This window comes from Trichosurus vulpecula, chromosome 4, assembly GCF_011100635.1.
Source record: "Trichosurus vulpecula isolate mTriVul1 chromosome 4, mTriVul1.pri, whole genome shotgun sequence".
Classification (NCBI taxonomy): Eukaryota; Metazoa; Chordata; class Mammalia; order Diprotodontia; family Phalangeridae; genus Trichosurus; species Trichosurus vulpecula.
The window spans coordinates 240,795,510-240,867,598 of record NC_050576.1 but is presented as its reverse complement, the minus strand read 5'-3'; positions in this window follow the sequence as shown (position 1 = coordinate 240,867,598).

Below are 72,089 nucleotides of genomic sequence, written 5' to 3'. Positions count from 1 at the left end.
TTTGGTAGTAGGAGCTGGGAGGGGGAGTGGGGCAAACTTCCCTAGATGAATTTGGACATGTGATAGTTCATGGATGGCCACAAACTCTTTTGGTTGCAGGAAGTGAGGTTTTTATCTTAGAAAAGTGTAGTCCAATTTAATATTCATTGTATGAATATTTAGTATGGCCTATTAGAACCAAAAGCCCTTTGCATGGAAATTTTGGAGGGAAAAAAATCACCAAAATGGCCGATGCCCATTTTAGTCCTGTGTTGCTGTTTTTTCTTTTGTTGTTTGAAACTGGATGAGATTTCATTGGTGCAGGGAGACTCTGGTGAAGAACTCTCCACTATGGAAGATTAGTATCTGTTCTGTACCTAGGTGGCTCAATAGGTAAAGCACTGGACTTCCAAATCAGGAAGGCCCAAGTACCGATCTTATCTCAGAAACTTACTGGTTGTTCAGTCTTAGACCAACCACTTACTTTCTTTCTCAGACGCTTTTTCTTCATCTGTAAAATGGATATAATAATTGGCCATACCTCCCAGGGTTCTTGTATGGATCAAAGGAGATAATGTTCTATATAAATGCTATCTAATATGGTCTTAGAGAGCTTTTGAGGGGGTAAATAACTTAGCCTATATACTTGAGGCAGATTCTTAACCACTTTTTCCTGACCCTGAGGCCAGCTTTCTATCTACAACACTAACTTGCCTCTTGAGCATTTAATAAACCCATCAATTTAGCTGGTACGCATACCCCATAAATATATGAAAATAGAAATCTATATATGTACGTTTTACAATAATGAGATCAGGTAAAATGTGTTATTGCCCATGTTAATGACGTCAAGATTTAGAAGATTATTTCCGCAGTATAAATATTGGAATCTGTGTGGTGGGGACTAAAGAGACCCCTAATAGAATGAAAGCAGTCTTTAAAACACTATATAAATGGGAGTTATTATTGCTGAAACAATTAATAAGAAGCCTCATTTTACTAATCAAGTAGCTGCAGAACAGAGAGGGAACAATGTGTGCAGGGTTACTTGTCTCATAAGACGCAGAGGTGGAGACTGGCAATTTGGCCTCTTGGCAGAATGCTTTTTGTCATTGTACGTGTGTGCCTTTCTGTCCCTGTGTGTTGGGACCAAGAAGAAAAAGGAAGTTCTGTGTGTTGCAGTGGAAACACAAGGGCCCTCAAGGATTTAGCCTTTGATGTGTTACCAACTTCGTCAAGTTAGTTCCCATTTCTAGGTCCCAAATCTAAAATAAGGGGTTAGAGCAGATGATCTTGAAGGTCTCTTACAGCCCTGAAATTCTATGAATGGCAAAGGAAAAGAAAATGAGATTTAGGTAAGTGTTAATAAAAGAGACTGGAAAAGTTCAGTATAGATGAATGGAGTTAGGGTGAATTCAATCTTTAAATTATGAAATTAAGAGAGCACAATTATTAATTAACATAATTAAGAAAATGAATAAGAATAAAACATTTTGTAAGCAGAGGGGAGTTCTCTCTGGAAAATATAACAATAATGTTAATAATTAGCAGTCTTCAGTTTGGCAAAGTTCCTTACATACATCACATCATTTGTCCTCACAACAATCTGGTTTGGTAGGTGTTAGTATTGTCTTCATTCTACCTAAGAGGAAACAGGCTGAGAGATCTTAATCAGGGTTACATATCCAGTAATAATCTGAGGTAGGATCTGAACTCACATCTTTCCCATTCCAAGTCCAACATTAGATCCACCCAATATAGCATTATACCTCTGGGTACAGCTGTATTTAAATCCTTAAGCAAAGAAAAGATCTCTTCTATTGCAGAAGGTCTTTGATAGAACAGACAGCCTCACCTAGAAAGTAGAGGTAAGAGAATGGTCATATCTATCTAGGTCAGCAGTGGGGAACCTGCAGCCTCGAGGCCACGTGTGGCCCTGTAGGAAGTTTAGATTCAGTCAAAGGGCCACACTTGAGGACCTAGGGGGCCACCCTCAAGGTCACAGGTTACCCACCCCTGATCTAGTAGAAAGTCAGTTGGGCTTGCATCAGGAGAGACCTGGATTGAACTACTTCTCTGATAGTTATTTACCATGGAACTCTGGGTAGGTCACTCAGTTTTCTGAGTTAACCTTCTTACTATGCAAATAGGTTTAGTAATAGCTACAGAAACAACCTCACAAAGTACACGCAAACACAACACACATACAATTTATATACGCAGACACATGCACAGAACAGCGCCTGGTCCATAAAAGGTCCATAAAAGGTCCATAAAAACAAATAAATGTTTGTATGTGTGCATATATGTATATGTATGTATATATAAATATATGTATATATGTGTGTATATACGCATACATATGCATGCCTACATGTATATACATACATATACATAGACACATATATACAAGTGCCATATAGTTTGCACATATATGTATATGATACACACATATGTACATGCACACACATGCACATACATCTGTTTATATGTATGTATGTGTGCATGCATGTATTCATTTGCAAATTGAGGAAACCTACAAGACAGCCTGGCATTGTAGAGACAGTCAACCTCAGAGCAGCATGATCTAGGTTCAAATCTTACTTCTAAAGCTATTGGCTATGAGACCCTGGGCAAATTATTTAAATTTTTAGCATTTGAAGTTCTCTCTATGATGATAAATTACAATACAGGTGTGATTTTAATTTGTGGATGGAGTTTCCTCACATGGAATTCTTTAAACATATAAAAGCAAAGACCTTGTTCAAAATAAACATGTGCATAAAGACAGAGAGGCAGACAGATAACTCGATCATAGATGCAATATATACAGATACAGAAATCATTTGCCTCTATGCAGGATATATATGCATTATTTTGTTCACAGCCACATTGCTTTCATATATACTATAGTAAGCAGTAAACTAGAAGAATTCGATCAGTTTTAGCCCTTGCACAGTGCCAAGCACACAGTTGGCATTTAATGTTAATTGGCTGACTGAAACAACTGCCGGGTATCTCTTAGTCAAAGAGTCTTGGTATATTTATTTGTAGTTTGTTTGTATTAACCAGAATTGTGATTTTATAGGTATTATAGGTATAGGTAAGGAAAGAAACTCCCTCTGTCAGTGCAGATCTGCAACTGTTCTGCAGTCTGTGGTCTTAGAGAGTGTCTGGGGCACTGACATGTCGAGAGACTTACTCAGAGTCACACAGCCAGTTTGGGTGAGAGGCAGGACTTGAATTCAGGTGTCCCAGGCTGTAAAGATGCCTTAATGGAGACATAGACATACATTACAAAAAAAATCCTCTACCTGAATGTTTTTCTTTTTATTGGTACTTTCTAGAGATCCAGAAACTCTTTTTAGAATCCTCTGTACAAGTCATCATGAATGCCTCAATAGAACATTAGACCAATTAAAGAGTTGAAGAAAATTTTATTTTAGTCTTAAGTTGCTCATGGCACATTTTCAGTAATCAATCCCTTTTATCTTATGTTTAATTTTTTTTATTTGAGAAAATGCTATTACCATAATTTCTTAATAGAATATTCATAAGCAATTTCTATTCATTTAGCTAAATTTCTGGGGCTTTTAAAAATCCTTTATTTGACAAGTGAGTGAGTCCTAGTGCCTACCCCATGTCATTCCTTATAGCAAGGAATCGAGACTTGAGCTGAAGCCTGCTCTTGAGAGTTCTGAGAATGATCCACATGTTGTAAAAGAGCTAATGCTCTGACTTCACCCCAGGGATCAACTGGAGCAATAGGGTGATGGGGGAGGGTTACCCTGGTCTCCAGACTTGCCAAACTGCAGTCAGCCACAGAAATTCTGTCCTCATTAAAAGTCACAGGAAGGGTAGCAACAATATTCACTGGATTTGGGATGGGAATGCACATGAAGCTCTGCTTGCTGGATCGTTTGCTTTTCCCCAGTGGTCCCAGACCACAGGAAAAACTGGAGGAATAGATACTTATGGATGTTTCAAATGGAGCTAAAATTGTAATAGACTCCTGTAATGCCCTACCCTTGAAGGCTGAGTGACAATAGCTGGAGGAAGGCACCTATGCTTTAATATCTACTAATGGAGCACTGAGCCTGAAGTCAAGAAGACCTGAGTTCAAATCTGGACTCAGACATTTGTTAGTTTTGTGACCCTGGACAAGTCACTCAACCCTCTTTGCCTCATTTTCCTCATATGTAAAATGAGCTGGAGAAGGCAATGTCAAATCATTCCAATACCTTAGCCAAGAAAACCCCAAATGGAGTCACAAAGAGTCTGGCATGACTGAAATACTGAATAACAACAAAAATCAGTCAATCAGCATTTACTAAGTATTAGAGAATACTGGGAAAATGAAGACAAGTGAAACAATCTTGCCTGCTTCCATTCTATAGAGCAGGATTTCCTCTGGGATTGGTGAACTAGATTAAAAAAATAACAAATTTCACTGCAGTTAATTTCTTGTGTAACTCATTTTTTAAAACATTGTTGTAGGCTTCACCAAATTAGCAAAGGAATCTATGACATGCACACACACACACACACAATGTATACATGTAGGTATATACAAATAATTATGTACAGTAAAAATGTAATAATGGAGAACAGATACTGGTAGCTGAAGAGATAAAAGACACATGATTGATAGTCTAGTTAGCTAGAATGATATGTGGATATAGTTACAGATATGGATATCTACACATATGCCCACACACATGTTGAGACATGCTAATAATACATATATGCATGTGTGCATGTAATGATGGTCAGGCACTTATGCATATGTACATATGCACAAGTACATCTGTATATGAACACATATGTTCAAACTTGTGCATATTTTCCATGCACACAACCATATGAATGTGCACGTACATAAACAAAAGAAAATGACACTTTGGCTGTCTAAGTGTATTTTTCTCAATTGGTATCTAGTAAGGACTGTCCCCTTGCTGTTCCCTCTCTACTTAGAGCTGGCAAGTATGTATAATTAGTCTCTTTAAGCCATAGTTGCTCAAGGTTTCTTTCACAATCTTCTTTCTAGTTCTTTTTACTATTAAAATGTTTGTCTGTTGATGATTATGTTCACAATAAAATATATTAAAAACAGAGGATAAAGGACTTATACCCAAGGACACATGGCTTTAGTTCAGGGAGACAAATCCTAGAATACTAGGGCAAAACCAGGGTACAGAGGTACTCACGTGGGGCATAACTTCAGTAATGGAATATGTCTGCTACTTTTCCTATTTTTAATTATTCTTGCTAATTGTGAAATAATTTATACACTGCTGAAGAAATAAAGGTAGTGTCAATATCCTATAAAATGGTGCCCATAGAAAACTCCAGTTATCCCATCCAAGTTATTGATCTTCTGGTTTTCCTCCAGGAAAAAGTGGTGGTTTTGGGGAAGGAGAGGGAATTTCCTTTTTCAATTCATGCTAAAAAGAGATCTTATTTTTCATAATCTTTCTATCAGTTGTTTCCAACATTTTCCCCCCAACAGAATCTCTTCAACAACAATCACCACCACCACAAAAATGTTTTGTGCACCTCCAGAGTAATTTCACATACATAACATTCTTTTAGATTTATTCATTAGATGTTTACATTCATTATAATAATATTCATATAAGAAGGGTTCAATTAAAATCTACATGTTGTCATTGCAATTAAATATAAAATTATCTGCATATAATTATTCAAAGTATAAATAGAAAATTATAAATAGTGATGAATATTTTACATGGGACATCCTATAAGAAAAGAAGTAATCCAACAAGAACTCATGTGCTTACTATTAGTTGCAAGATTTCATATTAAGTTTATTTAAAAATTTGTTGGATAAAAATATCTAATTAAATATGTTACAATTTAGGAGATATTTAACCTAATATAACAATCATATGTGAACTTAATTTTGAAGTTAGACTTTTATTTCAACAGGGATTTGTAGTACTTGTCTGATCCCAACAGTTTTAACTCTTGTTCCTCATTGAAATTTATTTCTGCATTTTGATTTAAAGCAAGAAATGTTCAATCACACAAATATGTGATGGAAAATCATAGGAAAATTTACACATTCTCTTGCAAAGAGATTGAAAATTATTTTTTAATCACCACCTAACCAATCAATGAAAATGAATATCTAATTATGATATAAAATATTTACTTTTCTACTCACTGAAAAATGCTGTATTAAATGACAATGTAATTAAAATTACATTCTATACACTGCTTCTTTATTTTAAACAAAGTTTTATATATAAACTAACCTTTGTAACCTTTCGATATAACATACACACAAACACACACATACAAACACACATACATAAAGACACACACTAACCATTGTAACCTTCTGATGTAACTTTTTTTTCACTTGTACCCCTGGCAAACTGGTGTTACACTCAGAGACTTTACTGAATAATTGAGCAATGTTACCAAGTAGATAATTTATAAATTTTTCAGAGATAAGAATAGTAACATAAGCAGATGATAAGTTTAAATTGGTAAATGGCCTTGATACTGCAGTGAGGGAAAACATAGGGCTTATTTCTGAAGAATATTTGTTGTAGTCCATGACGATTTCAGAATGTAAAGCACTGTCCAGTGAGCATGATTTTTCAACAGCCTGACCTTAGCTCTGGCAAGGGGTTGAGGAAAGTATTCTCATTCACTGTAACTAAAACAATTGGAATTACACACATGCATGTGTCTGACCATCAGTTGAAAATTGTTTTGCAATGCAATGTTAAATATTTGTAGTAATTTGGAAACAATTTGATAACAGGTTGAGGTCAGGGTGTTTCAAGAACACATTGTTCTTAGACACATACATACGTGTAGTGAGTGTGTATGCATATATGTGTGTGTATACACACACATATATATGTATATACACATACATATGTATGTATACATACATACATACACATACATATGTATACATTCAGCTTGTTTTTTCAGCAAACAAATAAAGCTCCCTCCCTGCCACCTCAAATCATTCTATTAGAATCAACCTAATAGAAGACATAGAGAATGGTGCACATTCTTGTGTTTTAAGATTCAGGCAATTTTGGCTTATGAAGAGTCAAGGAGTATGCTTTCCTGGAAACACTCATGGTTCTTGAAAGTCATCTCCAGCTTCATGAAACAATTGTAATATTTATCCCATGACTCTAGCAAAAACAATTCTTCTCGAAAAGAGTTGTCACAAGCAGCCAAAGTTCCTTTCATGGCTTATTTTTTCTCTACTTTTGTTTTAATAACTCATTCATGAGAGGCAGCATTACAGCATAGAAAGAGATCAGGCTTCCCCAGAAGACCTGGGATTGTCTTGTGTTTGACACGTACAGGCTCTGAAACCTTCAGCAAGTAACTTCATCTCTTGGCATCCCAGCTAAATCTCTAAATACTTCAGAAGAGTTGGGGGCAGAGTCAAGATGGCAGAATAGAAGCAGGGACCTGATTGAGCTCTACCACTAACCCCCATGAAATACCTGTAGAAAAATGACCCTGAACAAATTCTAGAGTGGCAGAAGCCACAAAATGACAGAGTCAAGCAGATTTCCAGCCCAAGACAATCCGGAAGGCCCTTAAGAAGAGTCTATTGCACCGTGCTGAGGGGAGCACAGCCCAGCCTGGGGTGAACAGGCACAGAGGCGACTGAAGCAGGCCTCAGGGCACTGTATCACTGGCAGCTGTGGTGGTTTCCATACTTCTCAACCCACAAATGCCAAAGACAGATTCAAAGGTCAGTGAGAAAGCTCTCTCACCTGGGTGAGAGAGGAGTGTGGTCTGGCCACAGCCCCAGGCCCAGGCCCAGGGTGACAGTAGTCACTGCAGCAGTGGCAACTGCTTCTGGAGCTCTCAGCCTACAGACGGTGGGGGAAACGAGGAGCTGATCTGGGTCCCAATCCTGGGTGGTGGCCCTGGGGCAAGGAGGAGTGCTGGCATGGTGGAGCTGGTGGCAGCTGTGGAGAGAGAGCCCCCTTTGAAGTTACAATGCAGAAAAGAGTGCTTGTGGTTATTCATGGAGCAGAGTGCAAGCCAGGAGAGGAGTAAATGCCTCTGTCTTGATCATACCACTTTGGAGGAACCGAGAATTTATAGATCCCTAGAGATATCTCTAAAAACAGCTGCACAAACCCCTAAAACTTGGGGCAGTACATCCTCTACTTAACAAAGAGCTCAAAAGTCAAAAATTGGCTGGGAAAATGAGCAAGTGGGGAAAAAGAATAAAACCATAGAATGTTGCTTTCTTGGTGAAATGATGTTTCCTTAAGTCCTTGGTGGCAAGGAAGATCAAAGCATACAACAAGAGGAAGACAGCAAGGTCAAGGCTCCTAGATCTAAGCCCTCAAAGGAAAATATGAAATGGTCTTAAGCCATGGAAGAGCTTAAAAAGGATTTTGAAAATCGAATAAGAGAAGTAGAGGAAAAATTGGGAAAAGGAATGAGTGATGCAAGAAAATCATGAAAAATGAGTCAACAGCTTGCTAAAGGAGATGCCCCAAAATACTGAAGAAAATAACACCTTAAAAATAGACTAACCCAAATGGCAAAAGAGTTCCAAAAAGCCAAGGAGGAGAAAAATGCCTTAAAAAGCAGAATTGGCCAAATGGAAAAGGGGCTTCTAAAGTTCACTGAAGAAAATAATTCCTTGAAAATTAGAATGAAGCAAATGGTAGTTAATGACTTTATGAGTGATCAAAAGATTATAAAACAAAACCAAAACACATATATAGGTATGTTTATGTGTATGTATGTATCTGTATATATATATATATATATATGTGTGTGTGTGTGTGTGTGTGTGTGTGTATAATGTATGTATGTGTATATATACATACACACATATATGAATATTTCTCTATCTATACATATATATATATATATATATATATATATATATATATGTAGAGAGAGAGAGAAACACAGAGAGAGAGAAACAGAGAGCACAGCATGAGCTGAATATGAAAGATGACACCTAAAAATAAAATTAAGTGTTGAGAGGAATGTACTGGGAGAAAGAGAAAGGGAGAGGTAGAATGGAGTAAATCATCTCACATAAAAGAGGCAAGAAAAAGCTCTTAGAATTGAGAAGAAGATGGAAGAGGTGAGAGGGAATAAGTAAGCCTTACTCTCAATGGGTTTTGCTTAAGGAGGGAATAACACAGTCAATTGGGTATGGAAATCTATCTTACTTCACAGGAAATCGGGGGGGAAGGGGATAAGAGAGGGGAGATAATAGAAGGGACAGTAGATTGGGGGAATGGGTAATCAAAATGGGAAAAGGAGGGGTGATAGAAGGGAAGGCAGATAGGGGAAAGGGGTGGTTGGGATGCATGCTGTCCTGGAGTGGGAGAAGGGGAGAGAGGGAGAGAAAATTTGGAATTCAAAATCTTGTGGAAGTGAATGTTGAAAACCAAAAATACATAAATAATAGAAAACTGAAAAAAAAGATTGCAGAAGAGTTGTATACATTAGTCTAGGGAATTTCCTTATCATGAATGTCCACTGATAAACATTACTGATCTAGTCCAAAAATAAATGAATACATTCACATATAAAATATTTATAATGGAACATTAATATTTTTTTAAAATTCTGCTTTAAAAAAAGCCATCAGTTTTCCAGTCATAGATATTTGACAGCCTCTTAGAGGTTATTGTATGCAAAGTACAAATAGGAAAGAAATTAAATATGAGTTTCAAATGTTCCTATTTTTGGATGACATAAGGCTGATTGTATTGAGCCCTGAGTATCTGCAGAGAATCCTTAGTGGTATCTATAATCATTATCCTAGTAATCCACACCAGAAAGATCAAGTGGATGACTAATTCCCGTTACATACACTGCAGTATGCAGTTTAGATGGGCAGCTTATCGTGTCAGTCCCTCAGTATATCTCCTTTGTTGAAGCATGCCATATGGATAATAAGATTACCTGAGAATAGACTAGGAGGAGGAACAGGTTGTATCACATGTGGTCAATTATGCAATGCTTTTAATGATCCCAAGCTGCTCACCATCATTTTTAAAAGTACCAATATGTTTATAATGATGCCATATGGATGTGGCTCATTATCTCAGAAAATATCTGAATTGCCGGTGACCCAAAGGACAGTGGAAAGATGCATGGGGAGGAAGGAAAAGAGGGAGTAAAGGAGTATATTACCAGTGATGACTTGAGCATGAGAAGAGGCATGAAAAATGCCATCAAGGACAAATCAAGGGCCCTACCATCTCTAAATCAAGGATTCTATCATCCGAGAATCCTATATAGTCAGAATATTATCAGCATAGATAACCAGGAAATATAAGAATATCCACAGGAAAATATCAAAATACATTTTCTCTTTGTTAGTACCATTTTAACTTTATGAGCCATGAAGGCTAAATGATACCTAAATGACTTTAGCAACTCCTTAACAATTTTCCTATATTATTTTATTGAGAACTGTAATTAATTAGGAAGGTATAATTACAGGCAGTTTTAGATGACACAATGGACAGAGCTCTTGACTAGAAATCAGGAAGATTTGAGTTCAGCTCTGGTCTCAGATACTTATTAGCTATGTGACCCTTGGTAAGACATTTAAGCTCTGTCTGTCTCAGTTTACACATCTGGAAAATGGGGATAATAATAGCACCTAACTACTGGGGTGAGATAATAAATGAGATAATAATTATAATGAGATAATAATTCAAAAGCTCTTAGGAAACCTTAGAGCACTATATAAATGCTATATAATTGATACTTACTATAATTTTGATAATTATATTTATCATAATTATTACTATTACACTGAATCTAGAACCAGAGAAAGTTACAGCTGGAAGGTAACATAGCCCAAATCTTCTCTCTCCCCTTCATTTTATAGATGGGAAAATTGATAGATTCAATGGATTACCTAAGTTCACACAGCTACTGACAAATTCAGGACTAGGACACAACTTTCCCAATTCCTACTCCAAGAATCTATTCTCTTAGGCCATGCTTTTCTACAGCACAAACCTTAGAGAGCCAAGCCTAAGGTCTGTTGTTCAGTCATGCCTGTCTCTTCGTGATCTCAGGGACTATGGCATGCCAAGGCTGTTCATGGGGTTTTCTGGGCAAAGATACTATAGTGGTTTGCCATTTCCTCTTTCAGTAGATTAAGGTAATCAGAGGTTAAATGACCTGCCCAGGGTCACACAGCTAATAAGTGTCTGAGGCCACATTTGAACTCAGGTCTTCCAGAATGCTCTATCCACTGACCCACCTAGTTACCAGAAGTCTAAAATTGTCTGAGCTCAAATTGAAAAAAAATAACAAAGTATTCTATTTAAAAAGACTTCCCAATGTCATTGGTAGCAAACTTTTCTGTGTCTTGGAGGCACAGATAGTCCAAGTAGATCAAACATTGAAGATAATCATAGAAATTAATTCTTTTAAAATGATGATTCGATGAACTCTTAAGACTATCTATGTGGGTCACTGACTTTGTTTTTAACTTTAACTTATTGAAATGAGATCATTAATTCTCTTTGATTCTACTTTGTACCTTTGTTGGAAAATATTTGTGGTAGGCAGTGTTTGCAACTTCCCTCCCCCAGCTGCCTTCCCCAACTCATTTATAGAGGGTTCATATTCAAGATTTCTCTGATTTATAGTGCATTGCTCAATGCCAAGCTAGCTGGCTTTGATTGTTAGTCCAAAGCTTTGGTGTAAAGAAAGCATTCCTAAAGAAGTGGATATTTACCAACCATTTCACTCCTTAGCTTTTCTTCTGGATAAGTCTTTAGATACCAATTTCTGCCTTTCTGTTTCACTGACAGAGGCAACTCCATGCTCCCATAGGGAGGATCATAGATGTAGAGCTGAAAGGGATGTTAGAGGTCATCTGGTCTAATCTCCACCTTTTACAGTTGAGAGATCGGAGGCTTAAGGGACCAACCATGGTCACACAGATAGTAAGTGCCATGACCAGTACTGGGACCCAGGTCCTCAGATTCTATAGCTCATGATCTTTATACCACACCACAGAAATAAGAGAAATAGGATTTGAACCCAGATCCTTTTATTCCAGATCCATTGCCTTTCTTACTATACTATACCATACTATACTATACTATGCTACATTATAATGCTTTCTATTTCCTGAATTGGCAGCACCCCCATAGAATTAACATACTTTCCCAAAGTGGACAACTTGCTTTTTCTTTAATCAGTAATCAATCTATTAATCAACAAACATTTATTAAGAGCCTACTACATATCGGGCTATCTGCCAACTGTCCTACCTACTAAGATAAGTCTGGATAGATATGAAACTATTCAAGTGAATATTTTTTGTAACTCAAATCATTCTATATATAGTCTATGATCTTTAGGAAGAAAAGTTTCACTATTTTTAATATGACACAGATTTCACTCCTTATAAACTTTTTTTCATGTGGGGCTGTTTTGATACTCTTCAAGAAGACCTGTGTTCAAATTCTGCCACAGAACTACAAACTATTTTGGTAATGCTGGGGAATTCACTTAAATTTTTCAGCCCTAGGCTTCTGGTCTGTAAGATGGGGATAGTAGCGCCTGTCAGACAGGGTTTCCATGAAGAAGAAATAAGATGAGACATGTAAAGAGCTTTGCAAGTTTTTAAAGCACAACGTAAATGTTAGCTATTGTTAATCAAAACAAATGAGATTATGAGATTGCATGGAATACTATTCCTCTTCCAGCATTTTCCAAAACATAAATCCAGAAATCTAAGTTCAAACAAGTGACCTCTGTTCTATTTAAGTAGATGCTGTCCTGTACAGGAGTCTCTCAAATCCATAGCAACACTCACCTCATGGATGCTGTATGTGGGTTGGTTATCTAATTTCATCCACAGAGCAACTCTAGGACATGAATATAATGCAAATATTATCTACTCCATTTTACAGATAAGGGGCTAGAGGGTGTGCTCAGGGAAGAATAGTACCTGTGATGTGAGGACTGCGAAGCCCTTTTCAAGGCTGCTTTCCACCTTTGGTTTCCACCTGATCCACCTCTCACCTGTGGCTTCAAGAAGCTTCAGCAGGCATAGTGGCCACACCCTGGTAAACTGTTTAGGCAGACAGGCCAAGCTGAGGGTAGTTGAGGGCATGCATCTGAAGACTTCACTTTGTGGAATGGGTGAATGAGAATAATTTGTTCCAACGGCCACAAAGGCAGCTGAAGCAGGTACTGTGGAGCAGTTGGAAATTGGTTAGATATCAAAGATGCCAAGGTCATCCACTGCATCTTGAGCCATCACCAGTCCTCTTGACTCTGTCCTGCCACTGGACTATGATGACTCTGGAGGAGAGAGTGAGGCTGATGACTTCATGCAATTCTGCCTGACTTAAATCCAGTTTACACAGGAATCAGAAGACATCATGCATACCATTTTATCATTTTTACCCATCTCAGCATTCTGAGGCAACAGACAAGTGATGAAACAGCAGGTGCAGATACTCTAGGAGCTGTAGTCACAACCCTGTGCGCAGGCAGCCCAGGCCATAGGATCATCTTCTCACTGGAAACACCAGCGGAATTTGGCAGCACCCTGGCTATCCGAGAAACATTTTAAGGATTGTATTGCTCACCTCCTGGTGTGTGGAAGGGGCTAGAAAAGGTGCCCTAAAAATTATCTGCTTACCTAACTCTGGCCTGATTAGTGAGGCAGGTAGGAATCCCAATCTGTGGTTGAAGCAAAAAAAATAACAAAACTTTTGCAAAGATGATTCCACTCACCATCGGTATGTGGAATGTGTGCACAATTATACACAACAAAAATTCCAGTACATCTGAAAGACGAACAGCTCTTGTTGCGAGAGAATTCAGGAGGTATCGCATCCAAATAGCAGTTCTGAGTGAAACAAGGCTAGCAAATGAAGGCTAACATATTGAAGTTCAAATTGGGTACGTGTGTTTGTGTTTGTGTGTGCACATGCACACCTATGTGTGTGTGTGTGTGTGTGTGTGTTTGTGTGTGTGTGTTTCCTGGAGTGGCCACAGTGAAAGAGAATGCTGTGAAGCTGGTGCAGGTTTGGAAAACTAATCTAATTAATAAGCTTATATGCCTGCCAAAAGGCATTTAGCTTTTTCTCAGATTTTTTTTCCCCAAGACCAGTGTTCTTGCAGTAAGATAGAATATAAGAATATAAAGGGTAGGGACTGTTTCATTTTTGTTTTAGTCGTCATGGTGCTTTGTACAGTTCCTGGAGCAATTTTGATATCACTCAATCATTTTTCAGTCATGTACAATTCTTTGTGACTCCATTTGGTGTTTTCCTTGCAAGATAATAGAATGGTTTGACATTTCCTTCTCCAGCTCATTTTACAGATGAGGAAACTGAGGCAAATAGGGGTAAGTTACTTGTCCAGGGTCACACAGCTATTAACAGTCTGAGGCCAAATTTGAACTGATGAAGATGAACGAGTCTTCTTGACTTTAGGCCCAGCACGCTATCCACTGTACCACCTGGCTGCCCTCATTAGGTTCCAGGAGGAGAAATAGGAACCAATGAATTTAAAAGGAAAAGAAAAGAAAAGCCAACAGAGATAAGACCTGAAATTATTCAGTATTATAGATACTTTCCTGCTACATGGTAGGCACTTGATAAACGCATGTTGATTAGCAGTAGTTAACATTTATATAGTGCTTACTATGAGCAAAACACTGTCCCAAGCACTTTACAATTATTATCTCTTCTGAACAAACTTGTGGGGTAGATGCTATTATTACCCCCATTTTACAGATGAGGAAATGACTTGCAGGGTCACATTTCTAGTAAGGGTCTGGGGCCAAATTTGAACTGGTTCTCTACCCACTGTGCCACCTAGCAGCATGATTGACTGTTCGATACAATGACATTGTGGCCTCTGTCTAGAAGAATCATTTTTTTTAGCCTTCATCCCAAGGTCTTGGCTAATATGCATTTCTACAAGACTTTGAAACTTAGCCTAATAAGATTGCATGTAACTGCCAAAAATGTAATCTATCCAGCCATGTCAATAACCATCTGAAGGGCTCTAGAAATTTGGCATTTAGAGATGCTGGAAAAGAATTGGGAAGATAGAAAGAGAAAGTACGAGACCACTGAGGACCAACATCAAATGTTAAACCCCTGAATAGACAACAGAGGAATTTTTAAGCTCCTTTGTTCACTGCTGTTTTAACCTGATGCCAAATGAGTCTATCTGTAGTCAACCCTTGTATAATTACCCTAACCTTGAAAGAACTTCAAAAAGAACACGCTGAATGAAGTTTCTAGTATTCATCTCATCCTCTGTTGACTTAGCCACAGACTAATTTGGTACTGGGTGTGCAAGCATTGCAATGGTTTTAAGAGCAAGAAAACTAATGTGTCCATTTAGCAATGAATCTTTTTCAAAGAACTGCAAATTGTAAGATTATGCATTTGGTAGACTTAGTCAAAGATTCTTGTATAACTTGGTGTGAAAAAGCTTGCCCTTTCACCTAGAAAATCAATGTCTGCAAAATGGATGTCAATTAAATTGTTCATGTCTATTCACAATTCAAAGTAGAATAAAATTTTAATCCCCTTAAATTCAATTACAATTTTTAATCATACCTTTTTCTTCTTCCAAGCAAGCTGTAATTTATCATATTGGTCCAAATTGACTTAAAATAATGCAGTACTCACAAAATGTGCTTAACCATCAGGTGGATGAACTTTAACTTTGAAAGGTGCGATAGTGGAGTCCCGAAGACATGACTCTGACTAGAACATCTCTTAGAAAAGAGAGGCTGGATGGGAAACTGAAGAAAAGTCTGTGGATTATGAATGTAATGAAATATGATTATACCACAATTATGCCACTTGGAAAGATTTCTGTTAACTGATCCAGAATAAAGTCAGCAAAACCAGGATATCTTTATCTCTAGCTCTAGCTCTAGTTTTCATTTATATCCACCTCTCCTCTCTCTCTATCTCTCTCTGTCTTTCTGTCTCTCTCTGTCTCCTTCTGTCTGTCCATCTCTCTCACACACACATACACACATCCTATGTTTATATATATATATATATATATATATATATATATATATATATATATATATATATATATATATATATATACAATGATTATAATACTGTAACTAAAAGGAATAATACAACAAAACCACACACTACTGAACTGTCATGACCTATCCTCACTCTTCGGGGGTAGAGACTGTTTTTGCCTTTCTTTTTCTACATTTCTTAGCCTGGCACATAGTAGGCACTTAGTTACTACTCACTGTCTTGATTTGACTGGAGAAGAGATGAGGAAATACTTTTTCCTTTTTGGAGAGACGGGGAAGGCTATGGGTGTGGAATGTTGCATGTATTATAAGATGTGGGCACTAGGTAGATTGATTTTGCTTTACTGATTTTACTTTGTTACAAGGGAAAGCTTACAGGGTAGAGGTTGGACTGTATGTAGAGACAGAAGGCATTTCCAGAAATACTTCTAATGTAAAAACAAAAGATATTGATAATGTTTCTTTTTAAAGACAAAAAAGGGAGGCCTCAGGGAAGACCATAGCTGAAAAACTGTAGGGATTAAATCAGATAAAATCACATCTATATTGGGAGATAAGAAAAAAATGTGGGTCTCCTATCTCCAAGGACTGTGTGTGGTGCAACTCAATGTTGATCCATTGTTAGAATAAACAATATGCAGACCTTAATCTTATGCTATTTTTTGGCTTTTACATACCCATTTGCTAATGATCAGTATAGAATGTACTTGTTCTAAAGAGATAGATTTACTCTCTTCCATAGGAGACAATTCCACAATGACCTACATCCTGGGAGATGCTGCTTTCATCAACCTCTAATGAAATATATGCTAAATCTTCACCACTTCTTCCATGACCACATTGAAACTCAAAGTTAGTTGAGGCATAATTTTGATATTTTTGTACAATAAAACCCAGATGGAATGCCTGATTTATGATATAAATTGAATTCACAGCAATTCAAGAAGCATTAAGTCCCTGCTGTGTATCAAGCCCTGAATAAGCACATAAGGCTTCAGTAGCAAGCATGAAAATGAAATAGTTTCTGCCCCCAAGAAGCTTATGTTCTACTGGGAAGATAGGGAATAATTAAATATATACACAATTCTTTTTTCAGTACTACTTTTTTCGATTACATGTCAAGACAATTTTTAGCATTCATTTTTATAGGATTTTGAGTTCCAAATTTTTCTCCCTCCCTCCCTCCCTCCCTCTCTTCCCCTCCCCTCTTCTTGTAATGGTAGGCCATTTAATATAGGTTACACATGTGCTGTCCTGTAAAACATACTTCCATATTAGTCACGGCTGTGAAAGAAGAAACAGATCAAAAGGGAAAAAACACAACAAAGACTAAAATTAAAAAAGTATGTTTCTATGTGCATTCAGAATTCATCAGTTCTTTATCTTGATGTGGATAGCATTTTCCTTCTTGAGTCCCTTGTACTTGTCTTCAATTGTTGTGTTACTGAGAAGAGATAAATCATTCGTAGTTAATCACCATATAATATTCCCAATACAGGGTACAATGCTATCCTGGTTCTGCTCATTTCACACTGCATCAGTCCATACAATTCTTTTCAGGATTTTCTGAAATCTGCCTGTTCATCATTTCTTATCGAACAACAGTATTCCATTACATTCATATACCAGAGCTTATTCAGCTATTCCTCAACTGATGGGCATTCTTTAGTTTCCAATATTTTTCCACCTTGAAAATTGGTTGCTATAAATATTTTTATACTTGTAGATCCTTTCCCTTTTCTATGATCTCTTTGGGATACAGATCTAGTAGTGGTATTGCTGGATCAAAGGACATGTACAGTTTGGTTGCCCTTTGGGCAGCTTTGGGCACATTGTTTTCCAGAATGGTTGAATCAGTTCACAACTCAACCAAAAGTGCATTAGTGTCCTGATTTTACCACATCCTCTTCAACCTTTATCATATTCATTTTTGTCATATTAGCCAATCTGATAGGTGTGAGACAATACCTCAGAGTTGTTTAATTTGCATTTCTCTAATCAAAAGTGATTTAGGGCACTTCTTCATGTGCCTGCACTTAGCTTTGATTTCATCATCTGAAAACTGCCTGTTCCTATCCTTTGACCATTTATCAATTGGGCAATGGCTTGCATTCTTATAAATTTAGTTGTCTATATATTTGAGAAATGAGGTTTTTATCAGAGACATATGTGTGCACATTGTTTCCCAGCTTTCTCCTTTTCTTTTGAGTTTGGTTGCATTGGTTTTGCAAAGGCTTTTTGATTTAATATAATCAAAATAATCTATTTTTTATTTCATGATGCTCTTTGTCGCTTGTTTGGCCATGACCCTATAACTCACTTAGCTTCTCCTTTAAGAATTTGGATGCTATACCACTTGGTGCATGTATGTTTAGTATTGATATTACTTAATCGTCTATAGAAACTTTTAGCAAGATATAGTTTCCTTCCTTGTCTCTTGTGATTAGGTTTTTTTTTAAAAAAATATTTTGCTTTTGCTTTGTTTGAGATCAGGATTGCTACTCCTGCTTTTTTTCTCTTTACTTCAGCTAAAGCATAATAAATTCTGCTCCAGTCCCTTAACTTTACCTTTACACATCTCTGTGTGTGTGTGTGTGTCTCTGCTTCAAGTGTTTCTTGCAAACAACATATTGTAGGATTCTGGTTTTTGATTCAGTCTGCTATCTGCTTTTGTTTTTGGGAGAGTTCATCCCATTCACATTCACAATTATGATTACTAGCTGTATATTTCACTTCATCTTATTTTTCTTCCTGTTTATCCTCTCTCTCCTTTCAGTCTATCCTTCATGATCAGTGTTTTGCTTCTGTCTACCGCCTCCTTCAGTCTGCCCTCTCTTCCATGAGTTCCCTTCCCTCCCCACCCCCACAGCCTTTACCTAATCTCTTCCCCTCCTACTCTTCTGTCATTAAGCTAGATTTCTATTTTCAACTGTTTGTGTATGTTAATCCCTCTTCGAGCCAATACTGCCGAGAGTAAAGTTCAAGCAATACTCACCACCCATCCTCTCATCTTTCCCTCCAATGTAATAGCTTTTCACCTCTTCACGCAAAATAATTTACTCCATTCTACCTCTCCCTTCATTCTGTACCCAGTGTACTCCTCTTTTTCATCTTTTAATTACTTTTGTGATTCCCTCAAATTCACTCTTCACTCTTTGTATATTCCTTCTAGCTGTACTATTAGTGCTGTACTTTTTAAGAATTACAAGTATCATCTTCCCATGTAGGTGTGGAAACAGTTCACCTCCATTGATTTCCTTGTGCTTTCTTTTTACTTTTTAGCCTTCTCTTGGGTCTTGATATTGGAGATCAAACTTTTTGTTCAATTTTGGTCTCCTGATAAAAGCTTGAAATCCTTCTATTTCATTGAATTATCATTTTCCCTTGAAGTATTATGCTTAATTTTTTGGGTAAGTAATTATTGGTTGTAGTCCTAGCTCCTTTGCCTTCCAAAATATTATGTTCCATGACATCCAGTTCTTTAAAGTTGCAGCTGCTAAGTCCTATGTAATCTTGATTGTGGCTCCCTAATATTTGAATTGTTTCTTTCTGGCTACTTGCAATATTTTTTCTTTGACCTGATTGCTCTGTAATTTGGATATAGTGTTCCTTGGAGTTTTTATTTTGGAATCTCTTTCCTGATATGACTAGTGGATTTTTTCCATGTCTATTTTGCTCTTTGATTACAGTATATCAGGGCTGTTTTCCTTGATAATTTCTTGAAAGATGCTATCCTGGTCCTCCTTTGGATTATGGCTTTTAGGTAGTATAGTGATTCCAACATTATCTCTTCAGGATCTGTTTTTCAGGTCAGTTGTTTTTCCAATGAGATATTTTACATTTTTTTCATTCTTTTGAATTTATTTGATTGACTCTTTGTGTCTCATCAAGTCATTAGCTTCCACTTGCCCAATTCGAACTTTTAAGGAGTTGTTTTCCTCAGCTGGCTTTTGTACTTTTTTCCATTTGGCCAATTCTAATTTTTAAGCAATTGTTTTTTCTCCCAAGCTGTTGACTCTTTTTTCATAATTCTCTTGCATCACTCTCATTTCTTTTCCCATTTTTCTTCTACTTCTCTTATGTGATTTTGAGGTATGTTTTGAGCTCTTCTGTGACTTCTTTGTAGGCTTGAGATAATTTTTTTTTCCTTTGGGACCTCTTGATCTTTCCTGTCACAGTAATAACTTATATAGTCAGATTCTTTTCTTTTGTTGTTGTTTTTGCTCACCTTTTTTGACCTTTTCCTTTTCTTTTAAGTGTGAGCTCTGCTCACAGGGTAGAAGGGACACTGTCTCAAGCTTCTCCTGTCAGGGGCTGCAGGCCTTGGCTGTTTATCTGGTGCTACACTGATGTTACCCTGAGACCCACAGGGTCCCTCACATCTGGCGCTGTGCTGAGGTGATGGAGTGGAGGGTGGCTGGCGCTGTTGGAGGCCATAGGGGTCTAGCAGGTTATCTGGTGCTGAGCTGGGGTCCTAATGCTGGTGTCTGGCATGTGCTAAGGCCAGTGAGGTGTTTCTGTATTTGCCCAGGGTTACACTGAACCACGTGGAGATTTGGCTTCTGGTGTCTGCCTCTTTTTGGAGGACTATACTGAGGCACATGGGAGGTCCTGGTATTGGCATTTGCCAGTTCCACTAGATTTGGCCTCAGGATCTCCCACTGGTTTGCTGAAGTGGGGCTTGCTGCTGGCTTGGCAGAATGCTTCCTGTTCTAAACTGGTGCTCCACTTTTACCTGAGACAGACCTTTCTTGATGATCTTCCAAGTTTCTTAGGCTAAAAGATTGTTTCACCCCATTTTTGGCTGGTTCTGCTATTCCAGGATTTGTTTTAGGGTGCTATTGTATGGTTGTTTGGAGGTGAATATGGGAGAGTTATAGTGATTTACTGCTTACTCTTCCATCTTGGGCCCTGGACGTCAGGTCCCTATACAATTTGTACAAAGTAATTTTAAGGGAGAGAGAGAACATGTACAACTGAAAGGATTAGAAAAGACCTTTTTGTAGGAGGAATTGGCACTTTAGCTGAGCCTTGGAGGTTCTTGAGGTTATAAGAGGTAGAGGTGAAAAGGGAGACCATTCCCAGCATGGGGGGTAGCAGCTGGTGCAGAGACAACCTCAGTTTCCTTATCTGTAAAATAAATCTGATAATAATACTTACCTTACAGGATTGTTCCAAAAATCAAATAATAATATGTGAGTAAAGCACTTTGCAAACCTTTGCAGATGACACAAATGTGAGTTGTTAATAGTAATATTAGCTAGCATTTGACATAATACTTTAAAGATTGTAAAGTCATTTAGAGATTTCCCCTTTTGTCCTCATGGCAATCCTGGAGAAATATGTACTATTATTATTTACAGATGAGGGAATTGAAGCAGACAGCAGTTAAATGATTTGCCCAGAATCACACAGCTTGTAAGTGGGTAAGTCTGGATTTGAACTCATGTCTTCTTGACTTGTATCCAGAACTCTGTCCACTGGTGATGGGATGTCAAGTGGGTCTGTTTGGCAAGAATGTAGAATAAGAGAGAACCAGTGGAATCAGGCTGGAAAGAAAGGTTGGGATCGGATCATCAAGGATTTTTAAATGTCAAATGATATCTTGAATAGATAGATCTTGCCTCTTTACTTTTATTGAAAGTAACTGATTAATAAAGTTAATTTGGCTCCAACATAAATTTATTCCTTCACCTGATTAATGGTAGATAGTCTATGCCTTGGCAGCCAGGAGTAACAGTGGATAGAGCCCCAGGCCTGGATTCAGGAAGACTCATTTTCCTGAGTTCAAATCTGGCCTCAGTCACTTACTAGCTCTGTGACACTGGGCAAGTCACTTAACTTTTTGCCTCAGTTCCTAATGTGTAAAATTAGCTAGAAAGGGAAATGACAACCCATTCAAGTATCTTTGCCAAGAAAACCCCAAATGGGCTCACAAATAGTCAGACACAACTGAAATGATTTAATTACAAGAACAAAATATGCTTTCAAGAACCCTTTCACAAATCAATGAAATTTCATCTGGACAGAAGGGTATCAAGTGTCACCTGGGACAGAAAGCTACAGAAAGATCACAATCTGCATTGATGGAGAGATAGACCATCCCAATGACCTAGAGGATTTCTTTCATTTACTGAGCCAGCCTTCTGCTGATGAGTCTCTCTGAACCTGGGATTATCATGACAATCCATGCTCCAGTGAGAGCATTTAAGAAATGAACCTAGCACCCTATTTGTAAATAGAGTGAGCAACAAGAATAGCTTTGGGAACTATGTTGTCTGGGGAATACTCCAATGTATAAATGAGTAAGTGTAGCACTGATGACTCCCTCACTCATGGGTCCTCAGAAAGCTACCCTAAACTCAAAGAATATTAGCTGTCAAGATCTATTCAAACCCAAAGCTAAAAAATTCCCACCAATATGTTCACTTTTACTAAGCCCAACTGCAAAGACTAGCTTAGTTCAAAGTAAGACATTTGGTCACATGGCATAACAAAACAAAAAAGAAAAGCCTCCTCCCCCCATACACTCATAGGAATACATTCTCCCATAGATTAATAAACCACCGGGGGGGCAAATATATGCACATAGGTAAAACATATCTGACTAGGTGACATATACAGAGTATACACATGTAAGACACATCCAAAGGTTGAGAATAACCAGTGAAACTCCAACTTTTAGTGCTAGAGAGCAGCTAGTATTTTCACTATTCTCTGCTGGCTGTCAGACTGTTCCCTGCTGAATGCTGTGTCTCTTCTGGATGATGAATCTCTTCTGGGCTTTAAATCACTGGTGTCCACATTACATCTATGGTTGCCTCTACTGGCCTCTAGCCATGGCGTGTGCAAAACTGTTCTCTGCTCACATCTTCTTGTCTTCAGATATTTGTCCATTTGGGAATATCTGCTGCTTTCTTCTACAATCTGCTGAAGTGTCGCTGCTGGTAAACTTTCCCCTCTCAAGATAGGTTTAAACTTAATTCATTTATAAATCCCTAAGGGATGAAAGCAAAATCCCTAAGTAGTCAGCAAATACCATTGGAAGCCCTCAGATTGGGGTTTTTTCCATTGAACTAACCCTTCTCCTGCAGCCAACTTTCCAGTTCTAGCCAACTATGTAATATGGAATTAGAAAATACCTTTTAATTCCTGTAAAATCTAGAACTATAAGGTAGTAGTATGAGGCTGTAGTAATGTGGTTTCTCTCAGCCTCATGCTAGGATAAGTTGCCATATAAAAATCACCCAAGGGGGGCAAGAATATAAGAGCTAGGTGAAGTCTATATAGGACATTATGTCTTTACCTCAGAGTCTCTTCTAAAATCCTGCACTTATTAGAAAGAACTACCAACAAAAAAAATCCTAGGGTTTAACATTCAGGAAAGCTCAATGATACTCTTATGTTAAAAATGCAAAAACAAACAAACCCAGACAAACCAAATCAACAAAAGTAACTTTCCTTATATGAAAGTGTTGGACTAGAGCTATCTAAGCTGCCTTGGAGCTTGAAATTCGGTGATGGTAGAATTATTCTAGTGATATAATATAATAAAATGGGAATAAAAGTAGCCAGAATCTGGCTTTCATTTGCTTTTCTTCAGCTCTCATATCCTCTCACACATTCAAAGCAATTAGCTTTCCTAGGAGATACTTAAGTAGAGATTTGCCACATTATTAATTTAAAAGTGAAAACTTTTTTTCAATTTTTAACATTTTTATTTAAAATTTGGAGTTCCAAATTCTATCCCTCCTTCCCTCCCTTTCCTGTGCCCTCCTTGAGATGGTAAACAATCAGACATAGGTTATACATGTACATTTATGTAGTCATTTTGTACAAGAAGATAAATAAAAGAAAAAATAAAAGAAAGTGAAAATAGCATGCTTCATTCTGTATCCAATCAATATCAGTCCTTTCTATGAAGGTGGAGAGTATGCTTCATCATTACTCCTTTGGGATTGTCTTGGATCATTGTATTGCTGAGAACAGCTAAGTCATCCATAGTTCTTCATCGAACTGTGTATAACATTCCCCTGGTTCTGTTCACTTCACTAAGCATCATTTCATGTAAATCTTTCCAGGTTCTTTTGAAATCATCCAGCTTGTTGTTTCTTATGGCACAATAATATTCCATGATAATCGTATACCACAGCTTTTTTAGCCAATTCCCAATTGATAAGAATCCCTTTGATTTCCACTTCTTAGCCACCACAAAAAGAGCTGCTATGAATATTTTTATACAAATAGGTCCTTTTCTATTTTTTTGGATATTTTTGGAATATTGACCTACCAGTGGTATTGCTGGATCAAAGGGTATGCACAGTTTAATGGCCCTTTGACCATAGTTCCAAATTGCTCTCAAGAATGGTTGGATCTGTTCACAACTCCATAAACAATAGATTAGTGTCCCAGACTTCCTACATCCCCCCAAACATCCAATATATTACATTTTTGTCATATGGTGTGCAGTGGTACCTCAGAGGTGTTTTAATTTGTATTTCAAAGGGAAAACTTTAAAATGACACCTCTCACTCTCTCTCACCTAAAGAATGAAAAGAGCATGAGAGAGGGAAATGATGCCCTTGGAATTCATTTCAAGCCTCTTGAATAAGTGATGCTATCAAAGTTATTGCCTGTATGTTTTGTCTCCTTGCATTTGATCCTCACTTTGTCCTAGAAACATTATCAGAATATGTTTAGATGGCAAGGGAATTTCCCCAGCAGGTCATTAAGGCTGCTGTATCTTACTATGCTATTTCATCTTCATTGGGATGCATTTCAATATCTTTCTATTAACAATCTAATGCAATTGCAACCTCATGCCATTTACATCTTCAGAGGCTGGAGACTGAAATAGCCAAAGAAAATTCTGATCAAGGACTTTGGGTGGGTGGACGCATTGGAGGAAGGGGAATAATAAGCATGTTTCCTTGAGTCTGAAGGATGGAGCTGTCCGCTGTCGGTATGGGTAATTCTTCCCCAGGAAGGCACTGGCTTATAAATGAACAAATATGCCTGGTAAATAGAACAAAAATAAAAAAGGCAGTGGTGGTAGGAGAATACAACACAGAAAATGAAAGCCAACTGAGATGAATGCATTAATAAAAATGCCAGTTGAAGCACCTCTTAGCATGTTCTGCCCCCCTGGAGAAACTGTACAAGCACATAGAAAAAAAGAAGGAAAGAGAGAAAGTGAATGCTATTACCTGCTAGAGTGGAATATGGCCCAGCTTCATTAAGATGAACTGTTGTGCTTTTCCCTTAATAATAAGGCATTTAATAAATGTTTGTTGACTGTTTAAAAAAGATGAACCCTTCCTCACAATGACTTCATATATGAACGAGGGCAGAAAAATGATTATTTTGTCTCCTTTCCTCTAAATTCTTTCTTTAATTTTATGTCATCCTGTGTGTGTGTGTGTGTGTGTGTGTGTGTGTGTGATCACTGATAAAATGAATAGGATGTTAGGTCCAGCATAACTGCAAAATCTCAATTTTTTTATGTTTGAAATGGAGACATTATTTAATGTTAGTAGTCAATCAGTAAAGAAATAGTAGTACTTTGTCTCCTAATAGTAATCCCTGTACCTTTTACTTTCTAGAGTTGTTTTATTTTTGCTTGCTTGTGGGCAACTTTTCTGGTTCTGGTAACATTCCAGGCACATGGACTCTGAAATAACAAAAAAAGTATATGGGCTGCTAGATGTGTGGGGAAAGCCTGCATCACAGCCTGCTCCTGCTAAAGAGATCTGAGAGGGTATCTGCAAGTGTCTGCTGAGTTCAGCTATTCTGGGTCATGGGAGCAAGCCATAACACTCTCTCTGGCCATTTAGAATCAATGAACCAGCATAAATGACTGTGCGGTGTTTACGAAGGGGAGGGAAGGAGGGAGAGAAGACTGAATTCTGCTCATCTGTGTTGCTCAAGAAGAGGCATGTGTGTAAGATTCTGGGGACTCTAAAGGAATAATAGAATCTTTCATCCAGAGCAAGAAGACAACTCTAAGGGCTGTCTAGTCCAATCCCTTAATTTTACAGATGGGGAAACTGAGGCCCTTAGAAGGTCCAACGAGTCATTCAAGGACACATTATTGTATATCTCCAGCTAGAAGAAGTCTCTGAGAACATCTAGTACAAATTTCTCAGTTTACAGATCAGGAATTGATGCAGAGGGAGGATAAGTGATTTACCCCAGGTCAAACAGTAAGACAATAACAGCAGTGAGATTTGAACCCAGATCCTTTTACTCCGAAGTTAGTCTTCTTTCTACTCGTAACATACTACTGAAACTACTAACTCTCTTTTAGAGACATCTCTGCTCCACATATGGACTATTTGTGCTTTACCTGTGGTAGAGCCTTCTGAGATAGTATTGGTGGGATTAGCCATAATCAGACACACTGTACCTCAACCCTCACATAGTGAGGTCGTTTTGGTCCTCTTTGAACACCAAGGACAGCAATCAAGTAGCTCTCTTACCTCTGGCATGCTTCCTTTCAAAAAAGTGCACATCATTCTTGTTCTGAGGAATTATTTATAATAACTGACATTAATATCATGTTGGAAGGCCTTCAACACATTATTTCATGTGTTCCTCACAACTACTCTATGAGGTATTTCAGGTATTAAAAGTTTCATTTTACAGATGAGGATATTGGGCTCAGAAGGGTGGTGACTTTCCCATAGTCACAGGCATGTTAAGTTTCAAAGGAAGGAACTGAACCCATCCCTCTCCTGATTCTGGGTCCAATACTTTAACGCAGGCATGGGAAACTTGTTGCCTGAAGGCCACATGTGGTTTTCTAGGTCCTCAAATGTGGCACTTTGATTGGATCCAAACTTCACAAGGATTTGTTCTTAACGTTTTGTTCTGTGAAGTTTGGATTCAGTCAGAAGGCCACACTTGAGGACCTGGAGGGTCACATGTGGCCTCAAGGCCACAGGTTCCCCACCCCTGATTCTTGATAATCTCTAAGGTCAAGTCCTGTTCTTTGATTCTACAGTAGTATCTTGGAGAATGGAGGCCGTTGGCCTAACCTGGGATATGAACTTGCCTGCAGAATGAACCTTTATGAGCTGGGGAAAGCACAGCATCCAACAGCTTCTTATTTAACCCCACGTTCATGGTGCAGTGGCTAGCAAGCTAGCATTGGTCTAGCCATAGCCAGAAAGCTGGGTTTGAGATTAAGAGACACTAGGTTCAAAGAATGCCTCATCCCATGAACATGAGCAAATCACTTAATTTCTCAGTACTCTGGGCCACTCATTAAGACCAAAACCAGGTGCTGATCTGCATTGAGAAAGAGTTCCTATACCAATGTAATCACAGGTTTGCTTAAAACCTGTTAACTAGGTATTAATTGAGGTCATTTGATGAAGTATATGTGCTTTCATCATCCTGTAAATTTTGAAGCTTTGGGAAAAAGCCATGGAAACTCTCCTTATTTAGAGCTCTGACAATAGCCTGTTTTCCCATTTGCAACCAGGAAGATTGAAAGAGTTAATGAAGGTTCCAAAAGTGCCTTATTTGCAAATATTACACATGATGGATTCAAATTTCTTTCCACCCCAGACTCCCTCGCTGTTGACTCCCTTTCTATTTATTTAAGTAAGGGATGCTTAATGGTATAACTAAAATTACATAAAAGTTAATCACAAGTCCCACAAAATCAGATCATCCTTATTCTTCTCCTGGGTCTCTGCCAGAATGAGGTGAGTAGGATTTTGCTACTGTGTCCTCTATGATCAAAAGTGACATTGATGGTGGTTTTACGACCTGGCAGAGAGGATGGAAATCATGACCCACTGGGGAGCGCACAGTTGACATCTGAGTCTAAGACTCAGTGCCAAATAGAACCATGATAGAGAGCCTGGTGGGGAATGGGGGGGGGAGTAGAAAATGTCATGACCTACCTCCAAACTTACTTCTCCAACTTGGAAGTCTTGTGGCTTGTTTCAGTGATCCACATAAAAGCCTGCTCGGTTGAAAAGTTTAATAGGTAAGCCCAGAGGTTCCCCCTTAATTTGTTTTAATGTTATTATGACACAAACTTATTTTGTGTCAGAGTATTTGATTCTAAAAGTTTGATTCTGTTTTCAAAGGTGCAGAGTCCAAGTGCTGACCTTGCTAGATCTCTGTTCTTAAATCCATTCCCTTTGTTCCATCTACATTGTCCCTACCTCAGTTTGGGGCCTCATCTCTCCCATCTGGACTATTATAAGAGCCTCCAAATGGGTAATCCTTATTCCAAAATCTCCCATTTCCTGTATATCCTCTTCACAGCTGCCAAATTCATCTATGTGTATGGCTCTGTCAATCCTCTACTAAGAAAAAAAAAAATCTTCGATGGCTCCCTATTGCTGCAAAGATAAAATTTGAAATTTTCATGCTGCTATTTTAAACCCTCTCCAATATGGCACTCATTCCTCTTTCTAGTCTTATTTTGCATTACTTATCTTTATATCCTCTCTTGTCCAGCAAAAGAGAATTGGTAGCTACTTGCCAGTACAATGCGTTCTATGTCCTGCCTCCTGACTTGACTTTGTACAAGGAGTTTCCCTCATCTGGATTACAGTCCTTCTTTCCCTTTTCCTGAACATCCTGTAAGCACAGCTCATAAGCAACCTTCTCCAGAAAGGCCTTTCCTGATGTTCCAAGTTCTTTGAATTCTCTCCTTTAAAAATTACTTTGTAATTACTTCTGTTTATATTAGGTATTTTTAACTTTTTTGGTTTCCTAGACCACCTGGGCAGGTCTCAAAATGATAGTTTTAAACAACTAAAGGAAAAGCTAAATTTTAATTAGAAGTTAGTAGGAATAAAGATGAATTTTTCCCATTCAAGTCTATGGATCCCCCATACTGCAAATTGTATTCACATGGCCCTCAGCTTAAGAATCCCTGGTAGCCATATTGTATCTCTTTCTCCTGGGAGAACTGGAATTAGCATAAACTTTTTTCCCTTTGTATCACAGTAGACACTATATCCATTGAAATGAATTGTTAAATCTCCCACATGTGGCTACTCTCTCCATTAGCACAGCTTTCAGTCCCTCTACATTTTCCCATATCATGCTGTGCTGTCCAAATCCAAGTTCTTCCCATGCATGAGAACTATCAGAAGCAATTAGGTGACACAGAGGACAAAAAGCCAGGCCAAAGTCAGAAAATTTTCATATCAAATTTGGGCCAGTCAGTTTACTTCTGTCTGCCTCAGTTTTCTCATATGTCAAATGGGAGTGGTTATAACTAGCATTTCTATAGTGCTTTGGGGTTTGTAAATTGCTTTACATATATCATCTCATTCAATTCTTGCAACAATCCTGTGAGACAGATGTACTGTTACTGCCCATTTACAGTTGACAAAAAGGAGGCAGAGAGATGTTAAGTGACTTGCCCAGGGTCACTCAGCTGGCATCTGAGGCAGGATTCAAACTCAGGTTTTCCTTATTCCAAGTACATTCTTTTATGCACTGTCCTGCTTAGACTCTTAGCATAATGACATTTATGGTACTTGTGGTTTTGTTCTGAAGGTCATGAAAGTATGGTGCTCAAAACAGGATAATGTTGTGATGCTTTTGTCATCTTACATTCCACAGAAGACGGAGTATGTTATAGATATGTCCACAGTTATTATATCAAGCTAGCCCAGTTCTAGCTGATGAACTTATGTCAGCCTCTGAAGGTTCTCTTTTATGAAAAACCACTGAAGTAAGCTTGAGATAATGGATGAAATATTTTTGTTGCTAGAAAAAGTACCAGCTTTCCATGCTTTTAGGAATCTAATGAGCTCAGAACAAATGATTGCTTTCAGAGGGCTTGTCTAAGTGTGCATCATCTTGGCCTCTTGTTGGACCCTTCCTGCATCCCCTTTATGACTCCCACAATTTTCTTGCTGAAGTTTTATTATAATCATTTTTGTTTAGTGCTTCTTGTAATAAGTACACGATTAACATATATAAGCAGTGGCTCTATCCCATCAGAGTCCCTGCTCCAGGGCACCTGCAGGTGAATTCCCTCTTCTTGGGGGACTGGCTGAATTTACAGCTCTTTTTATTAAATTTCCTGAACATCTGGAGATAATTCCCTATAAATATTATGTATTAGAGATTGATATTCTCAGGATGAGGCATATCAAGCTAAGAGGGACTGCAATATGTTTTCCCCTAAATCCATCCATTGGCACTGTTACCGAAAGTGGTCTATTTAAAAATAATTTTTTTAAAGACCATACTTGATTTAATGTAAAAGAACTTCATTTTTATGAGAGGTCATTCTTGGGAGAGGTGTAATAAGTTGGAATGACATAAGTCAGGGGTGATTTTCCAATAGTATGGTGGGTAAGGGCTTATATTCCAGACCACAGACCTTATACTCAACTCTTTATGAAAAACTTCTAAGCCCTATATTTAATGAGCAGTAAATGTGAAGTACAAATCTTTCTAAAATGTCCATCAAAGACAAGGCAATAAGCAATCACATAAAATTAAATTCAAGAGCACCTTATAGGGGGACTAGGTCTTTGTTTCTTTTGGTGTAAAGAAGAAACAAGTAAGGAAAATCCTTTTGCCAATTTATAGTCTTTGAGAACTGAGGTTTTAAGGACATTTCCTCTGGTGACACAGCCAGTGTGGGGCAGAGACAGCTAGCATCTCTCTCTCTCTCTCTCTCTCTCTCTCTCTCTCTCTCTCTCTCTCTCCCCTGTCTCTTTTTATCTCACCCTTTCTGTCTCCCTTTCTGCCTCTCCCTGTCCTTTCTTTCTCTTTCTCTCTTTCCCTCTTTTTCTCTTTCTGTCTTTCTGCGTCCCTCTCTGTTTTTCTGTCTCTTTGTCTATCTCTCCTTTTCTGTCTCTGTCTCTCTCTTTATATTTATATATTCCATTTAAATATATGTACGTATACATGTATATACATACACCATGAGTGTATATATATGTGTTTTTTATATGTATAGATTATGTATATTGCATGTGTAAATATGAATTTATATGTATCTGTGTATATATGAGCATATATAATGTGCATAATACTTATATATACATTATATATTATATATGTATATATTTATAATATACATGCACTTAGATAATACACAAAAATGAAAGTGTGGAGAAATCTGGAGAGTGTGGAATGGAGCTGCGAGTAAGAGGTTAGAATGCTAGAATTGGAGTTATGAAGACCTGTTTCGGAAACCTACCTCCTTTGACCCTCAGTTTCCTTGTCTGTAAAAATGAGTAGAAAAACAGTGATTAAGCGCTTACTATATACCACACACTGTGGCTTGTGCTAAATGTTATTAATACTAATAGAAAACTAAGCCAGGCCCTCCTCCCAAAGAGTTCATGTTCTTTTTGGGAAAGAATACCTATTGAAGAGTTGGCTATCATGCTGACAGAAAAGATTGGTGGTTTTCTGGGTACAACACGAGGGAGAAAGACAAGGGGAGGCAACAAGCATCAATTAAGCGCCTTCAATATATCTGTCACTGTGTAAACCACTTTACAAATATTACCTCATGGCCTAGGGAAGCCGATACTCACAGTACTGACTTCATTGAGGTGTTGTGAGAAATATGCAAGTGAAAAAAAACCTTGTAAGTGCTTTCCAAACTTTAATTCATTAAAGTGATGATTTTTCCAAACTGAGTTTTCCATGGCCTCCTATCTCATAAACACTGAGTGACTCTCTAGACCCCAATGTCATTAGTCTGCCTTTAAAATTCTGGCATCAACCTTTATATTACTAAGTTTTCCATCTTTTGATCCCTCTTCCCAAGGTTGTTTCCAGTGTCAAAAAAGCCTAAGAACTTAGTGTGAGCAGGGTGGTTTAACTCAGAATCAAAGAGGCTAAGTTTGATCCCAAATCCACAAAATTAAAGGTCTCTTAATTATTGCCATGTGTTCTCAGCTCAGGCTGACTATAGCAGTGGACCCAAACAGTTAGAAGTACTCTGCATTTTCCTTTGATGAGCCATTTGATAAGGCTGAACACAAGGACTGATTACGCCAAAGTCTAATGGGCTCCCCTTGGAGGTGAGAGTTCCTCCTGATTGGATGTCTCCAAGCTAAAGCTGGATGGCCACTGTGTTGTAGAGGGATTTCTTGTTCAGATAATGGATCAATTAGTCATTGATTCTAAACTATGGATATGGGGTGGCGAAAAATTTGACAACAGTAAAACGTTGTTTCTGAACACGCAATGACCAAAAATTAATTCAAAATCAAACACGTAATGAATCTAAGGTGTTTCTGGCAGGTCTTGCTTGTATTGTATCACGCAACTTCACTGCAACCTTGGTTCTGAATACAAAGCATGTGTACTTTACACTGCACTTGCCTTCAGGCCACGACTCCAACCAATGCTGAGAAACTTGAAAAGGAGTTGCAAGAGGAAAAGAAAAAGTTTAAGAAGCCCTGAATTAGATAGCTCTGAGATTCCTTCCCACTCTGAGGATCAGAGAGATGTAAGTAGAACTTGTCAAGAGCAGAGTGAGTGAGGCAAGTTCATGAACCTGCTGTCTGAACACTGGTAGTCCCCTAAGTTGATACTCTGGGCATAATTGGATGCTGTTATTGTTCAGTTGTGTGTGACTCTTCATGACTCAATTTAGGATTGTCTTGGCAGAGATACTAGAGTGGTTTGCCATTTCCTTCTCCAGCTTATTTTATAGATGGGGAAACTGAGTAAGACAGGGCTAAATGACTTGCCCAGGGTCACACAGCTAGTAAGGTCTGAGGCCGTATTTGAACTCATGTCTTCCTGACTCCAGGCTATACGCCATTTGGCTGCCTAAATCTCAATGAGAAAATGTTTGATGTATATAGCATGATGTAGTGGGAAGGTCACAGGAGTTGATTGAAAGCCTAGGTCTGGGTGCTAGCCCTGTTGTCACCTTGGACAAGAAATTTCTCCTTTCCATACCTCGGTTTCTTCATCTGTAGAGACAGTCAGGTAGCGCAGTGGCAGAGTGGTGGGCCTGGAGTCACCGAGATCGAGTTCAAATCCAGAGTTGTATGATACTGGGGAAGTCGCTTAATCTTCCTCAGCCTCAGTTTCCTCAACTGTTAAATGTGGATAACTATAATGCCTTTCTCCCACGGTTGGCATAAGAATCAAATGGGACAATATTTGTAAAGTGCTTAACATAATAGGCAGTAATAGTAGGTGCTTAATAAATGCTAGCTTCCTTCCTTTCTCCTTGTAAAATGGGAAGTGGTAATGGAATAGTTTATCTTTACAATACTATTTTCCAGAACTGAATCCCTAACTTCCTTCAATCAATCAATAAACAAGCATCCGTTAGGCGCTTACTATGTTCCAGGCACTGAGCTGAAATAGAGTTAAAAAGAAAGACAAAAAGACTGAAAAGCAAAAAACACTGATTTCAATTAGCCTGATTGAGCAGGGTCTGTTGAGGTTGGAAAATGCATAAACCTAGGGTAAGTAGACCACAGGAATCTTTGAATACTCCAATCATGGGGAATGAGGAATATTCTTAGAATTCCTCTGCAATCAGGGACAACACTTATTTGCATCATCTGTCTTCCTTTCCTCCTCTCTCAGGGCAAAGGTCTCAGGCAGTGTACAGGGCCTGGCTAGGCTCTTGCAATTACAAGGTTTGAAGGATTATAGAACAAAATCTTTACTGGAAGAGACAATGTGATGCACTGGAAAGAAAAATGACTCTGGACTCAGAAGACATTGTTTCAAATTCTTCTTCCATACATTGTACATGTCACTTAAACTCTGGCCTTTATTTTCTTCATCTCTAAAATGGGAATGGAGGGAAGATTGGAGGACTTGATGGTCTCTTTCAGCTTAAATCTTTGATCCTACAATTCTGTGTGAGGAGGGAAACATAGTCAAATTTCAAATAAATTATCCATCAGTTCCAAAGATCATTAAATTGGAAATCTCCAGTGTTAATTAAAACTTTACAAATTCTTTTAGAATGAAGAATCTATTGAATGAATCCCTTGGGACCCCCTTCTCCCAGGAAGAAAACAAACTTCAATCCTGTATATATCTATATCTATACCTATATCTGTATCTGTATCTGTATCTGTATCCATATCCGTATCTGTATCTGTATCTATATCTATATCTACATCTGTATCTGTATCTATATATCTATATCTATATCTACAGCTACATCTACATATATATCTATGTATATGTACATATGTATGTATATGTATGTATGCATATGTATATATATGTATACACACATATATACATATATACACATCTATATATAGATGTATATGTATGTGTATATGTATACATGTGTGTATATACATTTGTATATATGTATATATGTATGTGTGTATCTATATATGTATGTATGTGTATATATATATGAGTGTGTGTGTGTATATAGCTATTGGTTCTAAAGATCTGTGTAAATTTCTAGAGTCATTGTTGTTGTTGTTGTAGTAACAAAAAGAACAATAAATCTCTAGAGTCACGTAAAGCCCTAAATGAAGGGTCCCCTCACTGGGCTCCTCTCCCAACCTACCTCAGTCCATTCATTTTTTGTTCCTGCTCTCTGCTAGGCATAGATATTTGTTGAGGGATGAAGTTTGGATTTTGTCTTGTTTCTTGAAATTACATGCAGCATTCCTTCTCCTAGCTCTGTGGCATACCCATTCTTCCTGTAACTTCTTGCAAAAGGTAAGGAATAATCTCCCTAGGGTGAGAGTGGATGAAATCTCAAAAATTCTTCTTATTAAAAGTGGTACTTCTCTCTTTTTCCTATTTTTTCCTTGTTTCTCCATTCCTGCACTCTGGTCTTCATCAATTAGCAATCTCTCTGCAGGTTGTCTTTGGCCATTCTTCCATTATATGTATCCTTAGGCTGCTACCATTATCCTAAATCAGTGAAGGAGAAAAGATCCTAGCATGTACTCCATACCTCATCGAACCGGAAAAGTAGCAAGTGTTACTTGTTAGTTCCCCCTCCGGCTATATTTGCTAGACAGGGATACATATCACATTGAGCCTCCAAAGTGTTCCTAAGGCACACAGACTAGGAGAGTATAAAATTCCTTTGGAGGAGAACCAAGTAAAGTTAGATATTTGACTACGGATTATGGAGAATGAAGGGATTTTGAGAAGTGTAAGAAGGAATAAGGAGAACACAGAGAGAACACTGTTCCTGCTGTCACTAATAGCAGTGTGCCAAGTGACATTTAAAAAGTTTGAGAGACATAGTTTCTGGATAATTTAATTATTTTATTAATAAGGCTAGCATGCTGTTAATAAAAGAGGTCAGTGGCACTCTTGAATGCCAAAGACCCCTTATGGCAGTGGCCTCACACTTTATATGCTCTTGGAAAAGAAGGTGATACTGAGAGTGGCAATAAACTCGGATTGGTTAACAATTAATGAGAACATGAATATTAAAATGAGTGGTGGGCTATATTATAATGAAGGTCTTGAGATACATGGCACTGAGAACCCAAATCTTGGTCAAAGAGAAAACAATTTACTTATCTCTTGCCTGATAAAAGGGAGAATACATATTTCCCCAGACCTATCTGAGTAAACACAATGAACAGGAAACCACTTGTTCATCTAAACTTATAATTTCTATTAATGTCTTTGATTAGATCTTAGCCAGTCTAGTTGGATAAGTCTTTGAGAAGATTTCCCACACTGGTTGATTTCTGGATGAGGAAGTAGAAAATGGGAAAAACAAAAACTTGGTCTTCATTCAATAATTGATTTTTAATACAAGACAGAAATAGTATTTATCTCACCTAAAATTCTGCAAAAGACTTTAGTTATATTATTTTATTTGATTCTTACACTACTCCTGTGAGGTAAGTGCTATTTTTACCTCCATTTTTATGAATGACAAAAATGAGGGAGACAAAGATTAAGCAACTCACACAGGGTCACTAAGCTAGTAAAAGCTTGCAACAGGTTTGGAAAAGCCATGGTGATAGTGGGAGAGTGAGTGATATAGGTAGTGGCAAAATAATTGCCTTGATGCTTTGAAGACCCCACTGAGGTTATGTAACATGAAAATGTACCACTAAAGTCTGAATTTTGTACTTTATTCAGCAGAACATGAGAATGAATGAAGCCAGTGGTTGGTGGGAGGAAATCAAGGCTGAGGCTTTGAAGTGGGAGATCTTTGATAGGATATGGGAACAAGGAATTTGAGAAAAGAGGATGATGTAGAATTTATCTGGTTCACTATGTGGTGAAGACAGAGAGGGGAGGAATGTATAGATAGTGTGGGAGTGATATAGATTAGAAAAGAACTGAAGTATGGTGGAAATTGGTGTCATGGTGAGGATGAAGAACAGGGATTGGGGTTGCAAGGGAGAGGGGGGATGGGATAGGACTATGGTTAGATAAAGGATTTTCAGAATTCATGAACATGGAAATGATGAATTTGTGGATGATGGCACAATCAAGGATATGACCATTTCTTTTTTGTATATTTCAAGTGCAATGGAGGCATAAGTCATGGGAAAGAACTAAATTGAGGATCTGAGAGGTGAGGTTATTTGAAGGAATATAAATATGTATGTTGAAATCCCCTAGTATGAAGATAGAAGTTGGGGAGGGGAAAAACATCTATAAGCCAGGCAACAAATTTATTGAGGAATGGAGAATATTCCACAGGTCATTAAACAACAACCACCAGAATATTAATTGACTGATAAATTGAATGAACCACAAAGAAAGAGAGTTTACTGAGTAGTGGTGGTAGAACTATAGCCTTGAAATGGCATGTGGAGTAATGAGCAATCCAACTGCCCCACCATGACCAGTTTATTGGGGAGATTGACTTAAAGGGCAACCAGTGCTGGGTCAGGGATGCTGTGCCATCCTGTGGGATCCAGGTCTCAATGAGTGCAAGAAGATGGAGGGAACAAGAAAGAAAAAGGGTAAAGATGAAAACTAGTTTGTTACTCATGGAGCAGGCATTCCAGAAAATGCAGTGGAAGGCACAGTAAGTTAGTGGTGTTAGGTTTTGATGGGGGGGGGAGGTAAAGCATGGGGGATTGTGAATGGGGTTTGAACAAAGGAAGCTGGGGTTCAGAATCACCATGATATGGAAGAAATGATGTGATGGAAATATGTGAATCATTAAGGACTGATTTTTGGTAGGTCATAATTTTACAAAGGGGTTTAGCCTGAAAGTGAAAGTGTTCCAGGGTGCCAGGGAGCAGCATGAAGCTGGAAAACAAGTATGGGTGTTTCCTGGGAAGGGGAGAAGTAACTGCTATGGAATTTAGGTGTGAGCAGGGAGTATATAGAGCACATTGGAATGGACGCACCAGGAGACCAGGAAGCCATTTTGGACAGTAGCTTTTGATAAACTTGGCAGGCAGAGATAGGGGTTGGGAAGGGGAAGTCAAGTAGACTAAGAAATGGCAGCAGAGAAAACAATTGAAGGCCAGCTTGGTTAAATCATAGAATGGGGAGCAGAAAGGATTACAGGTAAGAGTTGCTTAGCAGTTTGGGGTCAGATGGTAAAATGCTTTAAAACAGAAGCTACTTGCTCAACAAGTGTTTATTAAGTACCTACTATATGCCAGGCTCTGTGGGGAATACAAAAACCAAAAGAAAACAAAGAAAAAAAGATATTTTCCCTTCCCTCAACTAGTTTGCACTAAAGAGTTTATATTTATTTCATTACGCAATGGGGAACAGATAGTTTGGGGAACCAGTCAATAATGGGTATTTGAGGGCATAATATTCTCATAACAATATTTTGGTATTTGGGGGAAGGAGAAGGACTGTGTTGGGATGGAGGCCAGGTGAGAGATTACTGAAACAGTCAGAGCCAGAGATAGTAAGGGCAGAAGGTGACAAACATGGGAACAGAAAGAAGATAGGACAGATGTTAGAGACATTTCAGTGATAGAAATTGTAGAATTTGGCCACTGATTTGATATGGGTTAGGAATAACATGACTCCAAGCTTTTGAGCCTGGGGGACTGGGAGAATGATGATGTTAATAACAAAGAAAGAGAAGCTCTTTTGGAAGGGGAAAGGATGACTTCACCTTTGAACATGGAAGATTTTAATTTAGTACAAAAGTAACCATATGGAATCAAATTGTGGGGTTTCCTCTTTTCCTCCTTTGCTTTTTGCAAAACATTTTATCTTCCCATTTGCTCTGTGAGTTACATATTGATGTATGCAAAATTTCAAAAGTGAGATCTGTCTCTTGATCAAAAATCTCTTCCTCCTGCTGTCCCAAGATCAAAATCAATGGTAAGTGAAAAATGACAGGAGGTGCATAATGTCCCAGGTGGAGGGCCATGTTGCCTGGTGAATCTGCCACATAATTTTTTTTTTCAAAGTATTTTCATTCTTTCCTCCTAAGAAAGTACAGGCACTTGGTAGGCAATTTTCCCTGTATCCTTCCTCTTTTTTTCCTTTCCTGCTTCCCCATTCAGACCAACAATACTTGTGTTCTAAGGCCTCTTCTGGTGAGCAGAGCCTCCATAATTAACAATACATAGGTATAAATTTGTGAGTGATAAAGAAACTTTTCGTTTCCTAGCATTTAGTCTCATTGATTTAGTTACTTGTTTATAGTATATTTGGAAAACAAAGCACTATTTTTAATATTATGTTCATAGATACACTTGATTATATTTTTTTTATAAATTTCTTTATTTATTTTTAGTTTACCACACACGGTTCTACATAGTCTTGAGTTCCAGTTTTTCTCCCCTCCCTCCCCCCTCCCTCCCCAAGACGGCATGAAGTCTCATATAACTGTCATGTATAACTTCGCATTGAATTAATTTATGCACTAGTCAAGTCGTGGAGAAGAACCTTGACCAATGGAATGAATCATGAGAAAGAAGAAACAGAACCAAAAAAAAGACAAAAACAAAAACAAAAGAGAAGCAGAAAAGACGAGCATGTAGTGTGCCTCAGTCTGTATTCAAACTTCGCAGTTCTTTGTCTCGATGAAGATAGCATTCTCCATCGTGAGTCCCCTGGAGTTGTCCTTGTCCCTTAGGTTGCTGAGAAAAGCGCAGTTTGTCAGGGTTGGTCCTCACGGAATCCATATAACTGTGGCTGTGCACAACGTTCTCCTGGCTCTGCTCCGCTCACTCAGCATTATGTCGTGTAGGTTTTTCCAGGTTGTTATGAAGTCTGCATCATCCCCATTTCTTATGGCACAATAGTATTCCATCACCTTCATATACCACAGCTTGTTCAGCCATTCCCCAATTGATGGGCATCCCTTTGATTTCCAATTCTAGCTACCGAAAAGAGAGCTGCTATAAATATTCTTGTACATATGGGTCCTTTTCCCGCTTGCGTGATTTCTTTGGGATACAACCCTAGAAGTGGTATTGCTGGGTCAAAGGGTATGAACATTTCTATAGCCCTTTGGGCATAGTTCCAAACCGCCCTCCAAAATGGCTGGATCAGCTCACAACTCCACCAGCAATGTAACAATGTTCCAATTTCCCCACATCCTTTCCAGCATTTATCATTCTCCTGATTTGTTATTTTAGCCAATCTGACAGGAGAGATGTGGTATCTAAGAGTTGTTTTGATTTGCATTTCTCTAATCAGCAGCGATCCAGAGCATTTTTCCATATGCCTGTAGATAGCTTTAATTTCTTCCTCTGAAAACTGCCTGTTCATATCCTTTGACCATTTCTCAATTGGGGAATGGCTTGTATTCCTATATATTTGGCTCAGCTCCCTGTATATTTTAGAGATGAGGCCTTTATCAGAGATACTAGTTGCAAAGATTTTCTCCCAATTTTCTGCTTCCCTCCTAATTCTTGTTGCATTGGCTTTTTTTGTACAAAAACATTTCAATTTGACAGAATCAAAATTATCCATTTTGCATTTTGTAATGCTCTCTATCTCTTGTTGGGTCATGAATTCTTTACTTTTCCACAAATCTGATAAGTAAACTATTCCTTGCTTTCCCAAATTACTTAGAGTATCAACTTTTACTCCTAAATCATGAACCCATTTTGACTTTATTTTGGTATATGGTGTAAGATATTGGTCTATGCCCAGTTTTTGCCCTACCATTTTCCAATTTTCCCAACAGTTTTTGTGAAATAGTGAATTATTAGCCCAGAAACTGGCCTCTTTGGGTTTATCAAAGAGTAGATTGCTAAACTTGTTGATTTCACCTACTTGTGTACCTATCGTATTCCACTGATCCACACCCCTGTTTCTTAACCAGTACGAGGCAGTTTTGATGACTGCTGCTGTGTAGTACAGTTTAATATCTGGTGTGGCTAAGCCACCATCTCTAGCATGTCTTTTCATTAATATCCTAGATACTCTAGACCTCTTGTTTTTCCAAATGAATTTTGTTATTATTTTGTCCAGCTCAGTAAAAAAATTTTTTGGTAGTTCGATTGGTATGGCACTGAATAGATAGATTAATTTAGGTAGAATTGTCATTTTTATTATATTAGCTCGGCCTAACCATGAGCACCTGATATTTCTCCATTTATTTAGATCTGATTTTATTCGCGTGAAAAGTGTTTCATAGTTATGTTCATATAGGCCCTGGGTTTGTCTTGGCAAATAGACTCCCAAATATTTTATAATGCCTTCAGTAACTTTGAATGGAATTTCTCTTTCTATCTCTTGCTGTTGGGCTTTGTCAGTAATGTATAGGAATGCTGAGGATTTATGTGGGTTGATTTTATATCCTGCTACTTTGCTAAAGTTGTTTATTATTTCAAGTAGTTTTTTACTTGATTCTCTAGGATTCTCTAGATAAATCATCATATCATCTGCAAAAAGTGATAATTTAGTTTCTTCTTTTCCTATTCTAATTCCTTCAATTTCTTTTTCTTCTCTTATTGCTACAGCTAATGTTTCTAGTACCAAATTGAATAATAGGGGTGATAATGGACATCCTTGTTTCACCCCTGATCTTATTGGGAATGCATCTAGTTTATCCCCATTACAAATAATGCTTGTTGATGGTTTCAGGTAGATGCTATTGATAATTTTGAGGAAGGTTCCACTTATTCCTATGCTTTCTAGTGTTTTTAATAGGAATGGGTGTTGTACTTTGTCAAAGGCTTTTTCTGCGTCTATTGAGATGATCATATGGTTTCTGCTAGTTTTGTTGTTGATATGGTCAATTATGCTAATAGTTTTCCTAATATTGAACCATCCTTGCATTCCTGGAATAAATCCTACCTGGTCATAGTGTATTATTCTCGTAATGAGTTGCCGCAATCTTTTTGCTAATATTTTATTTAAAATTTTTGCATCAATATTCATTAGAGAAATTGGTCTATAATTTTCTTTCTCTGTTTTAACTCTACCTGGTTTGGGTATTAGTACCATATTTGTGTCATAAAAAGAATTTGGTAGGACTCCTTCTTCACCTATTTTCCCAAATAGTCTACAAAGTATTGGAATTAGTTGTTCTTTAAATGTTTGATAGTATTCACATGTAAAACCATCTGGCCCTGGAGATTTTTTCCTAGGGAGTTCGTTGATGGCCTGCTCAATTTCTTTTTCTGATATGGGGTCATTAAGAAATTTCACTTCCTTCTCTGTTAGTCTGGGCAGTTTATGTTTTTGTAGATATTCATCCATATCTCTAAGGTTGTCAAATTTATGGGCGTACAGTTGGGCAAAATAATTCCTAATTATTGTTTTGATTTCCTCTTCATTGGAGGTGACCTCACCCTTTTCATTTTTGATACTGGTAATTTGATTTGCTTCTTTCTTTCTTTTAATCAAATTGGCCAAAGGTTTGTCAATTTTATTGGTTTTTTCATAAAACCAGCTCTTTGTTTTATTTATTAATTCAATAGTTTTCTTGGTTTCAATTTTATTAATCTCTCCTTTGATTTTCAGTATTTCTAATTTGGTATTTAATTGGGGGTTTTCAATTTGCTCTTTTTCTAGCTTTTTCAGGTGTATGCCCAGATCATTGATCTCGTCTTTCCCTATTTTATTCATGTAGGCATTTAGAGATATAAAACTTCCCCTAAGAACTGCTTTTGCTGCATCCCATAAGTTTTGGTATGTTGTTTCATTATTGTCATTCTCTTGAATGAAATTATTAATTGTTTCTCTGATTTGTTCTTTGGCCCACTCACTCTTTAGAATTAAATTATTTAGTTTCCAATTAGTTTTTAGCTTATTTTTCCATGGTACTTTATTAAAAATGATTCTTATTGCATCATGATCTGAAAAGGATGCATTGACTACTTCTGCTTTTCTGCACTGGATTGTGAGGTTTTTATGCCCTAGTACATGGTCAATTTTTGAGTATGTGCCATGTACTTTTGAGAAGAAAGTATATTCCTTTTTATCCCCATTCAGTTTTCTCCAAAGGTCTATCATATGTGCCTTTTCTAAAATTCTGTTTACCTCCTTAACTATTTTCTTATTTATTTTGAGGTTAGATTTATCAAGTTCAGAAAGGGGGAGGTTGAGGTCTCCCAATATTATAGTTTTGCTGTCTATTTCTTCCTGTAACTCCCTTAACTTCTCCTCTAAGAATTTGTATGCCTTACCACTTGGTGCATATATGTTAAGCAATGATATTGCTTCATTGTTTATGGTTCCTTTTAGCAGGATATAATGTCCTTCCTTATCTCTTTTAATTGAATCTGTCTTTACTTTTGCTTTGTCTGAGATTAGGATTGCTACACCTGCTTTTTTTACTTTAGCTGAGGCACAATATATTTTACTCCAGCCTTTTACCTTTACCCTATGTGTATCCCCCTGTTTCAGATGCGTTTCTTGTAAACAGCATATTGTAGGATTACGGTTTTTAATCCATTCTGCTATCTGCTTCTGTTTTGTGAGAATGTTCATCCCCTGCACGTTCAGGGTTATGATTTCTAGCTGTGTCTTTTTCTCCATCCTAATTCCCCCTGTTTATGCTTTTATTTCTCCCTTTCCCCTTCTCCTCCTCAACAAAGTTTTGCTTTTGACCGCCTCTTTCCTCAGTTAACCCTCCCTCTTTATTCCCCTCCCTTATCTTACCGTTACCCACTTGCTACTTCTCTTCTCCCTTCTGACCAACCCCCTCCCATTTTCCCCCCTTACCCTCCCACTTCCTGTAGGACAAGTTAGATTTATAAACTTATCAGAGTATGTTATTCCCTTCTTGAACTAGATCAGATGACAGTAAAGCTCAAATATTGCTCTTCTCCCTCCCTTCTTTCCCTCTACTATAATATGTTTTTGTGCTGCTTCATTTGGTGTAATTTACCCTTTTCTACTACCTCCTTACTGCTTCCCTCATAGCCTTCCCTTTATATCTCTTACTTATATATTATATCTTTACATCAGTTAATTTATACAGGCATTCACAACCTATGTATATCCCTTTCAATTGTCATAATAATTGTACCATTCTCAAGAATGACTTAAATATGTGTATATATATATATATATATATATATATATATATATGTATATATATATATATATGTTTGTGTGTGTGTGTGTGTGAGTGTGTGTGTAAAACAAACACAAGATGATATAACCCCACATAAAGATGTAAACAACCTGCCCTTATTGGTTAATAAGTTTTGTGGGGTTTTTCCCCCTGGTTACCTTTTTATGTCTCTCTTGAGTTTTGTATTTGGAGATCATATTTTCCATTGAGTTCTGGCCTTTTCATCAGGAAGGTCTGGAATTCCCCTATTTCATTGAATGTCCATTGCCTTGCCTGGAAAATTATGCTTAGTTTTGCTGGGTAGTTGATCCTTGGTTGTAGTCCCAGCTCCTTTGCCCTTAGGAATATCATATTCCAATTTCTCCTGTCTTTTAATGTGGAAGATGAGAGATCCTGCGTGATCCTGACTGTAGTTCTACGATATTTGAATTGCTTCTTTTTGGCTGCTTGCAGTATTTTCTCCTTGAGTTTATAGCTCTGAAATTTGGCTATAATATTTCTTGGTGTTTTCAGTTTGGGATCTCTTTCAGGGGGTGATCGGTGAATTCTTTCAATGACCATTTTGCCCTCTGGTTCTAGGACCTCTGGGCAGTTGTCTTTGATAATTTCTTCGAAGATACTGTCAAGGCTCCTTTTTTCATCGTGGATTTCCAGTAGACCAATAACTCTCAAATTGTCTCTCCTGGATCTATTTTCCAGGTCAGTTGTTTTGCCAATCAGATATTTCACATTTTTTTCTATTTTTTCATTCTTTACGTTTTGTTTTATGACTTCTTGATGCCTCATAGATTCATTAGCTTCCACTTGCTCAAGTCTAATTTTAAATGAGTTAGTGTTTACATTCTGCTTTTGAGCCTCCATTTTCAATTGGTTGATTTCGCCTCTCAGGGTGTCCTTTTCTCTCTCTAGATTCTGAATCTCCGTAGCCATTTCGCCAATCTTATTCTTTAGGGACTTGATTTCTTCAGTGGATTTTTTCTCCCTTTTTTCCATTTTTTCCATATTTTCTTTTAGCTCCCTAATTTGGTTTTTAAAATCCTCCTTTAGCTCTTCCAGCAGTGCTTTTTGGGCTGGAGACCAGTTCATATTAGCTTTTGAGGTATCTGATGTATCTACCATGTCATTGCTGTCCCCCTCCATATCAATATTTTGAACCTGCCTGTCTCCATAAAAAGAATCTATTGTCCTCGGTTTTTTTGTATTCTTCTTCATGTTTGTTGTTTTCCCTTTTCCTGGCGTTACAACGAATTTCTATCTTTGGGCTCTCTGTCCCAGCTTTCTTATTCTGGGGGTTGTGAGTCTAGAATTATAACCTTCAGTTTCCTGAGGTGTGGGGGAGGGGTCTGGCTCCCTGGCGTCTCACTCCCTGTGGGTGCTCTCCAGCACTTGCTTTTCAGCAATGGTCTCAGCTGTTTGTTGTTTGAGCTGATGTCTGGCTCTTCCCCTGGGGGAGCAAGGTTACATCTGGGCTCCCGGTGTTGACCCCTGCCGACTCTGCGGGACTAATGAACTTCTAGTATTTGTCCTGTGAGGCCCCACTACTCTCTCCTCTGTTTCAGTTCTCTTTTTTTTCCCCGAGGAATTCTCGGGGTGGGGAGGGGAGGGATTAGAGCCGTTTACCTGGCCATTGAGTCTTCCGGAAGTTCAAGAAGCCGAGTTCCTGGGTTTTGCAAGTGTCAGGACTGGGTGTTTTCACGGCCGGTGGTGTTGCGCTGCCTCTCGTCCCTCCCACAGACTGCCGTACTGTGTTGGGAGTCCTGGGGATCTCTGCCGGTTCCGGGTGCCCAGCTTTCTCCCAGCCCGTCTCCCGCGTGGATTTCTCGGCCAGCCGCTTCCGCCTTGGTCTGGAGCAGCTCCGCACCGAGCACTCTCCGAGCCTGCCGGTTCGTTCCTCCGGCCTTTCAGACTCTCCCGGCTCGGAAATTTGCCCCACGCAGACTGCTCGCGGTTTCTGACTCTCTGAAATCTGCTCAAATTCACTTTTTTATAGGAATCTGACAGACCTTGTGAGAGAGCTCCGGTAAGACGCTGCCTTCATGCGGCCATCTTGGCTCCGCCCCATCTGCCACATAATTATAACAGAGTAAAGAAAAGTCAAAATAAGAACCACTTGAACTGGGGAAGTCAAACCACTCCAGTACCTTTGCCAAGAAAACCCCAAATGGGGCCACCAAGAATCAGGTATGACCGAAGAACAAGAACATGTTTTAGGCTCTATGGGGATATAAGTAAAAGGAAAAAGACTGTTCCTAAGCTCCAGGATTTTGCCTCCAAAAGGAAGACAATGCATAAAAGAAGCTTGAAGGTGGGAGTGGGCAGTTTGAAGAATGAAGGTGCCTGGGGAATGAGAGCATAGTGATATTACCTAGATAATCAGGAGAGTAGCCTCAAGAGGTCATGGTTAGTCTGGGTCTCCTTAAAATCGAGGAATCAGCCAATAAGAGGGAGAGAGAGGCAGAGGGCATTTAGAAAGTTTGAAGTGGAGTAAGCTTCCAGAGTGAAGAGGTAAAGAAAAGTGTATTAAGATCTTAAGGCCAAATGGCATTGTTTTAGAGTGGCAAAAGGGATTAGAGATCATCTACTGGACGCAGTGGGGAACCTGTGGCCTGGAGGCCACATGTGGCCTTCTAGATCCTCAAGTATGGCCCTTTGACTGAATCCAAACTTCACACAACAAATCTGGTTTGTGAAGTGTCTATTCAGTCAAAAAGCCACAGTTGAGGACTTAGAGGGCCACATGTGACCTTGAGGCCGCAGGTCTCTCCACCTCTAATCCATGGCGCTTATTTTACGTACAAAAAAGTTGGGGCCCAAAGAGATTAGTTATTTTGTCTAATGTCACACAGTAAGAAGGAGAGCCAAGTTTGTTGGCTCTGATTTCAACAGATTTTTATCTCCAACATAAGAAAGTGATAACTTAAAATGGAAAAAAAAAACATAGTGAATATTTATTTTAGTTTGTCAAGGAAAGATCTGAGTGTTTTAGTGGACTTCAAGTTGAATCTTACATATCCCCTCTTTCTTATACAAAGATGGCAAGAAGAGAAAGACTGAAGGAATAAGTGATATTACTTGACACTATTCTCGTCAGCTTCTTAAAATATTACACGATTTCTAGTGTATATGCATAAGTTTGAAATCTGAGTGACCTATTTTATGGATTTATGATTTCCCAGCCTCAGGGCGCCCTCTGCAGCATGGCATGGTGCCCATAAACTGATGAATCCTGGACTTGTATAACATGACACACTGGGCCTTATTCTTCTGACGCTTTTCTGTTCCCAGAAATATTTATTTATTCAGCATTAGCCATAACTGGGAATAACTTCAAAAGTGGTGAATTCTGTTCCTTGTTCATGTTATTATGCATCATCCTGGCTGCTCTAGAATTCACTTTTCAACAGAAGCTTTATAAATCCCCCAGATCTTTTGACAAAAGAGGAGGAAAAATCACTACCTATGGAAAGTAAAAAATTTACTTTATAGCATGAAGAAACACCAGAGTATCAAAACCAGATTATTCTTAAAAGACTTCATAGATGACTTTTATTAACTGCAACTTTCTAACTCCACATATGTTTAATTAAATCTATGGGGAATTTGGTGATTATTTTGGAGCTAGTATAAAATGAATATAATTTCTAGCAGCTTGTATAAGGGTGGGTGGTGAGTACCAGCAGATCAGAGAAGCATAGATTTACAGACAGAAGGGATCACAGATGCAATTTAATTCAGCCTTTCCATGTTATTATAGAAGAGGAAACTGAGGCACAAGGAGTTAAGTGACTTGCCCAGGGACCCACAACTGAACAAGTGTCTGAAAAAAGATTTGTGCCCAGCTGTTTCTGACTCTGTCTAATCCCCTCCATCCCCTACTAGGCTGCCCATTATATTAGAGATGTATAGTTACCTTACTGAGCCTGAGACAAAATCATTGGCTAAGCACAATGAATTTATTTATTGGACAAATCAAGTTGATGGTAAAATAGTACAGAAACATGAATTGTATAAGATAAGCTTTCAAGATTTTTGTTCAGTTATTTCAGACCATCCGTGACCCCATTTGGGGTTTTCTTGGCAGAGATACTAGCATGGTTTGCCATTTCCTTCTCTAGCCCATTTTATAGATGAGAAAACTGGGGAAAATATGGTAAGGTGAGTTGGCCAGGGTCACCGAGCTAGTAAGTATCTGAAGCCAGATTCAAACTCAAGATGAGTCTTCCTGACATCAGGCCCAGCATGCTATCCATTGCACCACCCTGATGCCCTTTTAATATCTAGGAATTCTTAATTTCTAGTAACTATATAATTTCATTTCCAATATAGAAACAGAGAATAAGAAACCAGATTTCTGAATGCAGACCTTAGTAAAATATTAGAAAATTTCCCTGTGTGCAGGCGGAGCCAAGATGGCAGCTGGAAAGCAGTGACTAGTGTGAGCTCCCTGCCAAGTCCCTCCAAAAACCTATAAAAAATGGCTCTGAACCAATTCTAGAACTGTGGAACCCACAAAATAGCAGAGGGAAGCAGGGCTCCAGCCCAGGACAGCCTGGATGGTCTCTGGGTGAGGTCTTTCATGCATGGAGCTGGGAGCGGAGCAGAGCCCAGTGTGGGCGGCGTGGACCAACCAGACCAGGAGCTGGGCAGACCGTGCCCTAGCACCCTGAATCAGTGAGCTGCAGCAGTTACCACACTTCTCAACCCACAAAAACCAAAGACAACAGAGAAGGTTAGTGGGAAAAGCTTCAGGAGCGGAAGGAGTTCATGGTTCGACTAATGCCCTGGGAGCAGCAGAGGTGGGACAGCTACAGAACTACAGCTGCAGTTGCTTCCAGCCCCAGACCCACCTGGTGGGAGGAATTAAGTGGCGGATAAGAACAGGATTGAAGAGTCTGCCGAAGATCTAAGTTGAGTCCGGGTTGGGGGTTCTTGGGGAAGGAGGAGTGCTGGTGTGACAGAGCTGGCACATCCCCCCAAGCTTGTAACATAGTTCTCTTAATTCAACAAGCAGTCATACCCTGCTGAAAAACTCAAGGGTCAAGTTAGGTGGCTGGGAACATGGCCAAGCAGTGAAAACACACCCAGATTCAGTCTCAGACTTTGGATTCTTTCTTTGGTGACAAAGAAGACCAAAACATACAGCCTAAAGAAGACAACAAAGTCAAAGAGCCTACAACAAAAGCCTCCAAGAAAAACATGAACTGGTCTCAGGCCATGGAAGAGCTCAAAAAGGATTTGGAAAAGCAAGTTAGAGAAGTAGAGGGAAAATTGGGAAGAAAAATGAGAAGGATGTGAGAAAACCATGAAAAACAAGTCAATGACTTGCTAAAGGAGACCCAAAAATACTGAAAAATATACTAAAGAAAACAACACCTTAAAAAATAGACTAACTCAAATGGCAAAAGAGCTCCAAAAAGCCAATGAGAAGAAGAATGCCTTGAAAGGCAGAAATAGCCAAATGGAAAAGGAGGTCCAAAAGACCACTGAAGAAAATACTACCTTAAAAATGAGATTGGAGCAAGTGGAAGCTAGTGACTTGATGAGAAATCAAGATATTATAAACAGAACCAAAGGAATGAAAAAATGGAAGACAATGTTAAATATCTCATTGGAAAAACCACTGATCTAGAAAATAGATCCAGGAGAGATAATTTAAAAAAGTATTGGACTACCTGAAAGCCATGATCAAAAAAAGAGCCTAGATACCATCTTTCAAGAAATTATCAAGGAGAACTGCCCTGATATTCTAGAGCCACAGGGCAAAATAGAAATTGAAAGAATCCATCGAACACCTCCTCAAATAGATCCCAAAAAGAAATCTCCCAGGAATATTGTCACCAAATTCCAGAGCTCCCAGATCAAGGAGAAAATACTGCAAGCAGCCAGAAAGAAACAATTTGAGTATTGTGGAAACACAATCAGAATAACCGAGGACCTAGCAGCTTCTTCATTAAGAGATCAAAGGGCTTGGAATACGATACTCTAGATGTCAATGGAGCTAGGATTAAAACCAAGAATCACCTACCCAGAAAAACTGAGTATCATGCTCCAAAGCAAAATATGGATTTTCAACAAAATAGAGGACTTTCAAGCTTTCTCAGTGAAAAGACCAGAACTGAATAGAAAATTTGACTTTCAAATGCAAGAATCAAGAGAAGCATGAAAAGGTAATCAAGAAAAAGAAATTGCAAGGGACTTACTAAAGTTGAACTGTTTTGTTTACATTCCTACATGGAAAGATGATGTGTATGATTCATGAGACTTCAGTATTAGGGTAGCTGAACGGAATATGCATATATATATATATATGTTTATGTATATATATATGTATATCTGAGTCTGTAGGCATGTATATATGTATGTGTATATGTATATGAGAGAGAGAGAGAGAGAGAGAGAGAGAGAGAGAGAGAGAGAGAGAGAGAGAGAGAGAGAGAGAGAGAGAAAGCAGGCACAGGGTGAGTTGAAGATGAAGGGAAGATATCTAAAAGAAATAAAATCAAATTAAGGGATGAGAGAAGAATATATTGAGAGAGGGAGATAGGGAGAGATAGAATGGGGTAAATTATCTCACATAAAAGTGGCAAGAAAAAGCAGTTCTGTAGGAAGAGAAGAGAAGTCAAGTGAGGGGGAATGAGTGAATCTTGCTCTCATCAGATTTGACCTGAGGAGGGAATACCATACATACTCAATTGGGTATCTTACCCCACAGGAAAAAAAGGAGGAAGAAGATAAAAAAAACAGGGGATGATAGAAGGGAGGGCAGATGGGGGTAGAGGTAATCAAATGAAGCCCTTTTGAACAGGCACAGGGTCAAGGGAGAAAATTCAATAAAGGGGGATAGGTTAGGAAGGAGCAAAATATAGTGAATCTTTCACAACATGAGTATTGTGGAAGGGTTATACATAATGATACGCATGTGGCCTATGTTGAATTGCTTGACTTGTTAGGGAGGGTGGGTGGGAAGGGAAAGGGGAGAGAATTTGGAACTCAAAATTTTAAAAACAGATGTTCAAAAACAAAAAAATGTTTTTGCATGCAACTAGAAAATAAGATACACAGGCAATGGGGTATAGAAATTTATCTTGCCCTATAAGAAAGGAAGGGTAAAGGGATGGGAGAGGAGTGGGGTGACAGAAGGGAGGGCCGACTGGGGAACAGAGCAACCAGAATATATGCCATCTTGGAGTGGGGGGAGGGTAGAATTGGGGAGAAAATTTGTAATTCAAACTCTTGTGAAAATCAATGCTGAAAACTAAATACATTAAAACAATATTCATGCTTATTGATATTAAAAAAAATTAAAAAAGTAAATTTCCCTGTGCTTTGGAGAGGGTTACTGTGAATGTTTGAGAAGCTGATTCAACAATAAGGATTCAATTCAATTTGAGAAATGCATTAATCTCCTCTTCCATGCAAGGCATTGTGCTAAGTACTTGTGATGCAAAGAAAAAAAAATGAAACAGGCTCAGCCCTCAGGAAGCTTACGCTTTGCTTGTGGGGTAGAATATGTTAATTTTAAAAGTTTAGAGAGGTGAAGCCAAGATGGCAGAGTAATGGCAGGGATTCTCCTGAACTCTCCCTGAAACCCCTCCAAATACAGTTAGATAAAGACTAAACAAATTCTATAATGGTAGAACCCAGAAAAAGACACAGTGAAAAATTTTCTAGACCAAGACAACTTAGAAGGTCAGCAGCAAAAGTCTGGCACCAGGCTGAGAGAGAACAGTCCAGCACAGGCTGTGCCAGTGCAAATCAGGACCCAACAAAGCAAGGGTAGGACTCTGGAGCCACTGACTCAACAGCACCAGTTACTTCCAGAGCTCGCAGCCCACCAACTCTAAAGGGGTCAAACAACTGGTCAGAAGGTGACTAGAGGGATCTTTTTGCTAGCACTGAGGTGGAACTCTGTTGCTTTGTCCATATTTGGGTCTGGATCACAGTCCTGGGTGGTGTTCCTAGGGTGAGGAGCAACACTAGTATACCAGAGCTTCAAGCTACAGTAGAGCAGGGACACTCCTCAGAATACCAGGACAAAAAAGAGTGCTTGTGTTCACTCATAGACCAGAGCACAGGCCAGGACAGCAGTAAACATGTCTCCTTAGGTCATACCACCTCAGAAGAGCTGAAAACTTACAGGTCCCTAGAAGTAGCTCTGAAAACAGTTGCAAAAAAACAAACCAAACCAAACCAAACCAAAACAAAAACAAAACAAAACAAACAAAAAGAAAAGCTCGGGACAGTGAACTCTCTACCCTGGAAGCAGAGTACTACTTTAACAATGAGTCAAAAGTCATGTAATGGGCTGAAAAAATAAGCAAACATTAGAAAAATATACTGACCATAGAAAATTACTATGGTGGTAAGGAAGATCAAAACACACTTTGAAGAAAGCAATAAAGTCAAAGCTCCTACATCCAGAGCCTCCAAGAAAAAATATGAATAGGTCTCAGGCCATGGAAGAGCTCAAAAAGGATTTTGAAGATCAAGTAAGAGAGGGGGGCAGAGCGAAGATGGAATCTGGAAAGCAGGGATTTGCCTAAAGCTCTCCCCCAGGACCCTCCTAACATCTATAAAAATGCCTCTTAACAAATTCTAGAAATGCAGCATGCACAAAATAGCAGAGGAAAGCAGGGCTCCCGACCAGGACAGCCTGAACAGGCTCTGGGTAAGGTCTATTGCACTGTGCTAGGAACAGAGGGGAGCAGAACCCAGCATGGGCCACACCTGGACCAACCAGTCCAGGACCTGGGTGGAACAGACCCTAGCAACCTGAATCAGTGATCTGTGACAGTAACCAGAATTCTCAACCCACAAACACCAAAAAAAACAGAGAAGGTTAGTGGGAAAAAATGTGGGTACTGAGTGAAAGGAGTTTGCGATTGGCCAAGCCCTGGTGGAGTGGAGGTGGTGCAGCTCTGAGGCTGCTTACACAGCTACAGTTTCAGCTGCTTCTGGCCCCAGGCCCACCTGGTGGAAGGAATTAAGTGGTAGATCAGAGCAGGAGTGAAGAGCCTGCTTAGATCTGAGTTGCAGTAGACGTTGACAGTTCTTGGAGGAGGAGGAGCACTGCTGTGGCAGAGCATGCTGTGTAGAAATAGCTCTGAAAACAGCAGTGCAGCCCCTCAAACTTGGAACAAAGTACTATCTACTCTACAAGCAGTCAAACAGCAACAAAAAACCCAAGGGTCAAGTAGTTGGCTGGGAACATGAACAGGCAGTGAAAACAGTCTCAGATTCAGACTCAGACTTTGGAATCTTTTTTGGTGACAAAGAAGACCAAAACATTCGGCCAGAAGAAGTCAACAAAGTCAAAGAGCCTACATCAAAAGCCTCCAAGAAAAACATGAACTGGTCTCACACCATGGAAGAGCTCAAAAAGGATTTGGAAAAGCAAGTTAGAGAAAAAGAGGAAAAATTGGGAAGAGAAATGAGAAGGATGAGAGAAAACCATGAAAAACAAGTCAATGACTTGCTAAGGGAGACCCAAAAATGCTGAAGAAAATAACACCTTAAAAATAGACTACCTCAAATGGCAAAAGAACCCCAAAAAGCCAATGAGAAGAAGAATGCCTTGAAAGGCAGAAATAGCCAAATGGAAAAGGAGGTCCAAAAGACCACTGAAGAAAATACTACCTTAAAATTAGATTGGAGCAAGTGGAAGCTAGTGACTTTTTGAGAAATCAAGATATTATAAAACAGAACCAAAGGAATGAAAAATGGAAGACAATGTAAAATATCTCATTGGAAAAACCACTGATCTGGAAAATAGATCCAGGAGACATAATTTAAAAAAGTATTGGACTACCGGAAAGCCATGATCAAAAAAAAAAAAAAGAGCCCAGATATTATCTTTCAAGAAATTGTCAAGGACAAATGCCCTGATATTCTATAGCCAGAGGGTAAAATAGAAACTGAAAGAATCCATCGATCACCTCCTCAAAAAGATCCCCAAAAGAAAACTCCTAGGAATATTGTCACCAAATTCCAGAGCTTCCAGATCAAGGAGAAAATACTGCAAGCAGATAGAAAGAAACAATTTGAGTATTGTAGAAATGCAGTGAGGATAACACAAGATCTAGCAGCTTCTATGTTAAGGGATCAAAGGGCTTGGAATATGATATTTCAGAGGTCAAAGCAGCTAGGATTAAAACCAAGAATCACCTACCCAGCAAACCGAGTATCATGCTCCAAGGCAAAATATGGATTTTTCAACAAAATAGAGGACTTTCAAGCTTTCTTAGTGAAAAGAGCAGAGCTGAGTAGAAAATTTATATATATATATATATATATATATATATATATATATATATATATAATGTATGTAATGTATATATGTATATGTAATGGATTTGAGGAAATGGAAGCTAATGACATTGTGAGAAATTAAGAGATAATAAAAGAAAACCAAAAGAATGAAAAAAAAGTGAAATATCTCACTGGAAAAACCACTGACCTGGAAAATAGATCCAGGAGAGATAATTTAAAAATGATTGGACTACTTAACAGCCATGATCAAAAAAGAGACTAGACATCATCTTTCAAGAAATTATCAAGGAAAAATGCCCTGATATTCTAGAACCAGAGGGTAAAATAGAAATTTAAAGAATCTCCTGACCAGCCCTTAAAGAGATACCAAGATGAAAACTCCCAGGGAGCTAAATCCAGAGTTCCCAGGTCAAGGAGAAAATATTGCAAGCAGCCACAAAGAAACAATTCAAGCATTGTGGAGCCACAGTCAGGATAACACAAGATTTAGCAGCTTTTACCTTAAAGGATCAGAGGGCTTGGAGTAAAATATTCCAGAGATCAAAGGAGCTAGGATTACAACCAAGAATCAACTACTCAGCAAAACTGAGTATAGTCCTTCAGGGGTAAAAATGGACATTCAATGAAATAGAAGACTTTCAAGGATTCTTGATAAAAATACCAGAGCTGAATAGGAAACTTGACTTTCAAATACAAGACTCAATTGAAGCATAAAAAAGGTAAACAGGGAAGAAAATCCATAAGGTACTTAATAAGGTTAAATTGTTTACATTCCTACATAGGGAGATGATACTTGTAACTTAAAAGATTAGCTCAGTTAAAAGGAGTTTATACAGCCAGAGGGCTCAGGTGTGAGTTGAATATGAAGGGATGATATCTAAAAAGTAAAAAAAAATGGGTGAGAGAGGAATGCACTGGGAGAAAGATGAAGGGAGAGGTAGAATGGAGTAAATCATCTCACATAAAAGAGGCAAGAAAGAACTTTTAGAATGGAGAAGAAGATGGGAGAGGTGGGGGGAAGGGAGTGAAACTTTCTCTCCTCAAAATTGATTCAAAGAGCAAATAATATATACCCTCAACTGGATATAGAAATCTATGTTACTATAAAGAAAAGCAGGAAGGGAAGGGGATAAGAGAAGGAGGTGTGATAGAAGGGAGGGCTGACTGGAGGATGGGATGCTCAGAAGAAAAAAAAGCTTTTGAAGAGAGGCAGGGTTAAAGGAGAGAAAAAATAGAATAAATGAGGTGGGGAATAGGATGGAAGGAAATACATTTAGCAATAGTAACTGTGAAAAAAATTGAAGCAGCTTTCTCTGATAAAGGCCTCATTTCTCAAAGATATAGAGAACAAAGTCAAATTTATAAAAAAATAAAACAAAACAAAAAAAACAAAACAAGAGCCATTCCCTAATTGATAAATGATCAAAAGATATGAACAGTTTTCAGGGGAAGTAATTAAAGTTATTTATGGCCATGTGAAAAAAATGCTTTACCTCATTATTGATTGGAGAATTGCAAATTAAAATAATTCTGAGATACTGCCTCATTCCTCTTAGATTGACTAATAGGATGGAAAAGGAAAATGACAAATGTTGGAGGGGATGTGGGAAACATGAGACATTAATTCACTGTTGGTTGAATTGTGAACTGATGCAAGCATTCTGTAGAGCAATTAGGAATTATGTCCAAAGGGCTATAAAACCATCCATACCCTTTGATCTAGCAATAACATTGCTAGGTCTGTATCCTAAAAGAGATAACAAAAAGGGAAAAAGTCCTATGTGTATAAAAATATTTATAACAATATTTATATTTTCTGGTAGCAAAGAATTTGAAATTGAGGGCTGCTCATCAATTGGAGAATGGCCGAACAAATTGCTGTATGTGATTATGATGGAATAGTGTTACAAGAAATGATGAGCAGGATACTCTCAGAAAAAACCTGGAAAGACTTATATGAACCAATGCAAAGTGAAATGTACAGTATACAAAATAACAGCAATATTGTAAGATGATCAGCTGTGAATAACTTAGCTATTCTCAGCAATGCAATGATCCAAAACAACTCTGAAGGACTTATGATGAAAAATGAAAAATCCCAGAGAAAGAATTGATTGTTTCTGATTACAGATTGAAGCATACCTTTTTATTCTCTTTATTTTTCTAGAGGTTTTATTTATGTTTTCTTTCACAACATAACTATTATGGAACTGTTTTGCACGACTACACATACATAACCTAAATTTAATTGCTTGCCTTCTCAATGAGGGGAGTAGGGAGGGAGTAAGGGAGAGAATTTGTAACTCAGAATTTTAAAACTGAATGTTAAAAATTGTTTTTACATGTAACTGGGGAAAATAAAATAAATACAAGTTTAGAAAAATAATATACATAGAAATTCCTGTAGGGAAGAACACTACCAATAAGTCTTAACAGACTCAAATAAAGCCAGGAATCCTGTGAGAGAGAGATAAGGATTGAGAGCATTCAAAGCACAGGGGGCAGCCTGTATTAAAGGTCTGGAGGTGGGATGTAGAATATTGGCTTTGGAAAAGAGTAAGTAAGACACTTTGATTTGAAGACTGGATTCCTGAAGCAGAGTAAGGTAGAATATTTGAAAACGTTGGTGGGAGCCAGATACTGAAGGGTTTTAAAAGCTAAGTGAGGGAGTTTGTAACTTATCCTGAAAGGAAAAATGTCACTAAAGCTACTTGAGCAGGGAAATTTGTCACTATGGAAGAGTGAAGACAGTCTTAGACTCTGAGTCAAAAAACCTTGGTCCTGGGGTTGCCTGGGGTTAACAAGCTTCAAGGGGACCAAGGAAGATATAAGTTAAAACCTGCCTCAGATATTTAATAGTTAGTTTTGTGATGTTGGGCAAACTCATTTAACTTCTATTTGCCTCAGTTTCCTCAACTGCAAAATGGGCATAACAATGGAATCTACCTCTCAGGATCTTTGTGAGAATAAAATGAAATCATACTTATGAAGTACTCAGCATAGGGCCTGGAACATCGTAGATGTTATATAAATTCTAGTTAATATTATTTTTTAATTTTTATTATCAACTTACTGTCTGACCATGGGTAAGAAATTTAGTTTTTGTGATCCTCCATTTCCTCATTTGTAAAAGAACAATGATCTCTGTCTTACATAGTTCACACAGCTGTTATGAGGATTAAATGATACAACATATGTGAAAAATTTTCTAAAAAGCATAAAAATATGGCACAGCACAAGAATGTTTTGCAAAGCAATTCCTGTGCCATTTGATCCCCAGAGGGGAAGATGCAAATCCCTTATCCTGGTGTGAACTTGAACAACAAAACAAAACAGAGCATTGTACTGAGCCCTTGAGTCTGGGCACTTTCCAGTTTTAGAAAATAGTAAAACATTCTAGTCCTCCTCCCACTTTCCACTATGGTCTTAGAACTCGCTTGTTTTCTCCCATGGCTTCCTGAAGCATTTCAAGGGCTAGCATAAGGAGGGTGCATTGGCTTTAGGATTATAGGATCGAACATTGAGAGCTGGAAGGGACCTTAGAGGTATCTAGTCCACCTCCCTTTACGGATAAGGAAACTGAGTCCCAGAGGTTAAATAACTGACCCAAGGGTCCATGTACCTGAGTGGTAGAAGCAGGATTCAAACCCAGGTCTTCCATTCAAGGCAACCAGCCTAAGTCAGGCCCTCCTACTTCGTTTGTATTATTGATTCCTTGGCTTTGTCCTTTGTCCATGTTACTTTGAAATTAGTATTCCTAAAACCATGTCATCTTGTCACTCCTCTGCTCCAAATTCCTCTGGGTCCTCTATTGCCTCTAAAATGATCATGGTGACAACAATAGCAATAAATGTAATAGGCCATATTTATCTAGTGTTTGAAGGTTTATAAGACTCTTTGCATATTGATCCTCACAATAACTCACTTTGTCTTCAACATTTTACAGACAAGGAAACTGAGGCTGAAGGAGGTTAAGTGACTTACCTAGGGTCACACAGCTAATAAGTAACCAAGCATCTTCCTATTTTTACAAACTTATTTCCTGCTAGCCTCTTTCACATACTCTACATTTCAGTGAAATAGTCTTACTAGCTTTTCTCTGAGCTCAATATTGTAAGACCCCTTGTTTGCAAGCCCATCACAATCTGTAACTGATCTCCCTTTCCAAGGTTATGACTCCCTTTCATGAACTCTAATCCTTCTTAAATCTAGTGCCTTCCCTCTGCTGACTATTTCTTATTTATTCTGAACATAACTTATTTGTACATAGCTGTATGTTCTCTCCCTTATCCATTAGATTGTGAGCTACTTGAAGGCAGGGGCTCTTTCTTTCTTTTTCTTCTTTTTGGTATCGCCAGTGCTTAGCATAGTGCCTAACTCATAGTAGGAGCTTAAAAATGACTGATTGAATGACTGATGATGAGAAATGAGAGTCACTTTTCCATAATGAGTTTTCCAATCAATGATAGCAACAGGAATGGGCTACAAGAAGGTCTGGTGGTTTGTAGTATACTGCTGTTCCCAAGAATCTTGAATTCAGAGTATAAGCTATCTCCACCATGGTCTGAGTGAACGTGGTGGTCAGGGTGCTATTGATGATAGTTTGACTTCCTTGGCAAATGCTACCTCCTATCTCTCCCTCAGGATTTCTTGCTCCTTCAGAAGTGTGATTTGCCTGTCCTGTGGGTGGCAGCCAACTGGCAGTGGAGATGGCTGCTCCCTTCTTGGAAGATATCCCTGAAAGATATCTGTGAGATCTGGGTTGAGACCAAGTCCATCAATCTAAAGGAATTAGTTACCCAATCATAGGATTTCAGGGTTTGAAGAGACTTCAGGGACCATCTAGTTCCAATCATACTAGAAGAAGAATCTCTATTATAACATATCTGTTGGATGGTCATCAAGCTTCTGTGAGAAGTCACACATTGCAAAGGTACACTAGTACTTCCCAAAGAGATCTAATCCACCTTGGTATACATTTCATTAGCAGGATATTTTTCCCCTTAGATGGACCCAAATTTTTACTTTACATCTTCCACCCATTATTACTTGTTTGTCCCTCTGGGTCGAAACAGAACAAGTCTTGTGCCTCTTCTTTATAATACCCTTTCCAGTCTCAAGGCTGTGCCTTCTCTTCTTCAGGCAAAACACCTCAGTTCCTCCAGCCAATCCCCATGTGGCTAAGCTCAAGGGCTTTCACTGTTCTCTTTGCTTTCTAGGTGGCCCCAACTTAGCAGTGTCTTTAAGAAAATCTAGTGCCCAGAATTCTTGGGTACTTCTTGAAAAGGGGACCTTGAAAGACTTACCCAAGGAAGGAACATGGAAGATAAAAAGCAAAAATACCCAAACCAAAAAATCCCCCCCAAAACCCCAAAACAATGAAAAAAACTGAGGTGGGTAAGATGAATCATTTTAGGTTTGTTTGTTTGTTTTTTGTATTAGAGGGACAGCACATTGAATCTTCATCATTTATACCTCTTTGAATATTATAAGTCATTCCCATTATAAGAACTGCAAGAAATATCCATTACTGGATGAATGCACTTTACAGAGGATTCTTCTGTTATATGTTATGGGTTAAGTGGCATGCTACTTTTCCTTAAGGAAACTACCTTGCAATTGATCATATTTCACATGATGGTATCATGAGTAGTTGCTTGTTCATTAATATTGTATATTATTGTATATTGTAGCACATTGGATTTTCATCATTTATGCCTCATTGTATGTTATCATTTTATATCAAATCTTTTCCCAATGACAAATTTTGATAGGGACAGGAGTGAGAGAGAAAAATTAAGAGTATAGTTTTAGAACTGGAAGAGTCATATTTTAAGTCTAATCCCCTCATTTTAACAACAACAACAGGAAAAACATTTGGGACATACTGATTACCATGTCTTTCATTTAGAAAGACTAAGGGGGTGGAGGAAAGTGAAGGAGAAGGGAATAAGCCAGGTACTGTGCTAAGTACCTTACAAACATAATCTCATTTGGTCCTCACAGCAATCCCAGGAGATAGGTGCTACTGATCTCCCCATTTTAAATATGAGGAATTCAGGCAGACAGAGTTTAACCCAGATTTACCCAGAATCACACAGTGACAGAGACAGGTTCTGAATTCAGGTTTTCCTTATTCCAGATACAGTGCTTTATAATCTGTGCCACCTAATTTCCTTTAAGGAAGGTTATCAGGGGAGAAGCTGAGACCTAGAACGTTTAAGTGACTTGCCCAAGGTGGTATAGTGGTAGAACCAGACTCTACTCCTAGATGTTTTTCTTTGTACTATGTTGTATTACAAGGCACTAGCTTCTTGAAAGTGAGGGGAACAAGAAAATTACAGGGAAAAGAAATGAGGAAGCCATAAAAGACAAATATCACCTACTCTACCATGTGGCCAAGGGTCATCCCAATTGCTGCTGCTGGAGTCATTCTCATTAGAAGAACTGCAGGAAGTACCCATTACTGGATGAATGCAATTCACAGAGGATTCCTCTGTTATGGGCTAAGTGGCATGTTACTTTTTCTTAAGGAAACTACCCTGCTGTTGATCAGATGTCCCGCAAGGGTATTATGAGTAGTAGTTTGTTCATTAATATGTGTTTACAGCAAAACCCAAGGGAAAAGTTTCAATACCAAACATTTACTCTTGGATGGCCCTTAAGAGACAAGGCAAGAGGCAGCAGATTGTTTGTCTCCTAATTAGCTGATGAAAAGGGATCCATTAGTTTCCTCTGGGGATTCTAAAAGGGATTAAAATGAGAAAACTTGGAGACTAAAATTCTTTCTGCAAGGACAGAAGTCAAAAGTCAAAAAAATGTTCTCTTTCCACTTTGTCTAGTTACCAGTAACTAGATGTTTTTGAATTTAGAAAAAAAAAATCATTGTTTTTAATGTAACATCTATTCATTCACTTAGAGTTCTACAGTAAAACCTATTTTTTCAAGGTAATCAAAATGAATGCATAATTTCAGGTAATTTACCCAAAACCGTGGGACAATCTCTGTCATTTTTTTCTCCAGGTCACTAGAGTCCTGCATAGAACTCTTGTTTTCTTCTGACTCACCTCTCCTATGTTTCATATAAATCATACTGCCTCAGTGAGAAAGTAGGAGGGTCAACAGAAAGGCCAAGGAAACTGTGAGCAAAGTAAGATAAAAGCTATGTTCGAATGTATTTTAATTTCTTTAAAAGCACAGTTTTGCATAGTTGATGTTATTTTATGACTTGCACAAAATGTGGGGAAACAAATGCATCCATTATCATTTAAAGTTGTGACAGTTTAGAATACAATTCAGTTTTGTGAGATGCCAGGGGCTGTCTATTAAAGTTAGAACATGTGTAGGTTGTGGGACTTTTTCAGAAGGGTGACAGAATTTACAACTGAACAATGATACGACATTACATAGAAAGCTAATTCATATCATGAAATGAAAATAGACTTTAATAAGATATGTGACACAATGGAAAGAGTACTTAACTTAGAGAACCCAACTTGGAGTTACCAGACCTAAGTTTCTTCTACTAACTACTTATACGACTTTGAACAAGTTACAAAATCTTCTTGATCCTCCATTTTTTTGTGTTTTTTTAATCTGTAAAAGGAAGGGTGTAGACTAGATGAATTGTAAGGTTTCCTCAGGCTTTAGATCTCTGATCCTTATTTTTGAAGTTAAAACATCAAATTGGTAGAGGCAATAAAAAAAAAGGAAAATGACAAATGTTGGTAGGGCTGTGGAAAAACAGGAACATTAATGTGCTGTTAGTATAGATTAGAACTAACATAGGCATTCTTGTAAACAATTTGGAGGTATGACCCAAAAGTTATTAAACTGTGCATACACTTTGATTTAGTTATTCGGGTACTACCCTTAAAAAGATCTAAGAAAGAAGAAGATGCACTCATATAAAACATTCATAGCAGCTCTTTCTGTGGTGATAAAGATCTAGAATCTATAGGGGTATCTATCAACTTAAGAATAATTTAATAAAGCATAGCAAATGAATATAATGGAATGCTATTGTGCTATAAAATATGAAATAGTAGTTTCAGAGAAAGCTGGATGACTTGTATTGCACTATTTCAGAGAGAAGTGAGCAGAATTAGGAGAACAATTTATATTGACATAACAATATATCAAAAAAGGACTTAAGACTTTAAAAGTCATAAGAAGTCTTATCAAAGCAATGGCCAAATATGCTTCCAGAATTCCAATGAGGAATCATGCCTTTGGCACCTTCTCTTGACTGGGAGCAAAAATATGGGGAAAAGGTTGAGTTTCTTATTGGAGTTCTGAAATTTAGTGTCCCAAAGAAGGGTCAAGAGAAAAGAGAAGGCAAATGACATTTATAATTGCAGAATTGCCATGGATACTGGTTTTTCTGGTTTAATTGAAAACAACTTTAAATCACACTTTTTTTGAAGTGAATATTTGGAATGAGAAAGATGAAATTTTAAAATGAAATAATTTTGAGCAGAAGGTTTGTGGGGAGTTAATATTTTCATCTATTCTTAACCTCACAATGTTTAGAAAAATGTGTAAATCTGATTCAAGTTCTTTACTGTAAAGGAAATAGACCTTCTGGAGTATAGAGTGAATCCAAGTAAATGGAAGAGTCCCTTGGGAGATGCCAGAAAGGGAAATAGTGAGCTCCTATCCTCACCTCCACCTCAGAGGATCCCTGGCTTTCATTAAAGCGCAGGTATGAGGTATGACATTTTGTGGAAATCCTTTCTTCACCAAGACCCTTCCACTTGCGAGTATTCCCTTCATCTTAAAATTGCTTTTTATTACTTTGTATAAACATATCTCTGTAAATATTATATCCTATCACTAGAAGAACAACATAAGATTCTTTAGGACAGGGGTTACTTTGTTTTTTGTCTTTGTGGCTCTGGGTGCTTGTTATGGTACCTGACATTTAATAAGCACCTAATGAGTGTTTGTTAAATGGAATGTAATTGTAAATATGCCAGTTTTTATTTTGGTTTGTTTTCTTACTTTCGTAGGACATTTTGAAAATCTTAGCATAAATTAGGTCCATAAATATTCCACATACCTTACTCTAAAGAGAAGACAATATAGAAAACCAAGTCAAATCAATTCAATAAATATTTATTAAGCACTCACTAAGTATACAATATAACTAGGCCAGTTCCCCCTGCCTTGCTTGTATGCTTCCATCATGCTTCAGACAGGCATTGGGGCCACCTACATCTTCGTACAATGGATTGTGGTGGGAAATTGGAATTCTCTTTGAAGTCCATCACCACTTCCAGGCTCCCTAGTCAAAATCCCCCAGTAAACTCTCCTTCTCTGAAGTTCATTTGACTCATGATTTCATCAAGTTTCTAATAGCTTTTGTTTACAGACCTCTAAGTCACTTTCCTACCTTACTTTATAGGTTCATAGCCTGGATCAGATTCTTTCTGTTTTCCTTAGTTCTAGCCTTCAGATTAGAGAACTTCACCACACCCATTGTTATTGCTTTAATTATTCTAACCTCCTAATTCTTAAAATTAATTATTTCCAATAACCTATCCTTCTACCCCACCACAACTACTCAGAGATGACCCTATCCTTGATCTTGCCATCACCCACTAGTAGTGTGACAAGAACTATGAAATTCCTTTATCAGATCATAATCTGTTGTTATTACATGTGTTCCACTCTTTGGTTCCTTGCTTTAGGAAAATCATTTTAGTGGCTGAATGGAGGATGGATTGAAATGGGGAGAGACTTGAGGCAGGGAGACCCAGCAGGCTATTAGGATAGTCCAGATATGAAGTGATGGGGACCTATATGAGAGTGGCAAAAGTGCCAGAGGAGAAAAGGGATATATTGTGCATATGTGTATGCCTATACACACATGTACACATATACCTACTTACATACATTATATATGTACATGTGTATAAAATTTTACACAGGTGAAATTGAAAGGCCTTAGCAACAGATTGGATATAGGAGGTAAGGGATAGTGAGGAGTGCAGTTCAAGTCCTGGGTTTCCATCATGAAGGAATGGACTAGTGTTGCCTTCTACAGTAATAGGGAAGGAAGGGGAAAGATAGTAAGTTCCATTTTGGACATGTTTAGCTTAAGATGACTACTAGACATTCATTTAGCAATATCTGGAAGGCAGTTGGAGATGCAAGATTTGAGGTTAGCAGAGAGTCTGGGGGAGGGGAGGAAGGATAGATAGATTTGATAATCCTCAGCATAGAGATGGGAATTAAAGCCATGGGAACTGATGAAGTCACCCAATGAAGTTGCATAGGAGGAGAAGAGAAGAGAAATTAAGACAGAACACTGGGGTTCATCTATGGTTATAGGGCATGGTCTGGATGAGAATCTAGCAAAGGAGACTGAGAAGGAAAGATCAGATAGGTAGAAGATAACCAGGAAAGAGCAGTGTCTTGAAAACCTAGAGAGAAGAGAATATCATGGAGGAGAGGATGATCAACAGTGTCAAAGACCGCAGAGATGTTAAGGAAAATAAATATTAAGAAAATCCTATCATATTTGACAACTCAAAAATCATTAATATGTTTGGATAGAGTACTGTCAGTGGAAGGATAAGATTGGAAGTGGGGTTATAAAGAGGTTAAGAAGAGAGTGAGAGATGAGAAAGTACAGACACCTGTTGTAGATGACATTTTGAGTAATTTTGCTGAAAAAAGCAGAAAACATATAGGGCTACAATTAGCAAGAATGGAAGGATCAAGTTAGAGTTTTTCAGGATGAGGGATACATGGTCTTATTTACAGGCATTAGGGAATGAGAGAGTAGACAGGGAGATATAGAATGGGGATGACAGAAGTGGGAATCTGTTGGAGGAGATGGGATGGAATGGGATCACTTGAACAGCTAGAGAAGTTAATTTTGGTAAGGAGTGAGGCCACCTCATCACATGACACATGGTGAGGTAACAGAAGGCATCTGGGTGATGGGGCATGAGGAAGAGGGGAGAAGAAGGAGCTCATGGTCAAATGATCTGTTTTTATGACATATGATGCAAGGTTCTCAGCTGAGAGAGTGGAAGAGAGAAGGACCATGGGAAGTTTGAGAATGGATGAAAAGATCTGGAAGAGCCATTGTGGAGAGTGGGATAGTGAGTTGATAAAAGAGGTATAGTAGAATTTCTTGGCAGCAGTGAGGTCCCAACTGGGGATATGTGAACCCCGTCAGTATGGTTGTATGATTTTCTCCACTTTTATTCAGCAGCAGTTATATAGGAATGAAGGTTGACAGTGTTGACAGTGACCCAATAATTAGGCTTGTCTGGGCATAATGGGAGATAATAAGGGGGCTAGGGATTCAAGACAGGAGGGCAGTGTAGAACTGAGTTCATTCACCAAAGGGTCAAGATGGGGGGAAAAAGAGGGTAGATAGTGAAGAGGAGATGACCAGGGAAAGAACCAAGGAGTCAAGGGATTAGAGGTCATGGTGTGGAAGAAGAGTAGGGTTTTGTAAAGGAAGGTAGAGGGAGAGATAAAAAGCCAATAGGCTCTGGCCATATGAGAGAATGCCCAGAGAGCTCGCAGCTCCCTCTCCTCACATTCTCATGGCACTCAGATGCCTTCCACTACTATTTACTCCTTCACTCCAGTTTCACACAAAGCCTTTCTTTCTTTCTTTCTTTTTTTTTTACCAAGGGTATGCCCTCTATGTTCACAAATGATTTCATTTATCCTAACTTTTCCAGAAGAATGCTTCTTTATTATCCTCATTCATTCTACCACTAATCTGAAATTGCTCCCTGTCTGCTGGCTGCTTCCGTACAGCCTACAAACATTCCCATGTCTTTCTCATTCTCAAACCCTCACCTGATCTGCCCATCACTGTTACCTATTATCCCACATCCCTCTTCCCTTTTATGGCTAAGCCTTGACAATACTATCTATAACAGATGCCTCAAATTCTTTTCTTCTCACTTTTTTCTTAACTCTTTCTAGTCTGGCTTCCAACCTCATCATTCAACTAAAACTGGTCTCTTCAAAGTTACTAATGCTTTCTTAATTTCTAAATCTAACAGCTTTTCTTAAATATTTTCCCTTCTTGACCTCTTCTCAACAGCACCTTTGACATAATTGTTAACCATCTTGTTCTTGAAAGTCTTTTCTCTCTAGGTTTTTGTGACATTCCACTTTACCGGTGCTACTCCTACCCATGTGACTACTCATTTATCCCCTTTTATGAATCATTATCTACATCACACCCATTTACAGTGGAGATCACTCAAAGCTCTATTCTGTGCTTTATCCCCTTTGTCTATAACATTTCACATAGAGAAATCATCAGCTCCCATGGGTTTAATTATCATCTTTATGCAGATGACTCTTAAATCTACTTACACTGTGTTAACCTCTAACTCAAAGTTTAGTCTCGTATCTCCAACTGACTCTTACATGTCTCAGACTGGACATCCCTTAGACATCTTGAACTCAGCTTCCTTGTCCAACTCAACCAACATATCGAAAAATGAACTTATTATCTTTCAATCCAAATCCTCCCTCTTCCTAACTTCCTTAATATTTCTGATGATATTATCATCCTCCCAGTTACCCAGGCTTGCAACTTAGGTATCATCATTATCCACCTACCATATGAAATCCATGGCCAAATCCTATGACTCCTACCTTTGTAACATCTTTCACATGAGCCCCTTTCTCTTCTCTGACACTCTGAACACTGTTGGAGTCGCTTAACACCTCATTATTGTTTTTGTTATGCTGGTTGGTGTCCCTTCCACACATCTCTCTCCTCTTCCATCCATCCTCCACTCAGCTGTCAAATTAATCTTCCTAAAATACAGGTCTCAACCTATTATCATCACCCAAGTTCAGTAATCTCCACTGACTCCTTTTTACCTTAAGGATGAAGTATAAAATTCTCTGTTTAGTTTTCAAAGCCCTTTATAATCTGAGCCCTTCCTGTCTTTCCAGTTTTCATAATTTTACTCTCCTCCGTGTACTCCATGATCCATTGATACTGCCCTCATTGCTTTTTCTCACATACAATGATCCTTTGAGTCTGAGTGTTTTTACTAGCTTTTCCCTATGTCTGGAATGCTTTCCTTCCTGAATTCTGCCTCCTAGATTTCTTGGTTTCCTTCAAGTTTTGGCTAAAGTTTCACCTTCTTCAAAAAGTCTTTCCCATCCTTTATCTTTGTACCTTTACTCAGAGATCAGTCCTGATTATGTACACAGACAAACAGACATACATATCTTTATATAACATATCTTTATAAAGTATTTTAATAGAATATCTTTATATCATATCTTAATATCTTTATATTATATATACATATATGCACACATTATACAGATATGCACATACATATGTATCTATATATTTATGTATTACATGTTTACATATGCATCTATGTATTTATATATACACATTATACACAATACACATGTTTATGTGTTTATACCTGTGAACATATGTGTAAATGTGTATATAGTAATCATTCTCTCTATCATATTTCTACACAGTTGTTTGCATATTGTCTTCTGTATTAGACTATAAGCTTCTTAAGAGCAAGGACTTTTTTTTGGCTCTTCATATCCTTCGTACTTAGCAAAGTCCCCAGCAAAGAGTAGGCACTTAAAATTTTTATTTGACTGACTCCATGAGACTCTGACAGGCACTGTGTTAAAAATTGGGGATTCAAAGAAAGGTAAACAACAGCAACTCATTATTATCTTTCAAGGAATTAACAGTTGAATAATGGAGATAATACCCTGACCAACAAGATCTTTGTTTGTCCCCTGCATTAATGGGGATCTGGAAAAGTTTCTTGCAGATAGTGTTATTGTAGTTTATAATAACTGAAGCAAGCCAGGAGAAAAAATAGATGAGAAAGGAGTGGAAAGAGGGAATTCTAGGTAAAGGAAATAGTAGAAATGCAGATGAGGTGTGAGATGAAGTGTGCAAGCAAGAGCAAGATGCCCAATGTCAGAGGATCACAGAAAGAGTAGAGGAAAGTGAAATGCATGAAGACTAGAAAGGTAGGAAAGGGTCAGTTTCTGAAAGGTTGATGAAGTTCTCTGGACTGATGGAATATTTCTTACTCAGGCTGTTTTTCAAAGTGATACTGTAGTAAGGTCAATTTTCCTTCAAGATCAATCCAAGCAAGACCAACGTTACAGAATGACATTATACCCTCCTGGACTTATAATGGGGGAAGGAAGCAGGTAAGAAAAGACAAATGGAAATTCTAATTTACTTTTGGATTGTAAATGTCACCATTAATTGTTAACAGTTTTACTCTTCCCACTTGCTTTCTGGAGAAATTCTATTAGAGATACAACCTGGGTCAGAACCAACATTTTAGGTAAAATTCCCTTTTTAAAAATCTGTCATTGTTAATAATGCTTAGCTATCTTTGGCAATGTTATAATTGTCAACTACTACTAATGTACAACTGATTTGGAAAGTGGTGTCATAGTTATTTCCTGTCATTAGAACAGATTTTGGAAAATGGAGTGACAATTATTCTTGGAATTGAACTCAAAGACAGTTGTTGTGGTTGTTGTCAGTTGTGCTAGACCTCCCTGAAAGCTGACCCATTAATTGAAAAGGCAGCTTCTTTACTTATCCTCAATGTGGAGTGAAGTTTGAAATGCAGAAAGTGTCATCTTGATGAGGAGAAGGCTGAAGAACAGCCAATAGACTAACAACAGGAAAGACCATTTTTTATTACGGGACTATGTAAAAACTAATGCAAAGGAAGGATGGAAGATGCAGACCAGACTTCTCTTGGTTTGGTGAATAGGAGTAGAAAGAATCAACTTCTTTTCCTCTAGTTCAAAGGATGGGGAATGTGTGGCCTCAAGGCCACATGTGGTCCTCTAGGTCCTCAAGTGTGGCCCTTTGAATGAATCCAAACTTGTGAAGTTTAGATCTGGAGGGTCACATATGTCCTTGACACTGCACATTCCCCACCCCTGATCTAGCCTTTCCTCCTGCTCAGCTTGGTTTAGGTGTAGGAGCCTATGTGAGCTCATGTTTAATGTCAAGATATACTTAATGGACTACAGGAAAAGTTTTGATTTTATAATCTAATTCTAGCCATTTTCTATTATGTAGTAATAGTAAATAACTAGCAATTACATAGTAATTAAGGTTTGCAAAACTTTCTACATCTGTTTTTTATTTGGTTCTCAACAACCAGATGAGGTAGGTTTTGTTATTATCACCAATTCATAGATGAGAAAACTGAGGTTGAGGGGGACATTTTTTTGCTCAATGTCCCAGAACTAAAGGTCTGAGGCAGGATTTGAACCCATATGTTCTTGATTCTAATTCCAACACTTTACTTAGTGTGCCATTTAATACCTTAATCTTTAAGATTCATTTGCAGTTATATGTTCAGTTTATAGAAGCATTTTAGATGTATTTTGTTGCCTATACTTAGCTACAAATTTTTGTGAATGTCCATATTCTTTGGAGTTACCATAAATAACACTTTCCCTCTCATAGGAAAATCTCTTCTGTTTGTTGAGTAAGGTTGGATTTATTACATTGTCCTACTGGCTACTTGCTTATAAAAATGGGTGTTCCATCACTTTGTTAGCAGACAATGTACTGATATTGCCCCAGTACATTTCATTCATCTTTTTCCCTCCTGGCTTACAGATTCTGTATAATTCATAGTCTTCCAAGCTCTGTACACACCTCAGCTTGCATTCAGAAACAGCATTCAGGTATGAAGTAGCACTGGATTCTCAAGTTAAGGTATTGCTGGGTGGCAGAAGTTTCGAGGTCAGATTTAGAGGTGGGATGTTCTGACAACCTTCTGTCCTTGGGCACAAAGAAAATTTACTTTGGCCCACTAGTTTGATGAGAGCTGGATGATGGAGGCTACCAGTAACCTCTCTGAAGAACCTGTTACATGGACAACTAGATGACATAGTGAAAAGAGTGCCAGGAGCGGAGGCAGGAATACCGATCTTTGTGAGTTCAAATCCAGCCCCAGACACTTACTAGCTGTGCAACCCTGGGAAAGTCATTTAACCTTATTTGCCTCAGTTTCCTCTTCTGTAGAATGAGCTGGAGGAGGAAATGGCAGAACACTCCAATATTTTTGCCAAGAAAACCCCAAATGGAGTCACAAAGAATTGGACACTTCTGAAAAATGACTGAACAACAAGAAAAGACAAAGAAATTACATCATCAATGTAGAATCTTCTAAAAAAAGAAAAGAGAGAACCCAATTCATGCATAAAAATTCCTTGCTTCTCTACAGAAAAAGGAATGTAGCTGAAGTTCTCTGGACTTGGATCCAGGAATACCTGGGTTTAGATCCTTCCCCAGACATTTGTGAGCCAGGCAACCCTGGGGAAGTTACTTAAGATGGGTACCCTTCGGTATTGTAGACTAAACATGGGGGAAGGAAGGATTCAATGGCCACTAAGGGCCTTACTAACCCAGAATCATGTGTAAACTGAGCTGAAGAAGGAAATGGCAATGTACTCCAGCCTCTTTGCCAAGAAAACAAAACCCAAACTGAAACCCAAGTGGGGACAAGAAGCATTGGACATGACTGGGCAGCAGTAACAAGATGTCCAGGAGTTTTTTTTAAAGTACTCAAAACGAGGCACCAAATTCAGTTTGTATTGCAGAGAGTAAAGGAAGCACATATAACATGGGGATATTTGAAAACTTTATAGTCTCCATTTCCTTCATTCCACTCCAGTGACTCACAAAGACATGAATAAATGAATTTATATATTAGTGCTTTCCTGAAGAGAAGGTCTTGGTACTGCTGTACTAGGCTATGCCATCAGTACAAACATGTTTTGCAGACTTTAGGAATTTCTGATCCCTTTTAATAATAATCATGCCCTTTCATCTCTAGTGAAATATTAAAAAGAAAATTAATCTTAAACAAAGACACTTATAAATTAATGGTCTGTGACTTAGGAAACTTGCTTCTTCTAGATAATTTTTCCCTCCTTAAATTAATGTTGTTGTTGATGCATATTTTATAGATTTGGTAGAAAGTCACTCCTAGCTCTATGAAGGAATCATGTAGGCATAACTGAGAGCTGCCTAATAAATAATTTATGGAGGGAAGCATATCTTAAGTGGGGACAAATATATTTTATACCTTATCTGCCTCAGTAGCATAAGAAATGCAATACAATGGATAGAAGGCTTTTTCTGTAAAGAAGTATAATTCACTTAGTGAACATTGTTGGAGTGGTAGATCGGTCACTGGGTCAGGTCTAGTGAGTAGAACTATGCATTGATCCACCTTGAGGTCAAATTCTGCCGCCTTGCATGAGACTGTATGGCCCTGAGCAATTCATATAATCTTTTTGGGACTCAATTCCCTAAACTGTAAAATGAGAGGCTTGAGCTTGAAAACCCCTAAGGTTTTTTCTAGTTCTAAAAACATAATACCGTGATCTCTTCCCTGCTTTCTAACTTGTGAAGTTTCTGGGAGCATGAGAGATAATGGATTTGAAAGCACTTTGAAAAGCAGGCCTCATTCCGATGATAATCCCTGCTTCCAAAGTAGTATTAGAGGTTGTCTAAGCTAAGATTTAAATGGTTGAGAGATCTTCTTTACAACATGCCTTTGCAAATCTGTAAGTGCAATATATTAACATTATTATTGTATTAGTGACGACAATAGTAACTGATAGAATAACAGAACCTTCTACTCTCATTATTTTTGCCATGCATTTACTGTATGAATTCTCCCTCCTATGGCAGGTAGAACTCATTACATCCTGAAAGAGGGGGTTTATTTCACATATCTTTTTTAATTCATTAAACAACAAATTAATACAATACACATTGCTTGGCCTCCAACTGTATACAGAGCACCGTGATAGGTGTTAGGGGCAGATACAAATGTAATTGAGCTTTCACTCAAGCCTGGAACACTTTGAGTGTTGCTACTTAGGTAGCAGCAAGATCCTGGTGGGGAAATGTTGATGCCAGACTAAGTGTCTGTGGTAGGATGGAGTCAGTTGGGACAATTTTGGAGAGGAAAGAGATTCTTTTTCCCTTGGGAAGACACACATGATGGCAGACTCTTTCCATGCCCAATATCAGACATGTGGAGGCAGTAAAAAGACTTTGAAAGCAGCAGACTTGTAGGAGAAAGCACCAGGCACCAGTTTCAAAACTTCCTTTCTATGAACTTGGATAAATTTTCATTTGAGTGAGATTGGAGTCACTGCCTATTGATCTAATATGACTCTTATCTAAAGAGTTCATTCCTTCTTAGATATTTTCTGGTATATTATTATCTGTAGAATTCTAATTTGTTTGTCATTTTGAATGGATAAATATATTTACTCTCTATTCATAATTTTTTTAAATAGTATTTGGTGGAAAGAAGTTAATGTAAGGTA